The 72,089-nt window shown below is 42.5% G+C and overlaps 1 protein-coding gene across 1 annotated transcript; it reads right to left on the reverse strand.

Moving 5' to 3' along the window:
* Positions 1-15,162: 15,162 nt before the first annotated feature.
* Positions 15,163-48,738, reverse strand: LOC139312734 (vomeronasal type-2 receptor 26-like; the record flags this gene model as incomplete). The annotated part of the gene is made up of 6 exons (XM_070937766.1): positions 48,670-48,738; positions 37,382-37,517; positions 33,751-33,872; positions 21,113-21,349; positions 16,761-16,890; positions 15,163-16,019 (listed from the first exon to the last, which is right to left on the reverse strand). Coding segments are annotated over exons 1-6 (1,551 nt in total), but the record flags the coding sequence as incomplete, so codon positions are not given.
* Between the last annotated feature and the right edge of the window lie 23,351 nt (positions 48,739-72,089).

Here is a 72,089-nt window from a genome sequence, read left to right on the forward strand (position 1 = left end):
TGCAATGACAGAAGCGGCCACCATATTCCAAGGGACCACAACTGAATGAGGCCACTGGTGGCTGCTCCCAAAATCATGCTGGAAGTGCTTGCTTAGTGAATCTGTCCCAACAGTGATGAAGAACATCAGTTTTTATGCTTTACAGATGTGTGAACATGGTCAATGTGTAGTCTAGGACAATTGCCTACATCCACTTCATCCCAGCCCCCTCACCCCAGCTGACCCATGGCATTCACCCCTCCCTAGCTGCTATGGTTGACGCTCCCCTCTTTGCAAACTGGATACCCCAGGCTGTGGCCTTTGAGCTGCCCCACTTTGGTTCAATTGAAAGGGTGAGCACATGGGCCAGACAGCTTCTGTTCTCACCATGCAGCAGCCAATTCAGTGCTTCGGTTTGCTGATCAATTCCATGGCCTGAGGTGTGCAGTTTGCAAAGAGGGGCCCACAAGCTGTAGCCTGCTGTCAATGCAGGGCAGGACTGTGCTCTCCATACAACTATCTGGGAGGGAAAAAAATTCAATCTCTCCTGGAGTGACAGAGCCTCTAATTTAGGAAGCATCATCTATGGTTCTCCAGTTGGGACCACCGGTTGCATAATGCCTTTGCTGGCCTTGCTGGTGGACAGAATGTCAGGCCTGTCCCAGCTTAGACATTTAGGAAAGAAAAATCCTTGACTCTATCTGTAGAGTTGGGTATACTTTTACTAAAAGTCAAGTGGTTATTATGTAAGCAAAGCCAGATCTGAAGATTTCTGTATAAACCATGTAATTTCCCCTACTCCCATATGTCCCATATGTCATCTTGTTAGTGTCCAATGAGGTTAAAATTAGTTGTTTTGGTAATAGTTCTAAAGTTTGATGCTTATTTGGTGGCCCTTTGCATTCTATTCCCATGCCTCTGTCCTTGGATCGTTCAGTCATTGTCTCTGGTTGCAAAGTTACTATTTCATCATTGTTGCTAAACAAGCACTATCTGTCATGTTTATGTAGCTATTACAACTGCTTAAGCCTTCAGGCTCCAAATGCAGGACCAAAAATCAATAATCAATTCTCACAGCAATATTGCTTGTTAAGAGTGTGCCCAGGGTAAATTTTCTCCAGAGAATAGTGGGAGGAACTCTTGAAGACCAAAGATTGCACTCATATTTATACATTTGAGAAAGAAGGAGAAAATGATTTATGCATAAGGTAGTGTAATCATACCTATTTATAATTAACAAACTATCAATTATGTTGCCACTCTTCTACTGTTACTATCTTCAACAGAGAAATATTCTCTTAATAAAAAAGTATATCAGTTACGTTGCCATAGAAATGTTGATAAAGCTTATTGAAAGCCAGAGAATTGCTATTTTATAGGCCAGTTAGCACACATCCCTCCATTGCTTCTATTTCCCACATGAGAGGCCATTTTAAGGAAAGGGAGATGTTATTAAAAATAACTGAATACTGGTAGAGAACTCTATAAAGCCTCAGACGTCTAAGGAAACAACCATATAGGCCTAAAAACACTAATTCCAACTCTTTAAAACACTATTTTAAAAAATAATTAAATTGAAAAGAATGGAATGAGAAAATGTGCACCTTGAAATAATGAATACATCTTTAATAACTAGTTTTCCATCAACATTAGGCACTGGACAACACGAGGATATTTTGAAGGCATGATAAACAAAAGGCTGAGTGATTGCTGTTGATCACAGATAAATTCTAACCAATTGTGGCATTTGATAAGGAATTTTTTAATGGAGAAAATCCTCTTTGAAGACATTATTTTTTTTTAGAAATCATCATATTCTAAACATGCCACAAAGAGAAATATAAATATAAAAAGCAGATCCCGGCATTAGTTAGACATTCTTGTTTCTTACTATATTTTCTCTACAATTCAGATCAGGCCTCAGCAGAATAATGTAGCATTTGGGAAAAAAAATACAGGCCAAGAGAGCAGCCCCAGAGGCCAAAATGGAGAAGATCTCCACAGCCACCATGGATTTTCCTTTGGTGCTCAGGTAGGTGGGGAGGAAGGAGACCCAGACACTGCAAAAGACCAGCATGCTAAAAGTAATGAACTTGGCTTCATTAAAACTATCAGGCAATTTCCTAGCTAGAAATGCTACTGTGAAACTGACAAGGGCCAAAAAAGCTAGATAAATGAGGACCATGTAAAACATTAAAGCTGAACCTTCCTTACATTCTAAGATGGTCTCTCCAAACAAGGAGTGGAAGTCCAAGTTGAGAAATGGAGGAGAGATTCCCAGCCAGGTGGCACAAAGGACTGCTTGGACCAGGGGACAAGCTAAGACAATAGAGTTAGTCAGTGGTTTTCCTAAGAGTTTCCTTGACCTGTTCCCTGGCTTGGTGGCCATGAAGGCCAGAACCACCGTGACAGTTTTTGCCAACACAGAGGAAACTGCAAGGGAAAAGAGAATGGCAAAGGCAGATTGTCGTATAAGACAGGTGACCTTCCCTGGTTGACCAATGAAGAGGAAGGAGCAGAGGAAGCAGAGCAGGAGGGAGACCAGCAGGATGTAGGTGAGTTCTCTGTTGTTGGCCTTAACAATTGGTGTGTCATGATGTTTATAGAAAATCACCAGGACTGCAGATGTGCTCACAGAGAGAAAAAGAGTGAGAGAAACTAAAGTGTATCCCAGGGTGTCTTGATAGGCAAGGAAGTGGATCTTCTTGGCAATGCATTGGTCCTTGTCCTTGTTGGGATATTGGTCTTCTGGGCAGAGTTCACAGTGAGCAGCATCTGAAATCAAGAATCTTTGTTTAAGAATTCATTCATTCAAGGAAATCATGCTTCACTTATAATGATTCTAGGATAGATTAGCCAGTGACGAGGATTACTTCAATTCCAGCTAATCATTCACTATGTAATTCCATGAATAATATGGGTTTCAGTTTGAGATTGCTGCCTGTTTTCTTCCCCACTTTATAATGGAACACACAGAAGATCGATAGACCTGTTATCCAGGAATGTTGCTATTTGTTTATCTGTACATGTTCCCTGCCTTAACGTGTCTGTTTTGGGCTTCAAATCTGTTCATTCAGACTTATTTGATCACTCCTACTCTATCAAAGAGGCACAGATAGATGAATCTCCTCTTTCTCTGGCAGGTCTATTTCCTCAGAGGTTGATAATATTGATGGATGAAACATGCATTAAGTAATAAGAATGAAAGCTTGGACTGAAAACCCCACTTCCTCAGGAAAAGATTAGAATTTGGGTTCCACAATTAGATATTAGAGGAGGAGTTGAAATGCAAGTTGGAGATTCATAAATTCTGCCCTAAAACTATCCTGCATGGAACTGCTGAGGATTGGGAAAGGTGACTTCTGTGGCCAGGACAATTTAGATCCATCAACTGAAAGGTTCTGCTGAAAAGCATGAGTGCATGTCAACCATATCAAAAATGATCACAAAAAACCAAATAGATTTAATGAATGTATTCTTTGATCTTGGAAGATCTACTTTTGAAGTCTTGTCTACCTGTCTGATTAGAAATGGTCGCTTCTGAACAAGCGTGACACTGGTAGCAGCAAACCTGCTTTCCCTCTGGAACTCTTTTCCTCTCTCCTGCATGGCACCTCTTTTGCCACATCTGGCAAAGGGGATGGTCTAAAAGAGAAGTATTTGAAATTACTTAAGCAACGAACTTTCTGCATTCATTCTTTTCCCCGTTACAATTTCCCTTCTTTATTCCTCCTTCTATTTTCAGATTCTATTCTAAAGAAATAGATTGCCACTGTCTATCACAAACCAGGAACAGGTGCTGGGGGATTCAGGCCAGTGGCACTCAAAACCTACCAACAGATGCTGGAGATTGGAACTGGGATCTCAGCCTGCAGAGGAAGGCTTGTGACTGAACTACAGCATTTCTAAAAGGCATCGATGATCCATGGAAATCCATGTTGCTTGCTGTATTTGCATCCTGCATTTGAAGCAGATGTTGCTTCCAAGCCTAACCCTTTGTGGAATGAAACAAATCAAATCCCAAATGTGCTAGATACAAAGCAGATTTTTCACCAAATGACTTCCCTAATTTCTGACTCAATTGATTATTTTTCCACTTAGAAAGATCTTCTGTAACTCAGGAAGAGAATGAATCTCCCTGCACCTACAATATTACCTTAAAGCTCACCTTTGTGGCCCAGACGATTCCATCAGAGTTAATGGTGAAATCTTGGCCTGGGGGAGCCTCAGAATTTACTTGCCCAACCTTTATGGGGAGAAAAGATTGATTGGGGAGGAAAACCCAGTTGAGAAGGTGATAACGAGCAGATCCCAGTCCATCTTCCGAGAAGGAGACTTCATCTCCAGCACTGTTGTTGAACTGCACATTGCCCAAATAGGGAAGAATCTGAAAGAAAGGAGACCTTCAGAAATAGGAGTATTTGGTTAGAGCTACGGTTATGGCTTCTATCAGAACATGGTGACAAACTTGAGAAGATGAGTTTATTTCTGAAAAACTAGAGGACTTCCCTTGTTGGAGAACTGAGGAATCTGCAGTAACATCAAATATTTAACTCTGAAACTACAAATGGTTTTTCTTTGGTCCTTTGTATCATGTTTGCCTCAAATAGGAGCTTGAGTGGCGTAGGAGGATAATGCCTCCTACTAAGGCATGATTTAACATCCAGCTGCCTGCAATTACTGCAGTTCAATTCTCTCCCAGCTCAAGGTCGACTCAGCCTTCCATCCTTTCTAAGGTGGGTAAAATGAGGACCTGGTTTGTAGGGGCAATAAGCTGACTTTGTATAAAATATACAAAAGTATGAAGGATATTGCTTAACGCATTGTAAACCGCCCTGAGTTTCTGGAGAAGGGTGGCATATAAAAATAAATAAATAAATAAATCAAGCTTCATCAGAATAAGTACATTGAAAGATTTTAGTGCCACATTCCAAAATTAATAATATTCTATTTATTTATTTATTATTTATTTATTATTTCTCAAATATGTATAAGATAACACATATAAGTATAAACATGATTATGAATACATGAAATGGATATGAATAAAAAGGGACATTAGGACAGGGATGGTAGGCACATTGGTGCGCTTATGTATGCCCCTTATAGACCTCTGAGGAATGTGGTGAGGTCAACAGTATACAGTCTAAGGTTAAAGTTTTGGGGGTTTGGGGAAGAAACCACAGAGTCAGGTAGTGCATTCCAGGCATTGACCACTCTGTTGCTGAAGTCGTATTTTACACAATCGAGTTTGGAGCAGTTTACCTTGAGTTTGTATCTGTTGTGTGCTTGTGTTATTGCAGTGGAAGCTAAAATAGTCATTGACAAGTAAGATGTTGTAGCAGATAATTTTGTGTACCATGCTTAGGTCAGACCGAAGGCAGCGTTGTTCTAAATTGACTAATCCAAGATTTCGAGCCTGGAGGCATAAGGTATTCTGTTGTGAGCAGAGGAGTGGAGTACTCTTCTCATGAAATATCTCTGGACTCGTTCAATTGTATTAATGTCTGATATACAGTGTGGGGTCCAGGCTGATGAGCTGTATTTGAGAATTGGTCTAGCAAAGGTTTTGTATGCCCCAGTTTGCAGTACAATATTACCGGAGAAGAAGCTTCACAAGATTAGATTAACAACTCTTAATGCCTTTTTGGCAATTCTGTTACAGTGGGCTCTGGTGCTTAGATCATTTGAGATGGGTACTCCAAGGTCCTTGATAGAGTGAAGGTCATCTACGAGGTTGTACATGCTGTTCCTCCTGTAATACTTGGTTACATGTAGTTTTAAATATTTACTTTGTCCTGGGGTCTTGTAACTTTAGCAACAATGAAATAATTTGTATGAGAACAGAGTACAATTCCTCTGATTTTCTCCATCTGAGAAGTGAACAGAGCACAATGCACAGCACAATGCAGAGCACCTGTTTGATGAAATGGAGTCAAGGAAAAGGAAGGGCTTGCCCTGGTTTGTCTCTTCACTGTTCAGAGAAGTTCAACATCTATCCATTAATGGAGAAAAGTCTGATGGATTTCAGACAAACAACCCATTAAGGCCATTTTGAGTCCTGCTATATGTGCTCAGATGGACCAAGACTTTCTGAATTCACACAACAAGCTGAGCAGTGCAATCAATGTAAAACTGGACAAATTGAGTGGGGTCACAGAGGATGTTCAACTATACAAACATAAACCAAGGTTCAAACAAATTGAGTGTCTTTCTACAAGTTGAATTTGGGTTCCATGCTGAGGGAAACAGAGGGTGTTCTGCAAATATGCCAACTAGGACTTCTACTGACTTCTGGAAGCTTCTTTCTCAAATACATCCAGATTGTTCTTTTGGTCTCAGCTGACATCTACTCCCTGTCAGGGTTACCTCCTGAAACTCTGGCAACCATTGAAGCCTTTCAGGACTTTATGAAGGTCTTTCTTCCATGGATCTTATGGACAGCTCATTTGGTTTACTTCTCTTCCCCCCCTCTCAAAACTCTTCCAACAAAACATTATTCATATTTCATCTCTTTCTAATAATTGCTTTTAATATGTTTTCCTTTCTAAGGAAGCCACAGAAATTACCTGCCATGACTGGACATTGGAGATCCTCTTTCCATGCCTCATCATGGTCAGTTGGGCTCTGGATCCATACATTGCATGTAAAGCGTGTGCCACAGCAAAAATGGCATTGTAGATATTGTAACTTTCGCCTGTCATGCTTCTTTCAAAAATGTAATTTGGCAGATTCTGCAGATTCTCCTTTCCTGTACATTGTTTTTCCCCCTTTGGAGGGATCTTGTCTGGTTTGTACATCTTGCAATGAAACGTCTTTTGCCACCATGGAGGGAGAAATACATCCCCTTGTGGGTTCAAGGGGTCTAAAGACAGAACAAAATGATTGAATTCTGAGACATCCCCGGTGTGGTCCCTGAAATGCAAGACTCCATGGAAAGTCTTTAGAAATAGCAAGATGTCTTCAGATTCATGCAAACTAAGTTTCCAATGGGAGGTTAAGATCCAAACATTTTGAAATGTTGTCTTTAATTTTTCCTGGACAAACAAAATTGCCTGTACACCGATACTACAATCGAAGTCTCCAAACAGAATAATCACTTCAGTTTTTGACCAAGTCTGTAAACTGAGAAGTAATTTTTTCATTATAATCCGAATATTATCTAATTTCAACCTTTCAGTGAAGGCCAGGCAGATTTCCTTCTCCTGGAGCATTGGCATCAGAATTGAAATGAAATGTTCTCCCCTGTCATCTTCAGGGGCCATAAGACCAACCCAGTTCCACTGGAAATACAGGAGCAGCTGCACTAAACCCACATACTGAGGAGATTCCTTGGGATTAATCCGGATGAAGGAAGGATACATTCTTCTCTCCCCCTGAGAAAACTCAAAGCCAACACCGAGCTGGAGAAAAAGAGATTCTTTTTTCAAAAACAAAGTAAAGTTAGATATTTGACTTTAGGGGTCACCATTGTGTGGTTTGTGGCCCCAGCAGTCAGGTTGTCTCATTTTGAGTGGCAAACTTAATCTCCTTCCCTTTTTAGGAAGATCTCCCAGCAACACATTTTGATGTCACATCTTTGTTATATGCCCCCTCCCAGAAAAAACTACCTCTTTCGCTTCTGAGTATGCTTCTGATGTTTGTGTCGAGCCCAGCCATGGCTTCTCACGAGAACGTTCACACACACAACGCTTCTGCAATGATTCCAGGAGGGGATAGGTTTCGGTTGTGGTGGATGCACTAATGGACTACTGGTGATGGTAGAACGGGTGCGAGATGAGTGGATATGTGGCTGACGAATCAACATCATTGTAGCTTTGGGAGCGTCATGATCCCATATCCTAGTTAGAGTGAGCAGGAAGTGGCTGCCAAACAGCTGAGACGCATTACGAGGGTGGGGTGCGGGCGGCATGGCTTGTTTAAATTGTGCTGAGAGGTGTTTGCTCTCAGCACCGACTTTGTATGGAGTATTCTCATCTTTTCCTGATTCCCGTGTATAGTGAATTAAACCAAACACTGATCATCCAAACACAGTGAACTGGCTTTGATTGTTTCGGTGTTCACATAGACGTGGATTGGAAAGCCGAGAGTTTGTCTACTCCATGCTGTATCCAAGTGAGCTCCCTTACCTGTGGCACCTTAAAGATGCTGAAGATGGAGGCCATCTGCCTCGAGGATTTGGCACTGAGACCACCAATGATGGAGAACAGAGTGTCCTTCAGGTCGCATTTGTACCCTGGAACCACGTGGCCTCGTGAGGAGAGCATGGAGAGGCTGTTTAAGGAAATAGACCTCTCCCTCTGGAAATGGCGGTAGATGTGGAAGCCAAGGGTGATGTTGGGGAGCAGAAGAAAATCCTTATTGACCTCGGAGACAGCAAACATCAATGCAAGGAACTGCTGGTAGTTACTGGGTACGAGACTGTAGTGAGAAAAACATTGGAGAGCATTACAGGAAAGCTTGTGCATGGCTGTAGAATTTGCTTCACTGTTTCGGGGGACATTTGAAGGCAGAAACTCCCAAATTTTACTGGGTTTAGGTTTTTTTCAAAGGATTTCCCTTGGCTAAACTTGGATGACTTTGTGAGAAAGAAGACAAGCCTTTCCATCAATATCATGGACTGTTTTATACTCTCTATCATCCCTGCCATATTCACTTTGCTTCAGTAGCTGAAATCCTTTACAACTGCTCCCATTTCAATGTAATTCTTTCAGGTCTCTCTTGGAGCAGCTTCTTCAGGTGGGGTAAAGATTGCTGAGCACAGGACTACAGTGGGGGTCACCTCATAGGTTTACTGAACGCCATTATTCATGAGTAATGCTGATTCCAACACTGAGAGGGATTTTTGTATCCTGGACACTTGAAGAGTGCTGAGCTTTTATTTGAATTTTCTACCAGAAGTTACCGGTCAGATTAATATTACAATTCAAGTTCTTCACTAGGCCAGCACAGCTTCCCTCTTCATTTTTGTTGTTTATCATCTTCTTGATGAAGAGATTGAGAATTCCAGCATATTTCAACAGCTTGCTATTTTATTGAGAAAAGCATAAAATGTGCACTGCACCAGGACAGTACAGACTCTAGAAGTATTTCTGAAAAAACTCCCTGAATTTAAAGCAAAGAAAACAATTATCTGCATATTTCCCCTCCAGTTGAAACTTACCCACTTTCTATAGGAAAATTAATTGTATCAAAGGCTGGGACATGAGACGTTACAATGGTTCCCAAGGGCAAATTCCCACCAATAATGAGATCACCACGTCTATAGTAGCTTTCCTTTAAGTTGATATAACCCCAGAACACACAGATGGTTTTCAGACTCTTTGCTGTAGTTGGAGCCAGGAGCCAGAAGAGCATCAGCAACAGCAGTAGCATGACTGTCAGTCTCGTCTCCTTCCCTCCTAGAACAGAAATCAAGGTTTATGCAGAAACTGCTTTGAAGGTTTCTCCTGAAATCTCACTGGACCTTTAGCAGATCAGACACCACCTGTGCCTCCTGGATGGCACCAGAACAAATTTATAGCAACTATGCTTCCTCTTACCTGTGTTTAGGCTGTGACCATAGAGGAAACAAAGGCATGTGAGTCTCTTCCAACCCAGGAGTGAGCTCTTTGCAAGGCTGGCTAAGGTGACACGATCTGCCCACCCCATCTGGTGAATTCAGAGATATTTTTAAAGCAAATTTTATCTTGGAAGATTTTTGTGCCTAGAAATCCACAGGGGATACATGAAGCATGTATCTGTTCTTCTGATAATTGCAGGGAAGAGCCATTGTCCTATCCCCTTAGCAACAGCTGCTCTTCATGCAGGAGAATGGAAAACATGTTTGTGTCTCTTGTAATTCACAGAGCAGATGGAGTCATGGAAAAGTTGTGTTGTTGACCTATGTGAAAGTGACCCCTGCAGAGAAGATAATAGGAATGCTACTTGGGAATAGTGGCACAAGGCATAAATGGAATTTGAGGAAGAATCTCAGGATATTAACTGCAATTTTTTGGCAAGATTTGAAAATTTCTGTTGCTGTATGCTAAGGGTAGGAATTGTCATCCGGGTGTCTCTTTTGGTCTTTTGGGGTGCTGCTCCCCAAATTACCAGGTCTGAAATTCTTTTCTAGAAGATTCAGTCACAGGACCAGTTGGGATCATTGCCACTGTACCAACCTTCCTGCTGCAGAGCAACCTCAATATCTGGGGCTCTGGAGGGCATTTCATGGTTGACTGTGGGGTTCCCTAGACTTAAGGTCTTGAGATATGTCAATTTGCCATCTCTAGAGCAATCCTTAGAGGCATTTCAATATGGCCACCATCCTTCTTGGCTCAATTCAAAACAGACCACTTCCAATGGGATCTGGGGAGGAGCTATCCTGGTCCCCTTTGTCCTGGCCAGATCATGGCCTGAAGACTTTGAGATTCTTTTCTGCTACCGCTCTCTGCAGGGAGGCTGGATCTCTTCGACCAGTCCACTCTTTGTGTCTAATGGGATTCCAAAGGGAACTGAGGATTATACCCCAGGCTCTGCTGTGTGATCCCTCTGAGGCCTTGGCCACTGCCTGGAATAAGAAAGCTACTGAGGTCTTGGATGGGATCAAACACATGCAACCTCTCTTGGACCATTGTCCCCAACATGCCCCATGATTCAATTGACGGACCTGAAAAGGATCAAGGACATCCAGAGCTCTGCTGAAGGAACATGGGGGATGAATCTGACTGAACTTGAGCTAGAGCAGGGGTATCAAACTCCATTTCACTGAGGGCCAGATCAGGATTGTTGTTGCCCTTAGGGGAGCTGGGTGCGGCATGGCTGTGTGGTTGTGGGTGGATGGGTGGGTGCGGACAGGGTGGGCATGGCGAGCTAGATGTCCCTCATGTTGGGGGGTGGGACCAGGCTGATCCACTGGAAGAGACTCACTGACCCTCTCAGGCCACACAGGGAGGTACAGATGGCAGCATGAGTCATCTGACCTTTGAGCTCCCAGGGCACCAGGACTCCACAGCCCTGCCCCACTTCCCTGAGGGGCTGCCTGGGCTCACTTGCCTCCTGCTCCAGGCTCTCTCTCCTTGCCCAGTCTGGGCTTCCTGGACTGTGGGGAGGGGCTGAGGGACAGTGGGGCTCCTGCTGGAGGGCTCTGCTACTGCTGGTGCCACTGCTTGAAGGCGAGGCAGGGGGTGAGGCTGTGTGGTATGTCTGAGGGGTCCCAATGTACGCTGGTGTAGGGTATGTAGGTCAGCTCTGGGGCTGGGCTCAGGCAAGGCAGAGTAGGAAGGGGAGTCCTGGCTACCTCTTGGAGATGGGACTCCCTGCCCTTCCCATATATGGGGCCATTGTGGGTGGGGAAGTGGGTGGGAGGCTCATCCCACATTTCTGGTGGAGCTGGAGGAAGAGGTTTGGACAGCACAGGCTGAGCCTCATGGTGGAAGCAACAGGAGCAGGTGGAAGCAGATGCCTGGGGGAAGGCATGAGGTTTGTTCTGCAAGGGGGCCATGCATCTGCCTGCCCTGTTCCAGCTGGGATGGCCGTGGGCAAGCAAAAACAAATGGTGGGACAGAGTGGGTGAGTGAGTAGGCAGCCACCTGGTGCATTCAGCAGGCCTGATCACGTGCCGCCCCCCACGGCTCTGCCTCCCCCTTTTGCTTGGAGGGCCAATTTGGCAGTCCCAGTGCTTGGACCCACCTGGCCAGCATGGGCTGTGACTACTGCCAGACGCTGTTGGACCCTGTGCACTTGTCCCCTCCTGTGTGTGGACTGGGGTGGGAGGGGCCTTGTGTTTGACATATCTGAGCTAGAGCTTCTATTAAGGCCTACCTCATGGCACTACAAGCCTCAAAATGTCAATATTTCTCCATTCTTTTTGCACTTCTTATAACACTGAGTGACACCCGTGGCCTTTTCGAAGATGATCTGGAACCTTCTGGGTAAGGGTCATGTGTAGGTTTTCCTTCAGGCCTCACAGGATGTTATAAAGGTGGTGGACCGTAACTTTATATGTTTACAATCTATTAAATAAATGAGCCTCACGAAGATTTTTAAACTAAACTGTTTTATTTACGAAAATAAACAAAGCCTATTCAACAGAATATCCGTTGTCAGTCTCTTCCTTGAGTATCTTGTCAGCTCTTTCTACAGTCGCCCTGTACGATTGGAGTTTGGGCCTTTCTTCCTCAGAAGGGAGAGGCTTTAGGGCCTTCAGCTCTGCCTCTGATCCCGAACTGGGTTAGCCTGCTGGCAAGCAGCTCCTTATATACTGACAGTTAGTGACAGTTAGTGACAGTTAGGGAAGGCATAGAAAAAGCCCCGGAGATTCAAAACCAGGAGCTGCACTCTGATTGGCCTATTCAATTATCTGAGCCAAAGGCCATTAATAGGCACAGCAACTGTGAGGGAATTTTTTTTTCTCACACTCACAGAGGAGTTCTGGTTGATAAAATTGCTTGGATCTCTTTCCAGTTGGAGACCAAGCATGGTGTGGATCCTATGGAGAAGGCTGGGGAAAGGACTTTTGCAGTAATTTAGGGACAGTTTGATCCGGCTGATCCCAAGGATGTCGACAGAGTCCATGGGATGTAGTTGTGACCACCTGTGAACTAGATCCATGCCCCCCTGTTAATGACATGGTTGTTAAATGAATCTGGCTTCCCCATTGACCTGACTTGTTGGAAGGTCAGAAAAGAGGACCCCGGGACACTGCAACCGTCATAAATATGAGCCAGTTGCCAAGGGCCCAAATTTTGACCACATGCCCATGGGAATGCTGCAATGGTCATAAGTGTGAAAAACAGTCATAAGTCACTTTTTTCAGGGCCTTTGTAACTTTGAACGAGGATGGCCTGTATAATGTCACATAAGGGTTTTAAACCTGTATTAACCTTATGGTTAAAAACCATAAGGGTTTTATTGTCTGTATTTTATTTTGGCTGTTCACCACCCTGAGTCCTTCGGGAGTAGGGCGGTATAGAAATTTGATTAATAAATAAATAATAAATAAATAAATAAATAAACTCCTTCTGTGTTTAATTTTTATATTGATTGTATAGTTTTTGGTTTTTGGTTTATTTAGATCAATAGGCCAATTTTAAATAGCACATTTTCTCCTTTTATTGTAAGATGTTCTGCACTCAGAAAATAAAATAAATAAATGAAATCACTGTTTTTGACCCCACCTGAAACTTCACCTTCGCTGGAGCTCCAGAGTTTTCTGCAATGCTGCACAAACAGCCAGAGGGAAGCAGAACGAATCACTTTGTCACAAGGCCACATGGTGCAATGACAGAAGCGGCCACCATATTCCAAGGGACCACAACTGAATGAGGCCACTGGTGGCTGCTACCAAAATCATGCTGGAAGTGCTTGCTAAGTGAATCTGTCCCAACATTGATGAAGAACATCATTTGTTTATGCTTTACAGACCTGTGAACATGGTCAATGTGTAGTCTGGGACAATTGGCTACATCCACTTCATCCCAGCCCCCTCACGCCAGCTGACCCATGGCATTCACCCCTCCCTAGCTGCTATGGTTGACACTCCCCTCTTTGCAAACTGGATACCCCAGGCTGTGGCAGGAGTGATCATGGTTGCCTTTTGACTCCCTTTGAGCTGCCCCACTTTGGTTCAATGCAAAGGGTGAGCACATGGGCCAGACAGCTTCTGTTCCCACCATGCAGCAGCCAATCCAGTGCTTCGGTTTGCTGATCAATTCCATGGCCTGAGGTGTGCAGTTTGCAAAGAGGGGCCCACAAGCTGTAACCTGCTGTCAATGCAGGGCAGGACTGTGCTCTCTGTACAACTATCTGGGAGGGAAAAAAATTCAATCACTCCTGGAGTGACAGAGCCTTTAATTTAGGAAGCATCATCTATGGCTCTCCAGTTGGGACCACCGGTTGCATAATGCCTTTGCTGGCCTTGCTGGTGGACAGAATGTCAGGCCTGTCCCAGCTTAGACATTTAGGAAAGAAAAATCCTTGACTCTCTTTGTAGAGTTGGATATACTTTTACTAAAAGTCAAGTGGTTACAGCATAAGCAAAACCAGATCTGAAGATTTCTGTATAAACCATGTAATTTCCCCTACTCCCATATGTCCCAAATGTCATCTTGTTAGTGTCCAATGAGGTTAAAATTAGTTGTTTTGGTAATAGTTCTAAAGTTTGATGCTTATTTGGTGGCCCTTTGCATTCTATTCCCATGCCTCTGTCCTTGGATCGTTCAGTCATTGTCTCTGGTTGCAAAGTTACTATTTCATCATTGTTGCTAAACAAGCACTATCTGTCATGTTTATATCTCTATTAAAACTGCTTAAGCCTTCAGGCTCCAAATGCAGGACCAAAAATCAATAATCAATTCTCACAGCACTATTGTTTGTTAAGAGTGTGCCCAGGGTAAATTTTCTCCAGAGAATAGTGGGAGGAACTCTTGAAGACCAAAGATTGCACTCATATTTATACATTTGAGAAAGAAGGAGAAAATGATTTATGCATAAGGTGGTATAATCATACCTATTCATAATTAAAAAACTATCAATTATGTTGCCACTCTTCTACTGTTACTATCTTCAACAGAGAAATATTCTCTTAATAAAAAAGTATATCAGTTACGTTGCCATAGAAATGTTGATAAAGCTTATTGAAAGCCAGAGAATTGCTATTTTATGGGCCAGTTAGCACACATTCCTCCATTATTTCTATTTCCCACATGAGAGGCCATTTTATGGAAAGGGAGATGTCATTAAAAATAACTGAATACTGGTAGAGAACTCTATAAAGTCTCAGACGTCTAAGGAAACAACCATATAGGCCTAAAAACACTAATTCCAACTCTTTAAAACACTATTTTAAAAAATAATTAAATTGAAAAGAATGGAATGAGAAAATGTCCTCCTTGAAATAATGAATACATCTTTAATAACTAGTTTTCCATCAACATTAGGCACTGGACAACACAAGGATATTTTGAAGGCATGATAAACAAAAGGCTGGGTGATTGCTGTTGACCACAGGTAAATTCTAACCAATTGTGGCATTTGATAAGGAATTTTTTAATGGAAAAATTCCTCTTTGAAGACATTATTTTTTTTTAGAAATCATCATATTCTAAACATGCCACAAAGAGAAATATAAATATAAAAAGCAGATCCCGGCATTAGTTAGACATTCTTGTTTCTTACTATATTTTCTCTACAATTCAGATCAGGCCTCAGCAGAATAATGTAGCATTTGGGGGAAAAGATACAAGCCAAGAGAGCAGCTCCAGAGGCCAAAATGGAGAAGATCTCCACAGCCACCATGGACTTTCCTTTGGTGCTCAGGTAGGTGGGGAGGAAGGAGACCCAGACACTGCAAAAGACCAGCATGCTAAAAGTAATGAACTTGGCTTCATTAAAACTATCAGGCAATTTCCTAGCTAGAAATGCCACTGTGAAACTGACAAGGGCCAAAAAAGCTAGATAGGTGAGGACCATGTAAAACATTAAAGCTGAACCTTCCTTGCATTCAAAGACGATCTCTCCAAACAAGGAGTGGAAATCCAAGTTAGGAAATGGGGGAGAAGTTGTCAGCCAGGTGGCACAAAGTACTGCTTGGACCAGGGGACAGGCTAAGACAATGAAGTTGGTCAGTGGTTTTCCTAAGAGTTTCCTTGACCTGTTCCCTGGCTTGGTGGCCATGAAGGCCAGAACCACCATGACAGTTTTTGCCAACACAGCAGAAACTGCCAGGGAAAAGAGAATGGCAAAGGCAGATTGTTGTACAAGACAAGTGATCTTCCCTGGTTGACCAATGAAGAGGAAGGAGCAGAGGAAGGAGAGCAGGAGGGAGACCAGGAGGATGTAGGTGAGTTCTCTGTTGTTGGCCTTAACAATCGGTGTGTCATGATGTTTATAGAAAATCACCAGGACTGCAGATGTGCTCACAGAGAGAAAAAGAGTGAGAGAAACTAAAGTGTATCCCAGGGTGTCTTGATAGGCAAGGAAGTGGATCTTCTTGGCAATGCAGTGGTCCTTGTCCTTGTTGGGATATTGGTCTTCTGGGCAGGGTTCACAGTGAGCAGCATCTGAAATCAAGAATCTTTGGTTAAGAATTCATTCATTCAAGCAAATCATGCTGCACTTATAATGATTCTACCATAGATTAGCCAGTGACGAGGATGAGTTCAGTTCTAGCTATCCATTCACTATTCAATTCTACGAGTAATGTGTCTTTCAATTTGAGATTGCTGCCTGTTTTCTCCCCTACTTTATAATGGAACCCACAGAAGATCTATAGATCTGTTATCCGGGAATGTTGCTATTTGTTTATCTGTACATGATCCCTGCCTTAACCTCTCTGCTTTGTGCTTCAAATCTGTTCATTCAAACTTACTTGTTCGCTCCTACTCTATCAGAGAGACACTGATAGATATATCTCCTCTTTCTCTGGCAGGTCTATTTCCTCAGAGTTTGATAGTATAGATGGATGAAGCATGCCCTAAGTAATAAGAATTAAAGCTTGGACTGAAAACCCCACTTCCTTAGGAAAAGATTAGAATTTGGGTTTCACAATTAGATATTAGAGGAGGAGTTGCAATGCAAGTTGGAGATTCATAAATTCTGCCCTAAAACTATCCTGCATGGAACTGCTGAGGATTGGGAAAGGCAACTTCTGTGGCCAGGGCAATTTAGATCCATCAACTGAAAAGTTCTAGTGAAAAGTACGAGTGCATGCCAATCATATCAAAAACGATCACAATAAAGAAAATAGATTTAATGAATGTCTTCTTTGATCTTGGAAGATCTACTTTTGAAGTCTGCTCTACCTGTCTGATTAGAAGTGGTCCCTTTTGGACAAGCATCACACTGGTAGCAGCAAACTGGCTCGCCCTCTGGAACTCTTCTCCTCTCTCCTGTATGGCATCTCTTCATGCCATATCTGGCAAAGGGGATGGTCTGAAAGAGAAATATTTGAAATTACTTAAGCAATGAACTTGCTGCATTCATTCTTTCCCTCATTCCTATTTCCCTTTTTTATTCCTACTTCTATCTTCAGATTCTCTTCTTAAGAAATAGATAGCCACCATCTATCAAAAACCAGGAACAGGTGCTGGGGGATTCAGGCCATTGGCACTCCCAACCTACCATCAGATGTTGGAGATTGGAACTGGGATCTCAGCCTGTAGAGGAAGGCTTGTGACTGAACTACAGCATTTCTAAAAAAAAAGAACCATGAGGATACACTGAGCATCAATGGTCCATGGAAATCACTGTTGCTTGCTGTAATTGCATCCTGCATTTCAAACAGATATTGTTCCCTAGGCTAACCCTTTGTGGAATGACACAAATCAGGCATCAAACGTGGTACATGCAAAGCTGATTTTACACCAAATGACTGCCAAGGTTTCTGACTCAATTGATTATTTTTCCAGTTAGAAAGATGTTGTACATCTCAAGAAGAGAATGAATCTTTCCTTCAATTTACAACATTTCCTTGCAGCTCACCTTTGTGCCCCAGATGATTCCATCAGATTTAATGGTGAAATCTTGTCCTGGGGGAGCCTCAGGATTTACTTGCCCAACCTTCTTGGGGAGAAAAGATTGATTGGGGAGGAAAACCCAGTTGAGAAGATCATAACGAGCAGATCCCAGTCCATCTTCTGAGAAGGAGACTTCCTCTCCAGCACTGTTGTTGAACTGCACATTCCTCAAATAGGGAAGAATCTGAAAGAAAGGAGACCTTCAGAAATAGGAGTGTTTGGGCTACAGGTATGGTTATGGCTTCTATCAGAACATGGTGACCATCTTGAGAAGATGAGTTCATGTCTGAAAAGCTAGAGGAGTTCTCTTGGTGGAGAACTGAGGAATCTGCAGTAACACCAAATATTTAACTCTGAAACTACAAATGGTTTTCCTTTGGTCCTTTGTATCATGGTTTCTTCAAATCCAGCTTTATCAGAATAAGTACACTGAAAGATTTTAGTGCCACATTCCAAAATTAATCATATTTTTTAAATTAATTAATTAATTAAATTTATTTATTTGTCAATCATATATAAGATAACAAGTAAAAGTATAAACAGGGATTTGGATACATGAAAAGATTAAATAAAAAGGAATATTAGGACAGGGACATTAGGCTTGTTGGTATGCTTATGCACGCCACTTACAGACGTCTTGGGAATGGGGTGAGGTCAACAGTATACAGTCTAAGGATAAAGTTTTGGGGGTTTGGGGAAGTAACCACAGAGTCAGGTATTGCATTCCAGGCATTGAGCACTCTGTTGCTGAAGTCGTATTTTCTGCAAGTGAGTTTGGAGCGGTTTACCTTGAGTTTGTATCTATTGTGTGCTCGTGTATTATTGTGGTTGAAGCTGAAGTAGTCATTGACAGATAGGACATTGTAGCAGATAATTTTGTATACTACACTTAGGTCAGACTCGAGGCGGTGTAGTTCTAAATTGTCTAATCCCAAGATTTTGAGCCTGGTAGCATAAGGTATTCTGTTGTGAGCAGAGGAGTGGAGGACTTCTCTTCTTGTGAAATATCTCTGGACTCGCTCAATTGTATTAATGTCTGAAATACAGACAGGCAGATGAGCTGTATTCAAGAATTGGTCTAGCAAAGGTTTTGTATGTCCTAATTTGCAGTATAATATTACCAGAAATGAAGCTTTGCAAGATTAGAATAACAACTCTTAATGCTTTTTTGGCAATGTTGATACAGTGAGCTCTGGCACTTAGATCATTTGAGATGAGTACTCCAACGTCCTTGACAGAGTGAGGGTCGTCTACGAGGTCGTATATGGTTTTCCTCCTGTAATACTTGATTACATGTAGTTTTAAATATTTACTTTGTCCTGGGGTCTTGTAACCGATAAATTCACTTTAGCAACAATTAAATAATTGGTATGAGAACAGAGTAGAATTCCTCTGATTTTCTCTGCCTGAGAACTGAACAGAGCAAGAACAAAGTCTGATGAAATGGGCATCAAGGAAAAGGAAAGGCTTGTTTTTTCTCTTCACTGTCCAGAGAAGTTCAATGTCTATCCATTAATGCAGAAAAGTCTGATGGGTTTGAGACAAACAACCCATTAAGACTATTTTGAGTCCTGCTTTATGTGCTCAGGTGAACCAAGATTTGCTGCATTCACACTACAACCTGAGCAGTACGATAAATGTAAAACTGGACAAATTGGGTGGGGTCAAACAGGATGTTAAATGATAGAAACATAAACCAGGGGTAAGAGGAATTGAGTGTCTTTCTACAAGTTGGATTTGGGTTATATGCTGAGGGAAACGGAGGTTGTTCTGCAACTGTCTCAAGTAGGACTTCTACTGACTTCTGGAAGCTTCTTTCTCAAACACAGCCAGATTGTTCTTTTGCTCTCAGCTGACATCTACTCCCTGTCATGGTTACCTCCTAAAACTCTGGCATCCATTGAAGCCTTTCAGGACTTTATGGATCTTATGGACAGCTCATTTGGTTTACTTCTCTTCTCCCCCCACCCCCGCAAACTCTTCCAACAAAACATTATTCTTATTTCATCTCTTTCTAATAATTGCTTTTAATACATTTTCCTTTCCAAGGAAGCCACAGAAATTACCTGCCATGACTGGACATTGGAGATTCTCTTTCCATGCCTCATAATGTTTGGTTGGGCTCTGGGTCCATACATTGCATGTAAAGTGTGTGCCACAGCAAAAATGGCATTGTAGATATTGTAACTTTCACCTGTCATGCTTGTTTCAAAAATGTAATTTGGCAGATTCTTCAGATTCTCCTTTCCTGTACATTGTTTTTCCCTCTTTGGAAGGATCTTGCCTGGCTGGTGAATCTTGCAGCCAAAGACTATTTCCCACCACGGAGGGAGAAATACATCCCCTTGTGGGTTCAAGGGGTCTAAAGACAGAACAAAATGATTGAATTCTGAGATATCCCCGGTGTGGTCCCTGAAATGCAAGACTCCATGGAAAGGCTTTAGAAATAGCAAGGTGTCTTCAGATTCATGCAAACTAAGTTTCCAATGGGAGGTTAAGATCCAAACATTCTGCAATGTTGTCTTGATCAATTTTTCCTGGACAGACAAAAATGCCTGTACACCAATAGTACAATCGAAGTCTCCAAACAGAATAATCACTTCAGTTTTTGACCAAGTCTTTAAATTGAGAAGTAATTTTTCCATTATAATCTGAATATTATCTAATTTCAACCTTTCAGTGAAGGCCAGGCAGATCTCCTTCTCCTGGAGCATTGGCATCAGAATTGAAATGAAATGTTCTCCCCTGTCATCTTCAGGGGCCATAAGACCAACCCAGTTCCACTGGAAATACAGGAGCAGCTGCACTAAACCCACATACTGAGGAGATTCCTTGGGATTAATCTGGAAGAAGGAAGGATAAACTCTTCTCTCTCCCTGAGAGAACCCAAAGCCAACACCGAGCTGGAGAAAAAGAGATTCTTTTTTCAAAAACAAAGTAAAGTTAGATATTTAGGGGTCACCATTGTGTGGTTTGTGGCCCCAGCAGTCAGGTTGTCTCATTTTGAGTGGCAAGCTTAATCTCCTTCCCTTTTTAGGAAGATCTCCCAGCAACACATTTTGATGTCACATCTTTGTTATATGCCCCCTCCCAGAAAAAACTACCTCTTTTACTTCTGAGTATGCTTCTGATGTTTATGTCAAGCCCAGCCATGGCTTGTCACAAGAACGTTCACACACACAACGCTCCTGCAATGATTCCAGGAGGGGATGTGCACCGGGTGGCTAGGTTTCGGTTGTGGTGGAGGCACTAATGGACTACTGGGGATGGTAGAACGGATGCGAGATGAGGGGATATGTGGCCGATGAATCAACATCATTGTAGCTTCGGGAACGTCATGATCCCATATCCTGGTTAGAGTGAGCAGGAAGTGGCTGCCAAACACCTGAGACGCATTACGAGGGTGGGGTGCAGGCGGCGCGGCTTGTTTAAATTGTGCTGAGAGGTGTTTGCTCTCAGCGCCGACTTTGTATGGAGCATTCTCGTCTTTTCCTGATTCCCGTGTATAGTGAATTAAACCAAACACTGATCATCCAAACACAGTGAACTGGCTTTGATTGTTTCAGCGTTCACATAGATGTGGATTGGAAAGTTGAGAGTTTGTCTACTCCATACTGTGTCCAAGAGAGCTCCCTTACCTGTGGCACCTTAAAGATGCTGAAGATGGAGGCCATCTGCCTCGAGGATTTGGCACTGAGACCACCAATGATGGAGAACAGAGTGTCCTTCATGTCGCAATTGTACCCTGGAACCACTTGGCCTCGTGAGGAGAGCATGGAGAGGCTGTTTAAGGAGATAGACCTCTCCCTCTGGAAGTGGCCATAGATGTGGAAGCCAAGGGTGATGTTGGGGAGCAGAAGAAAATCCTTATTGATCTGGGAGACAGCAAACATCAATGCAAGGGACTGCTGGTAGTTACTGGGTATAAGACTGTAGTGAGAAAAATATTGGAGAACATTACAGGAAAGCTTGTACATGGCTGTAGAATTTGCTTCACTATTTGTGGGGAATTCCCCACTGTTTGGGGGGAATTCTGGGAGCAGAAACTCCCAAATTTTACTGGGTTTGGATTTCCCTTGGCTAAACTTGGATGACTTTGTGAGAAAGGAGACAAGCCTTTCCATCAATATCATGGACTGTTTCATACTCTCTATCATCCCTGCCATATTCACTTTGCTTCGGTAGCTGAAATCCTTTACAACTGCTCCCATTTCAATGTAATTCTTTCAGGTCTCTCTTGGAGCAGCTTCTTCAGGTGTGGTAAGGATTGCTGAGCACAGGACTACAGTGGGGGTCACCTCACAGGTTTACTGAAGGCTATTATTCATGAGTAATGCTGATTCCAACACTGAGAGGGATTTTTGTATCCTGGACACATGAAGAGTGCTGAACTTTTATTTGAATTTTCTACCAGAAGTTACTGGTGAGATTAATATTATAATTCAACTTCTTCACTAGGCCAGCACAGCTTCCCTCTTCATTTTTGTTGTTTATCATCTTCTTGATGAAGAGATTGAGAATTCCAGCATATTTCAACAGCTTGCTATTTTATTGAGAAAAGCATAAAATGTGCACTGCATCAAGACAGTACAGACTCTAGAAGTATTTCTGAAAAAATTTCCTGAATTTAAAGCAAAGAAAACAATTATCTGCATATTTCTCCTCCAGTTGAAACTTACGCACTATCTATAGGAAAATTCATTGTATCAAAGGCTGGGAGAACAGACATTACAATGGTTCCCAAGGGCAAATTCCCACCAATAATGAGATCACCAGGCTTATAGTAGCTTTCCTTTAAGTCGATATAACCCCTGAAAACACAGATGGTTTTCAGACTCTTTGCTGTAGTTGGAGCCAGGAGCCAGAAAAGCATCAGCAACAGCAGTAGCATGACTGTCAGTCTCGTCTCCTTCCCTCCTAGAAGAGAAATCAAGGTTTATGCAGAAACTGATTTGAAGGTTTCTCCTGAAATCTCACTGGACTTTTAGCAGATCAGACACCACCTGTGCCTCCTGGATGTCCCCAGGACAAATTTATAGCAACTATGCTTCCTCTTACCTGTGTTTAGGCTGTGACCATAGAGGAAACAAAGGCATGTGAGTCTCTTCCAACCCAGGAGTGAGCTCTTTGCAAGGCTGGCTAAGGTGACACGTTCTGCCCACCCCATCTGGTGAATTCAGAGATATTTTTAAAGCAAATTTTATCTTGGAAGATTTTTGTGCCTAGAAATCCACAGGGGATACATGAAGCATGTATCTGTTCTTCTGATAATTGCAGGGAAGAGCCATTATCCTATCCTTTTAGCAACAGCTGCTCTTCATGCAGGAGAATGGAAAACATGTTTGTGTCTCTTGTAATTCACAGAGCAGATGGAGTCATGGAAAAGTTGTGTTGTTGACCTATGTGAAAGTGACCCCTGCAGAGAAGATAATAGGAATGCTACTTGGGAATAGTGGCACAAGGCATAAATGGAATTTGAGGAAGAATCTCAGGATATTAACTGCAATTTTTTGGCAAGATTTGAAAATTTCTGTTGCTGTATGCTAAGGGTAGGAATTGTCATCCGGGCGTCTCTTTTGGTCTTTTGGGGTGCTGCTCCCCAAATTACCAGGTCTGAAATTCTTTTCTAGAAGATTCAGTCACAGGACCAGTTGGGATCATTGCCACTGTACCAACCTTCCTGCTGCAGAGCAACCTCAATATCTGGGGCTCTGGAGGGCATTTCATGGTTGACTGTGGGGTTCCCTAGACTTAAGGTCTTGAGATATGTCAATTTGCCATCTCTAGAGCAATCCTTAGAGGCATTTCAATATGGCCACCATCCTTCTTGGCTCAATTCAAAACAGACCACTTCCAATGGGATCTGGGGAGGAGCTATCCTGGTCCCCTTTGTCCTGGCCAGATCATGGCCTGATAACTTTGAGATTCTTTTCTGCTACCCCTCTCTGCAGGGAGGCTGGATCTCTTCGACCAGTCCACTCTTTGTGTCTAATGGGATTCCAAAGGGAACTGAGGATTATACCCCAGGCTCTGCTGTGTGATCCCTCTGAGGCCTTGGCCACTGCCTGGAATAAGAAAGCTACTGAGGTCTTGGATGGGATCAAACACATGCAACCTCTCTTGGACCATTGTCCCCAACATGCCCCATGATTCAATTGACGGACCTGAAAAGGATCAAGGACACCCAGAGCTCTGCTGAAGGAACATGACAGATGAAGCTGACTGAACATGAGCTGGAGCAGGGGTGTCAAACTTCATTTCATTGAGGGCCAGATCAGGATTTTTGTTGCCCTTAGGGGAGCTGGGTGCGGCATGGCTGTGTGGTTGTGGGTGGATGGGTGGGTGTGGACAGGGTGGACATGGCGAGCTAGATGTCCCTCATGTTGGGGGGTGGGACCAGGCTGATCCACTGGAAGAGACTCACTGACCCTCTCAGGCCACACAGGGAGGTACAGATGGCAGCATGAGTCATCTGACCTTTGAGCTCCCAGGGCACCAGGACTCCACAGCCCTGCCCCACTTCCCTGAGGGGCTGCCTGGGCTCACTTGCCTCCTGCTCCAGGCTCTCTCTCCTTGCCCAGTCTGGGCTTCCTGGACTGTGGGGAGGGGCTGAGGGACAGTGGGGCTCCTGCTGGAGGGCTCTGCTACTGCTGGTGCCACTGCTTGAAGGCGAGGCAGGGGGTGAGGCTGTGTGGTATGTCTGAGGGGTCCCAATGTACGCTGGTGTAGGGTATGTAGGTCAGCTCTGGGGCTGGGCTCAGGCAAGGCAGAGTAGGAAGGGGAGTCCTGGCTACCTCTTGGAGATGGGACTCCCTGCCCTTCCCATATATGGGGCCATTGTGGGTGGGGAAGTGGGTGGGAGGCTCATCCCACATTTCTGGTGGAGCTGGAGGAAGAGGTTTGGACAGCACAGGCTGAGCCTCATGGTGGAAGCAACAGGAGCAGGTGGAAGCAGATGCCTGGGGGAAGGCATGAGGTTTGTTCTGCAAGGGGGCCATGCATCTGCCTGCCCTGTTCCAGCTGGGATGGCCGTGGGCAAGCAAAAACAAATGGTGGGACAGAGTGGGTGAGTGAGTAGGCAGCCACCTGGTGCATTCAGCAGGCCTGATCACGTGCCGCCCCCCACGGCTCTGCCTCCCCCTTTTGCTTGGAGGGCCAATTTGGCAGTCCCAGTGCTTGGACCCACCTGGCCAGCATGGGCTGTGACTACTGCCAGACGCTGTTGGACCCTGTGCACTTGTCCCCTCCTGTGTGTGGACTGGGGTGGGAGGGGCCTTGTGTTTGACATATCTGAGCTAGAGCTTCTATTAAGGCCTACCTCATGGCACTACAAGCCTCAAAATGTCAATATTTCTCCATTCTTTTTGCACTTCTTATAACACTGAGTGACACCCGTGGCCTTTTCGAAGATGATCTGGAACCTTCTGGGTAAGGGTCATGTGTAGGTTTTCCTTCAGGCCTCACAGGATGTTATAAAGGTGGTGGACCGTAACTTTATATGTTTACAATCTATTAAATAAATGAGCCTCACGAAGATTTTTAAACTAAACTGTTTTATTTACGAAAATAAACAAAGCCTATTCAACAGAATATCCGTTGTCAGTCTCTTCCTTGAGTATCTTGTCAGCTCTTTCTACAGTCGCCCTGTACGATTGGAGTTTGGGCCTTTCTTCCTCAGAAGGGAGAGGCTTTAGGGCCTTCAGCTCTGCCTCTGATCCCGAACTGGGTTAGCCTCCTGGCAAGCAGCTCCTTATATGCTGACAGTTAGTGACAGTTAGTGACAGTTAGTGACAGTTAGGGAAGGCATAGAAAAAGCCCGGGAGATTCAAAACCAGGAGCTGCACTCTGATTGGCCTATTCAATTATCTAAGCCAAAGGCCATTAATAGGCACAGCAACTGTGAGGGAATTTTTTTTCTCACACTCACAGAGGAATTCTGGTTGATAAAATTGCTTGGATCTCTTCCCAGTTGGAGGCCAAGCATGATGTGGATCCTATGGAGAAGGCTGGGGAAAGGACTTTTGCAGTAATTTAGGGACAGTTTGATCCGGCTGATCCCAAGGATGTCGACAGAGTCCATGGGATGTAGTTGTGACCACCTGTGAACTAGATCCATGCCCCCCTGTTAATGACATGGTTGTTAAATGAATCTGGCTTCCCCATTGACCTGACTTGTTGGAAGGTCAGAAAAGAGGACCCTGGGACACTGCAACCGTCATAAATATGAGCCAGTTGCCAAGGGCCCAAATTTTGACCACATGCCCATGGGAATGCTGCAATGGTCATAAGTGTGAAAAAAGGTCATAAGTCACTTTTTTCAGGGCCTTTGTAACTTTGAACGAGGATGGCCTGTATAATGTCACATAAGGGTTTTAAACCTGTATTAACCTTATGGTTAAAAACCATAAGGGTTTTATTGTCTGTATTTTATTTTGGCTGTTCACCACCCTGAGTCCTTCGGGAGTAGGGCGGTATAGAAATTTGATTAATAAATAAATAATAAATAAATAAACTCCTTCTGTGTTTAATTTTTATATTGATTGTATAGTTTTTGGTTTTTGGTTTATTTAGATCAATAGGCCAATTTTAAATAGCACATTTTCTCCTTTTATTGTAAGATGTTCTGCACTCAGAAAATAAAATAAATAAATGAAATCACTGTTTTTGACCCCACCTGAAACTTCACCTTCGCTGGAGCTCCAGAGTTTTCTGCAATGCTGCACAAACAGCCAGAGGGAAGCAGAACGAATCACTTTGTCACAAGGCCACATGATGCAATGACAGAAGCGGCCACCATATTCCAAGGGACCACGACTGAATGTGGCCACTGGTGGCTGCTACCAAAATCATGCTGGAAGTGCTTGCTAAGTGAATCTGTCCCAACATTGATGAAGAACATCATTTGTTTATGCTTTACAGACCTGTGAACATGGTCAATGTGTAGTCTGGGACAATTGGCTACATCCACTTCATCCCAGCCCCCTCACCCCACCTGACCCATGGCATTCACCCCTCCCTAGCTGCTATGGTTGACGCTCCCCTCTTTGCAAACTGGATACCCCAGGCTGTGGCAGGAGTGATCATGGTTGCCTTTTGACTCCCTTTGAGCTGCCCCACTTTGGTTCAATGCAAAGGGTGAGCACATGGGCCAGACAGCTTCTGTTCCCACCATGCAGCAGCCAATCCAGTGCTTCGGTTTGCTGATCAATTCCATGGCCTGAGGTGTGCAGTTTGCAAAGAGGGGCCCACAAGCTGTAGCTTGCTGTCAATGCAGGGCAGGACTGTGCTCTCTGTACAACTATCTGGGAGGGAAAAAAATTCAATCACTCCTGGAGTGACAGAGCCTTTAATTTAGGAAGCATCATCTTTGGCTCTCCAGTTGGGACCACCGGTTGCATAATGCCTTTGCTAGCCTTGCTGGTGGACAGAATGTCAGGCCTGTCCCAGCTTAGACATTTAGGAAAGAAAAATCCTTGACTCTCTTTGTAGAGTTGGATATACTTTTACTAAAAGTCAAGTGGTTACAGTGTAAGCAAAGCCAGGTCTGAAGATTCTTGTATAAACCATGTGATTTCCCCTACTCCCATATGTCCCATATGTCATCTTGTTAGTGTCCAATAAGGTTAAAATTAGTTGTTTTGGTAATAGTTCTAAAGTTTGATACTTATTTGGTGGCCCTTTGCATTCTATTCCCATGCCTCTGTCCTTGGATCGTTCAGTCATTGTCTCTGGTTGCAAAGTTACTATTTCATCATTGTTGCTAAACAAGCACTATCTGTCATGTTTATGTAGCTATTACAACTGCTTAAGCCTTCAGGCTCCAAATGCAGGACCAAAAATCAATAATCAATTCTCACAGCAGTATTGCTTGTTAAGAGTGTGCCCAGGGTAAATTTTCTCCAGAGAATAGTGGGAGGAACTCTTGAAGACCAAAGATTGCACTCATATTTATACATTTGAGAAAGAAGGAGAAAATGATTTATGCATAAGGTGGTGTAATCATACCTATTTATAATTAACAAACTATCAGTTATGTTGCCACTCTTCTACTGTTACTATCTTCAACAGAGAAATATTCTCTTAATAAAAAAGGATATCAGTTACGTTGCCATAGAAATGTTGATAAAGCTTATTGAAAGCCAGAGAATTGCTATTTTATGGGCCTGTTAGCACACATTCCTCCATTGTTTCTATTTCCCACATGAGAGGCCATTTTATGGAAAGGGAGATGTTATTAAAAAGAACTGAATACTGGCAGAGAACTCTATATAGCCTCAGACGTCTAAGGAAACAACCATATAGGCCTAAAAACACTAATTCCAACTCTTTAAAACACTATTTTAAAAAATAATTAAATTAAAAAGAATGGAATGAGAAAATGTCCTCCTTGAAATAATGAATACATCTTTAATAACTAGTTTTCCATCAACATTAGGCACTGGACAACATGAGGATATTTTGAAGGAATGATAAAGAAAAGGCTGGGTGATTGCTGTTGACCACAGGTAAATTCTAACCAGTTGCAGCATTTGATAAGGAATTTTTTAATGGAGAAATTACTCTTTGATGACATCATATTCTAAACATGCCACAAAGAGAAATATAAATATAAAAAGCAGATCCCGGCATTAGTTAGACATTCTTGTTTCTTACTATATTTTCTCTACAATTCAGATCGGGCCTCAGCAGAATAATGTAGCATTTGGGGACAAAAATACAGGCCAAGAGAGCAGCCCCGGAGGCCAAAATGGAGAAAATCTCCACAGCCACCATGGACTTTCCTTTGGTGCTCAGGTAGGTGGGGAGGAAGGAGACCCAGACACTGCAAAAGACCAGCATGCTAAAAGTAATGAACTTGGCTTCATTAAAACTATCAGGCAATTTTCTAGCTAGAAATGCCACTGTGAAACTGACAAGGGCCAAAAGTCCTAGGTAAGAGAGGACACCGTAAAACATTAAAGCTGAACCTTCCTTACATTCTAAGATGGTCTCTTCAAACAAGGAATGAAAGTCCAAGTCGAGAAATGGAGGAGAGGTTCCAAGCCAGGTGGCACAAAGGACTGCCTGGACCAGGGGACAAGCTAAGACAATAGAGTTGGTCAGTGGTTTTCCTAAGAGTTTCCTTGACCTGTTTCCAGGCTTGGTGGCCATGAAGGCCAGAACCACCATGACAGTTTTTGCCAACACAGAGGAAACTGCAAGGGAAAAGAGAATGGCAAAGGCAGATTGTCGTATAAGACAGGTGACCTTCCCTGGTTCACCAATGAAGAGGAAGGAGCAGAGAAAGCAGAGGAGGAGGGAGACCAGCAGGATGTAGGTGAGTTCTCTGTTGTTGGCTTTAACAATTGGTGTATCATAATGTTTATAGAAAATCACCAGGACTGCAGATGTGCTCACAGAGAGAAAAAGAGTGAGAGAAACTAAAGTGTATCCCAGGGTGTCTTGATAGGCAAGGAAGTGGATCTTCTTGGCAATGCATTGGTCCTTGTCCTTGTTGGGATATTGGTCTTCTGGGCAGGGTTCACAGTGAGCAGCATCTGAAATCAAGAATCTTTGTTTAAGAATTCATTCATTCAAGTAAATCATGCTGCATTTATAATTCTAGGATAGATGAGCCAGTGACGAGGATTAGTTCAATTCCAGCTATCCATTCACTATGCACTTCCATGAGTAATCTTGCTTTCAGTTTGAGATTGCTGCCTGTTTTTTCCCATACTTTATAATGGAACCCACAGAAGATCAATAGACCTGTTATCCAGGAATGTTGCTGTTTTGTTTATGTGTACATTATCCTTGCCTTAACCTCTCTGCTTTGTGCTTCAAAAGTGTTCATTCAAACTTACTATCAGAGAGACACTGATAGACATATCTCCTCTTTCTCTGGCAGGTCTATTTCCTCAGAGTTTGAAAGTATAGATGGATGAAGCATGTCCTAAGTAATAAGAATTAAAGCTTGGACTGAAAACCCCACTTCCTTAGGAAAAGATTAGAATTTGGGTTTAACAATTAGATATTAGAGGAGGAGTTGAAATGAAAGTTGGAGATTCATAAATTCTGCTCTAAGACCATCCTGCATGGAACTGCTGAGGATTAGGAAAGGCGACTTCTGTGGCCAGAACAATTTAGATCCATCAACTGAAAAGTTCTAGTGAAAAATACGAGTGCATGCCAATCATATCAAAAATGATCACAATAAAGAAAATAGATTTAATGAATGTCTTCTTTGATCTTGGAAGATCTACTTTTCAAGTTTGCTCTACCTGTCTGATTAGAAATGGTCCCTTTTGGACAAACTTCACACTGGTAGCAGCAAACCTGCTCGCCCTCTGGAACTCTTCTCCTCTCTCCTGCATGGCACCTCTTTGTGCCACATCTGGCAAAGGGGATGGTCTGAAAGAGAAATATTTGAAATTACCTAAGCAATGAACTTGCTGCATTCATTCTTTCCCTCATTCATTCTTTTCCTATTTCCCTTTTTTATTCCTACTTCTATTTTCAGATTCACTTCTTAGGAAATAGATTGCCACCATCTATCAAAAACCAGGAACAGCTGCTGGGGGATTCAGGCCATTGGCACTCCCAACCTACCATCAGATGTTGGAGATTGGAACTGGGATCTCAGCCTGTAGAGGAAGGCTTGTGACTGAACTACAGCATTTCTAAAAAAAGAACCATGAGGATACACTGAGCATCAATGGTCCATGGAAATCACTGTTGCTTGCTGTAATTGCATCCTGCAGCATTTCAAGCATTTTTCCCAAGGCTAACCCTTTGTGGAATGACACAAATCAGGCATGAAACGTGTTACATGCAAAGCTGATTTTACACCAAATGACTGCCAAGATTTCTGACTCAATTGATTATTTTTCCAGTTAGAAAGATGTTGTACATCTCAAGAAGAGAATGAATCTTTCCTTCAATTTACAACATTTCCTTGCAGCTCACCTTTGTGCCCCAGACGATTCCATCAGATTTAATGGTGAAATCTTGTCCTGGGGGAGCCTCAGGATTTACTTGCCCAACCTTCTTGGGGAGAAAAGATTGATTGGGGAGGAAAACCCAGTTGAGAAGATCGTAACGAGCAGATCCCAGTCCATCTTCTGAGAAGGAGACTTCCTCTCCATCACTGTTGTTGAACTGCATATTCCTCAAATAGGGAAGAATCTGAAAGAAAGGAGACCTTCAGAAATAGGAGTATTTGGTTAGAGCTACGGTTATGGCTTCTATCAGAACATGGTGACCATCTTGAGAAGATGAGTTCATGTCTGAAAAGCTAGAGGAGTTCTCTTGGTGGAGAACTGAGGAATCTGCAGTAACACCAAATATTTAACTCTGAAACTACAAATGGTTTTCCTTTGGTCCTTTGTATCATGGTTTCTTCAAATCAAGCTTTATCAGAATAAGTACACTGAAAGATTTTAGTGCCACATTCCAAAATTAATCATAATTAATTAATTAATTAAATTTATTTATTTGTCAATCATATATAAGATAACAGGTAAAAGTATAAACAGAATTTGGATACATGAAAAGATTAAAAAAAAAAGGAATATTAGGACAGGGACATTAGGCTTGTTGGGATGCTTATGCACGCCACTTACAGACGTCTTGGGAATGGGGTGAGGTCAACAGTAGAAAATCTAAGGTTAAAGTTTTGGGGGTTTGGGGAAGTAACCACAGAGTCAGGTATTGCATTCCAGGCATTGAGCACTCTGTTGCTGAAGTCGTATTTTCTGCAATCGAGTTTGGAGCAGTTTACCTTGAGTTTGTATCTATTATGTGCTCGTGTATTATTGTGGTTGAAGCTGAAGTAGTCATTGACAGGTAGGACATTGTAGCAGATAATTTTGTATACTACATTTAGGTCAGACTGAAGGTGGTGTAGTTCTAAATTGTCTAATCCCAAGATTTCGTGCCTGGTAGCATAAGGTATTCTGTTGTGAGCAGAGGAGTGGAGGACTTCTCTTCTCGTGAAATATCTCTGGACTCGCTCAATTGTATTAATGTCTGAAATACAGTGCGGATTCCAGGCAGATGAGCTGTATTGAAGAATTGGCCTAGCAAAGGTTTTGTATGTCCTAGTTTGCAGTATAATATTACCAGAAATGAAGCTTTGCAAGATTAGATTAACAACTCTTAATGCTTTTTTGGCAATGTTGTTACAGTGAGCTCTGGCACTTAGAACATTTCAGATGAGTGCTCCAAGATCTTTGACAGAATGAGGGTCGTCTACGGGGTCGTATATGGTTTTCCTCCTGTAATACTTGATTACATGTAGTTTTAAATATTTACTTTGTCCTGGGGTCTTGTAACCGATAAATTCACTTTAGCAACAGTTAAATAATTGGTATGAGAACAGAGTAGAATTCCTTTGATTTTCTCTGTCTGAGAATTCAACAGAGCAAGAACAAAGTCTGATGAAATGGGCATCAAGGAAAAGGAAAGGCTTGTTTTTTCTCTTCACTGTCCAGAGAAGTTCAATGTCTATCCATTAATGCAGAAAAGTCTGATGTGTTTGAGACAAAAAACCCATTAAAACTATTTTGAGTCCTGCTTTATGTGCTCAGGTGAACCAAGATTTGCTGCATTCACACTACAACCTGAGCAGTACAATAAATGTAAAACTGGACAAATTGGGTGGGGTCAAACAGGATGTTAACTGATAGAAACATAAACCAAGGGTAAAAGGAATTGAGTGTCTTTCTACAAGTTGGATTTGGGTTATATGGTAAGGGAAACGGAGGTTGTTATGCAACTGTCTCAAGTAGGACTTCTACTGACTTCTAGAAGCTTCTTACTCAAACACAGCCAGATTGTTCTTTTGGTCTCAGCTGACATCTACTCCCTGTCATGGTTAGCTCCTGAAACTCTGGCAACCATTGAAGCCTTTCAGGACTTTATGAAGGTCTTTCTTCTATGGATCTTATGGACAGCTCATTTGGTTTACTTCTCTTCTCCCCCCACCCCCAAACTCTTCCAACAAAACATTATTCTTATTTCATATATTTGTAATAAATGCTTTTAATATGTTTTCCTTTCTAAGGAAGCCACAGAAATTACCTGCCATGACTGGACTTTGGAGATCCTCTTTCCAAGCCTCATCATGGTTGGCTGGGCTCTGGGTCCATACATTGCATGTAAAGTGTGTGCCACAGCAAAAATGGCATTGTAGATATTGTAACTTTCAGCTGTCATGCTTGTTTCAAAAATGTAATTGGGCAGATTCTGCAGATTCTCCTTTCCTGTACATTGTTTTTCCCCCTTTGGAAGGATCTTGCCTGGTTGGTGAATCTTGCAGCGAAAGACCTTTTCCCACCATAGAGGGAGAAATACATCCCCTTGTGGGTTCAAGGGGTCTAAAGACAGAAGAAAATGTTTGAATTCTGAGACATCCCCGGTGTGGTCCCTGAAATGCAAGACTCCATGGAAAGTCTTTAGAAATCGCAAGGTGTTTTTATATTCCCTCGCACTAAGTTTCCAATGGGAGGTTAAGATCCAAACATTCTGAAATGTTTTTATCTTTAATTTTTTATGGAGAGACAAAATTGTCTGTACACTGAAAGTACAACTGGGGTCTCCAAAGAGAATAATCACTTCAGTTTTTGACCAAGTCTGGAAATTGAGAAGTAATTTTTTGAATATAATCTCAAAATCATGTGATTTCAGCCTTTTAGTGAAGGCCAGGCCGATCTCCTTCTCCTTAAGCATTGGCATCAGAGTTGAGATGAAATGTTCTCCCCTGTCATCTTCAGTGGTGAAAAGTCCAACCCAGTTCCACTGGAAATACAGGAGCAGCTGGACTAAACCCACATACTGAGGAGATTCCTTGGCATTAATCTGGAAGAAGGAAGGATAAACTCTTCTCTCTCCCTGAGAGAACTCAAAGCCAACACCGAGCTGAAAAACAATGAGATTCATCTTTCAAAGACAAAGTAAAGTCTTAGGGCAACTTTAGGAGTCACCATTGTGTGGCTTTTGCTCCACCAGTCAGGCTGACTCACTCTCAGTGGGAAGCTTCATCTCCTTCCCTTCTTAGGGAGAGCCACCACTTACACATCTTGACTGATTGTGATATGTCAGAAGACAAGAGAAGAACCCAACAACCTGATGCAGGAAATAAATGTTACTAAAATGGTGGCCACCCTTTTATGAAGAATAAACAAAGAGTCACAGGCTCATGATGTGCTTCCCCCAAACTACTTTTAATTTCCTCTTGGCTTATGTGTGTGTTTTCATCTTTGCCTTATCCATATTGTATCCAAGGGAGCTCTCTTACCTGTGGGACCTTGAAGATGCTGAAGATGGAGGCCATCAGCCTTGAGAGTTTGGAGTTGAGATCACCAATGACAGACAGCAGAGTGTCCTGCAGCTCACATTTGTACCCTGGAACCACTTGGCCTCATGAGGAGAGCATGGAGAGGCTGTTTAAAGAAATAACTATCATAGTCTGGAAATGGCCATGGATGTGGAAGCCAAGGGAGATGTTGGGGAGTAGAAGAAAATCCTTATTGACCTCGGACACAGCAAACATCAATGCAAGGAACTGCTGGTAGTTACTGGGGATGAATCTGTAGTGAGCAAAACATTGGCAAACATTACAAGAAAGCTTGTGCATGGCTGTAGAATTTGCTTTAGTGTTTGGGGGGACTTTTGAGGGCAGAAACTCCCAAATTTCAATGGGTTTGGGTTTTTTTCAGAAGATTTTCCTTGGCTAAACTTGGATGACTTTGTGAGAAAGGAAACAAGTCTTTCCGTAGATATCCGGACTGTTTTATACTCTCTATCATCCCAGCCATATTCACTTTGCTGCGGTGGCTGTAATCCTTTCCAACTGCTTCACTTTCAATGTAATTATTTAAGGTCTCTCTTGGAGCAGCTTCTTCAGGTGTGGTAAGGATTGCTGAGCACAGGACTACAGTGGGGATCACCTCATAGATTTACTGAAGGTCACTATTCATCAGCAATGCTGATTCCAACACTGAGAGGGATCTTTGTAACTCCTGAACACCTGAAGCGTGCTGAGCTTTTATTTGTATTTTCTATCAGAAGTTAGTGGTGAGATTAATATTATAATTTGACTTCTTCACTAGTCCAGCAAAGCTTCCCTCTTCATTTTTGTTGTTTATCATCTATCTGATGAGGAGATTGAGAATTCCAGCCTATTTGAAGAGCTTCCTAATTTATCGAGAAAAGCACAAAATATGCACTACACCAGAACAGTTCAAAACACTAGAAGTATTTTTTGAAAAAAGTCCCTGAATGTAAAGCAAAGAAACAATTTATCTCCATGTTTCCCCTTCAGCTGAAACTTACCCCTTTTTAAAAACAAACTTCACTGTATTAAAGTCTATGACAGGAGACTTGTTAATGCTTCCCAAGGGCAAATTCCCACCAATAACGAGATCACCAGGCCTGTAGTAGCTTCCATCTAATTCGATATAATCCCTGAACACACACATGGTTTGAAGCCTCTTTGCTGTAGTTGGAGCCAGGAGCCAGGAGCCAGAAAAGCATCAGCATCAGAAGTAGCATAACTCCTGCCCAGTCTTTCTACACACACATATGGTTTGCAGCCTTTTCAGAGAAGTTGGAGATAGGAGCAGGAAGGGCATCAGCAGTAGCATGACTCCTGCCCCATCTTTCTTGTCTTCTTCCCTCCTAGAACAGAAAAGAAACTTTGTCAACTGATAAATGCCCTCCAGAGGCTCAGACATGGAAGTTGCTAGGCAGCAAGGAGGCTGGTACAGTAGTAATGATCCCAACTGGTCCTGTGAAGGAATCTTCCAGAAAAGAATTTCAGACCTGGCAATTTGGGGAGCAGCACCCCAAAAGACCTAAAGAGATGCCCGGATGACAATTCCTACCCTTAGGCTACAGCAACAGAAATTTTCAAGTCTTGCAATAAATTGCAGTTAATATCCTGAGATTCTTCCTACGCTATTGTTTAACGCAGTGATTCCCAAACTTGGCTATTTTAAGATGCATGGACTTCAACTCCCAGAATTCCCCAGCCAGTATGCCTGGTTGAGGAATTCTAGGAGTTGAAGTCCATACATCTTAAAATAGCCAAGTTTGGGAAACACTGGCTTAACGCATTGTAAGCCGCCCTGAGTTTCCAGAGAAGGGCAGCATATAAATCAAATTAAAAAAAGAAAAATCCATTTATGCCTTGTGCCACTATTTGCAAGTTGCCCTCCTATTATCTGACCAAACTAGGGCATAAACCAAAATCCATCTTGTGTTCAGGGGTCACTTCCATGTAGGTCAACAACACAATTTCCCCATGACTCCATCTGCTCTGGGAATTACAAGAGACACAAAGATGTTTTCCATTCTGCTGCATGAAGAGAAGCTGTTGCTAAGGGGACACGTCAATGGCTTTTCCCTGCAATTATCACAAGAACAGTCATTTTTCATTTATCCCCTGTGGATTTCCAGACACAAAGATATTCCAGGATGAAACTTGCTTTAAAAATTATCTCTGAGTTCACCAAATGGGGGGCAGATCATGTCACCTTAGCCTGCCTTGCAAAGAGCTCACTCTTGCGTTTGAAGAGACTCACATCCCTTTGTTTCCTCTATGGTCACAGTCCAAGCTCAGGTAAGAGGAAGGATTTTTGATATAAATTTGTCCTGGTGCCATCCAGGTGGCACAGGTGGTGTCTGATCTGCTAAAGTTCCAGTGAGATTTCAACAGGAACCTTAAAATCAGTTTCTGCATAAACCTTGTGTTCTGTTCTAGGAGGGAAGGTGGTAAGACTGACCGGGCAGGAGTCATGCTACTTCTGATGCTTCTGATGCTCTTCTGGCTCCTGGCTCCAACCACAGCACAGAGGGTGCAAAACATATCTGTGTTCAGGGATTATGGACAGTTAGAGGAAAGTAACTACAGGCCTGGTGATCTCATTATTGGTGGGAATTTACCCTTGCGAATGATTTTAAAGCCTCCTGCCCTAGATTTTAATACAGTGAATCTTCTTTTAGAAAATATGTAAGTTTCAGCTGAAGGAGAAACATGCAGATAAATGTTCTCTTTGCTTAAAATTCTGGGACTCCTTTCAGAAATACTTCTTCTAGTGTTTTGAACAGTCCTGGTGTAGTGCGCATTTTGTGCTTCTCTCAGTAAATTAGCAAGCTCCTCAAATAGGCTAGAATTCTCAATCTCTTCATTAGGAAGATGATAAACAATAAAATGAAGAGGGAAGCTATGCTGACCTAGTGAAGAAGTTAAATTATAATATTAATCTGAACAGAAGCTTCTGGTAGAAAATTCAAATAAAAGCTCAACACTCTTCAAGTGTTCAGGGGTTACAAAAATCCCTCTCAGTTTTGGAATCAGCATTGCTGATGAATAATGGCCTTCAGTAAAGCTATGAGGTGACTCCCACTGTAGTCCTGTGCTCAGCAATCCTTACCACACCTGAAGAAGCTGCTGCCAGAGGGACCTTAAATAATGATGGTGAAAGGGGAGCAGTTGGAAAGGATTACAGCCCCTAAAGCAGAGTGAATATGGAAGGAATCGATAGAGAGTATAAACCAGTCCATGATATTTATGGAAAGGCTTGTCTCCTCTCTCACAAAATCATCCAAGTTTAGTCAAGGGAAATCCTTTGAATAAAAATGCAAACACAATGAAATTTGGGAGTTTCTCCCACCATAAGTCCCCCCAAACAGTGAAGCAAATTCTACAGCCATGCACAAGCTTTCCTGTCATGTTCACCAATGTTTTTCTCACTACAGTCTCCTACCCAGTAACTACCAGGAGTTCCTTGCATTGATGTTTGCTGTCTCCCAGGTCAATAAGGAGTTTCTTCTGCTCCCCAACATCACCCTTGGCTTCCACATCTACCGCCATTTCCAGAGGGAGGAGATTATTTCCTTAAACAGCCTCTCCATGCTCTCCTCACGAGGCCAAGTGGTTCCAGGGTACAAATGTGACCTGGAGGACACTCTGCTGTCCGTCATTGGTGGTCTCACTGCCAAGATTTCAATGGAGATGGCCTCCATCTTCAGCATCTTTAAGGTCCCACAGGTAAGAGAGCTCTCTTGGATAGAGTATGGAACAGACAAAGATCAGAAGCACAGACAGAAGCCAAAAATAAAACTAAAAGTATTTTTTGTTGGGGTGGGGAATATAATGAGCTTGTGACTCTTAGTTTATTTTTTATTAAACAGTAGCCATCATTTTAGAGCCATTTATTCTCTGTATCAGGTTGTTGGTTTCTTCTCTTGTCTTCTGATGTACCACAACTAATAAAAATGGCTAAGAAGGGAAGAAGATGAAGTTTGCCAGTCAAAGTGAGTCAGCCTGTCTGCGAGGGCCATCAACCAGACAATGGTAACTACTAAAGTCAACATAAAACTTACTATGTCTTTGAAAAAATAATCTCACTTTCTCCAGCTCGGTGTTGGCTTTGAGTTCTCTGAGGGAGAGAGAAGAGTTTATCCTTCCTTCTTCCGGATTAATCCCAAGGAATCTCCTCAATATGTGGGTTTAGTCCAGCTGCTCCTGCATTTCCAGTGGAACTGGGTTGGGCTTTTTGCCCCTGAAGATGAGAGGGGAGAACGTTTCATCTCAACTCTGATGCCAATGCTCCAAGAGAAGGAGATCTGCCTGGCCTTCACTCTAATCCTGGAATTGGATGATACTGAAATCAATCATAAGAAGTTTATTCTTAATTTCCTTACCTTGTCTAAAACAGAAGTGTTTATTCTGTTTGCAGACTCAATTGTTACTCTCACTGTAATAGAGGGGATGTATTCTTTTGAAAACCAGAGGAAAGTATCATTTAGGAAAGTTTATATCTTCACTTCCCATTGGAAACTTGGCGTGGAAGAATCTGAACACACATTGCAATATGTAAAGCTTCATCATGGGGTCTTGCATTTTAGGGACCACCCCGGGAATGTCTCTGAATTCAGCCACTTCCTCCTGTCTTTAGACCCCTTGAACCCCCAAGGAGATGTCTTTCTCCCTGTATGGTGGGAAGCAGTCTTTGGCTGCAAGATACATAAATCAGGAAAGATCCCTCCGAAGGGGGAAAAACAATGTACAGGAAAGGAGAATCTACAGAATCTGCAAAATTACATTTTTGAAACAAGAATGACAGGTGACAGTTACAATATCTACAATGCTGTTTATGCTCTGGCATATGCTTTGCATGCAATGTATGGATCCAGAGTTCGACCGACCATGATGAGGCTTGGAAAGAGGAACTCAAATGTCCACTCATGGCAGGTAATTTCTGGGTCTTTTGACTCAGTCCACAGATAGAAACTAACCAAGGAGAGAAGCGACCTAGAACTAAGGAGAAATTTCTTAAGGAAGGGTTTACCTTTACAAATCGTAGGTGTCCCATTGCTGGAGCCATTTAAGAAGAGACAGGATGGCCACATGTCTAAAACTGTAGAGGGCCTGTTTCTTGAGCAGAGGGTTGGGCTAGAAGACCTCCAATGTCCCTTCCAATAATAGGATTCTGTTTCTATGACAACCACAGCACAGAGCAAGATTCAAAGTGGTCCTAATGGGTTCCTGATCTGAAATTCATCAGAATTTTCTGCATCAAAGGCTAAAATGTTGGACCTCTCTGAATAGTGAAGTGACCAACCAGGTCAGATGCTTCCTTCCATGTGGCCCAGTAGATCAAAACCAGTTCCTGCATTCTGCTGCCTGAGAATGAGCTAGAGAAAATCAGTGGAATTTTCCATAGTTCTGATAGAAATGATTTATTTATTTCAAACATTCATTTATCAGTCAACAAGACCTTGGAACTATTTCAAAGTGCACGTAGCGAAGTATACAAGAGGAAAATCCTAAAATTAAATTTAGATTGTGGAACTAAAATTCTTGTATTTTAGTGAAATTGGAGTTGGAAACCATGCCCAGTGATAAAGGGAAAACTGAGTTTCAGAGTAAAATACACCCAATTCTTCAGATTGCCACCAAGAGGTGGAACTATGATGTTCCATTTGTAGCTCTAGGCCCAATACTCCTATTTCTGAAGGTCTCCTTTTTTGCAGATTCTTCCTTATTTGAGGAAGGTGCAGTTCAACAACAGTGCTGGAGATGAGGTCTCCTTCTCAGAAGATGGACTGGGATCTGCTCGTTATGATCTTCTTAACTGGGTTCTCTTCCCCAATCAATCTTTTGTCCCCATGAAGATTGGGCAAGTAAATCCTGAGGCTCCCCCAGGCCACAATTTCACCATTAAATCTGATGGCATTGTCTGGGCCACAAAGGTGAGCTGCAAGGAAATGTTGTAAGTTCACAGAAAGATTCATTCTCTTCTTCTGATGCAGAACATCTTTCTCAATTGAAAAATATTCAGTTGAGTCAGAAATCATGGCAGTCATTTGGTGAAAAATCTGCTTTGAGGTCTGATTTGTGTCATTCCACAAGGGTTAGCCTTGGGATCAACATCTGCTTGAAATGCAGGATGCAATTACATCAAGCCACAGTGATTTCCATGGATCTCAGTTGTATCCTCATGGTTCTTTCTTTTAGAAATGCTGTGGTTCAGTCACAAGCCTTCCTCCTCATGATGGAACACCAGTTCCAATCTCCAGCATCTATTAATGTCTCAGGAATGCCAGTGGCCTGAATCCCTCAGGAGCTGTTCCATATTTCTGATAGACGGTGGCACTGTACCTCTTTAGAAGAGAATCTGAACATAGAAGTAGGAGTGGGGAAAAGAATTAATGCAGCAGATTCATAGCTTAAGTAATTACAAATACTTATCTTTTAGACCATCCCCATTGCCAGGTGTGGAAGGAAGAGATGCCATGCAGGAGAGAGGAGAAGAGTTCCAGAGGGCAAGCAGGTTTGCTGCTACCACTGTGACGCTTGTCCAGAAGGGACCATTTCTAATCAGACAGGTAGAGCAGACTTCAAATTTAAATCTTCCAGAATCAAGGAAGACATTCATAAAATCAGTATATTTTTGTTATTGTGACCATTTTTGATAAAATTGACATGCACTGATACTTTTCAATAGAAACTTTCTATTGATCTAAACTGCCCTGGCCTGCCGTCGGCCAAAAAATGTCAGCTGACAGCCCCCAGGGGGAGAGCCTTCTGTGTGGGGGCACCCGCCATCTGGAACAAGCTCCCCCCGGAGATACGGAGGATCCCGGACCTGCGCGCTTTTTGCCGTGCCATCAAAACATTTCTTTTTCAGCAGGCCAGCCTGGCCTAACCTCTCTTTTAAACTTTTAAACTTTTTTAAAAAAATTAAATTTTAAATTTGTCTTAAGAATTTGGGGTGTTTTAAATTTCGTTTTCTGGGCCAAATTATTTAATTGTATTTTAATGCTTTTTAACATTTGTATTATATGTATTTTATCTGGCTGTTCACCGCCCTGAGTCCTTCGGGAGTAGGGCGGTATACAAATTTAAATAATAATAATAATAATAATAATAATAATAATAATAATAATAATAATAATAATAATAATAATAATAATAATAATAATAATAACCTCTGAGGAAATAGACCTGCCAGAGAAAGAGGAATTCCATCTATTTATGTCTATTCGATAGGGCAGAAAGGGAGGAATGAACAGATTTTTTAAAAGTTTTTTATATTTATTTATTTATTTATTTATTTATTTATTTATTTATTTATTTATTTATTTATTTATATTTGAATTTATATACCGCCCTTCTCCCCCTAGGGACTGAGGGTGGTGAACAGCCGAAATTAAAATACATACAATATTAAAGTTAAGATAGCTATAATAAATTAAATCAATCGGCCCCCAATTTAAAACCTCAAAGCTATACAATTAAAACTAACCCATAAAAAACCTAATTAGGCTAGGCCGGCTTGCTGAAATAAAAACATCTTCAGGGCCTTACGGAAAGTGCGGAGATCCGGGATCAATCGTATTCCGGGAGGAAGCTCATTCCAGAGGGCAGGTGCCCCCACAGAGAAGGCTTTCCCCCTGGGGGCTGCCAGCTGACATTTCTTGACTGACGGCACCCTGAGGAGGCCCTCTCTGTGAGAGCGTATTGGCCGCTGGGAGGTTATCGGTAGCAGAAGGTGGTCTCATAAATACCCTGGCCCTAAGCCATGGAGCTCTTTAAAGGTGAGAACCAACACCTTGAAGCGCACCCGGAAGTCCACCGGGAGCCAGTGCAGCTCGCGCAGGAGAGGTGTTATATGGGAGCACCATGTTGCTCCCGTAATCACCCGCGCGGCCGCATTCTGGACCAGTTGGAGCCTCCGGGTGCTCCGGGTGCTCCTCAAGGAGAGCCCCATGTAGAGAGTGTTACAGTAGTCCAGGTGGGAAGTGACGAGAGTGTGAGTGACTGAGCGTGAGTGTGCATAAGGAATCCCGATCCAGAAAGGGACATAACTGGCATATCAAGCGAACCTGATAAAAAGCCCCCTTGGCCACGGCCGTCATGTGCTCTTCTAAAGACAGCCATGTATCCAGGAGGACGCCCAAGTTGCGAGCCCCCTCTTTGGGTTTCAATGACATCGATGACATCAGCTGGCTATATCGGGATGCCGGCATCCAGAGCCACTCGGTCTTCGAAGGGTTGAGTCGAAGCCTGTTCCTCCCCATCCAGACCCGCAAGACGGTGCCTCTCACCCACAATCCCTCCAGCCAGTGCAGCATGATACCATGGTCGATGGTATCAAAAGCCGCTGAGAGGTCTAATAGGACCAGAAAAGAGGAGCAACCCCTGTTCAACCAATGCGACCAATGCCGTTTCTGCGCTGTACCCAGGCCTGAAGCCGGACTGGCACGGATCTAGATAGACGGCTTCATCCAGGTACTGCAGGAGCTGTTGCGCAACCACACTCTCAACAACCTTCGCAATAAAGCGAAGGTTGGAGACAGGACGGTAATTTGCCAAAACAGCTGGGTCCAGAGAAGGCTTCTTGAGAAGGGGCCTCACCACTGCCTCTTTCAAGGCAGATGGCAAGAAACCCTCCCCCAGAGAAGGGGAGGGTTTTATACATCTCACTTTGTGAATGGTTTGATTCCTGGGTTTCATACATTTCAATATAAATAATCGTAACAATACTATTCTTAATAATTAAAGCCCATTTTCATTTTTAATTTTACTAACATAGTTTCTACTGTCAACTTTCAACTCTAAACCTTCTCATAATTCTATCATACTTCATATCATCTTAATATCTGTTTCTACTATTTTCCCCCTCATATTTCTACTTCTATTTTAGCCCTATTTTTTCCCCTTACCCCTATCATTCTAATAATCAAAGATTTTACTTTTTTCATTATTAAATATTCCAATATATCAATCATGATCTTTCTCTAGCTTTTTGTTAATAATTACATTTTTAATATATATATATATATATATATATATATATATATATATATATATATATATAAAAGTTTTTTATTTTGAAGTTTAAAATAAATTTGAACTAACTCCTTATAATCCAACAAAGATAAAAATTCCCATAGATGCACAGTTCTCCTCTTAGCAGCAGATGGCGCTCATGATTCAGCTTGGTATTGCCTCTCTGCATAGTGCTGATTATCCATTTTTAATTATTTTAGATTGTAAATCCAATAGGTGGGCGAACGAATAATAATAAAATTTGATAGTCATAAAATATAAACAATTTCCAGATCAAATTCCAGTATATATATTATTTAAAAAATACCTTTTCAATCTCACATCTTCACTTTGAGAGTTCAATTTTTAAACTTAGTTTTCTTTAAAAAGTTTTCTTCTTAAATATTATAGCTTTTATATATATAAATAAATGTGCTTATTCTGCAGCTAGCAAATAGTTCCAGTATTCTTCCCCCTCATATTTCTTGGGGATATTTTCAAAGAAAATTATTCTTTTGTCCAGTTCACAAGCCACTCACTTTCCCTGCTCCTGCTCAGTCCTGGGTATTAAGGTTGTCTTCAGCTTCAGGCAGCCATATTTGCTGCCGTTGCTCCCTGTCGTTGGCAGAGTGGGCTTTCCTAGTCAGGGAAGGGAGACGTGACTCCCCTCTACCTGCTAAGCTGTCCCCCTTTGCTTCACCACCTCTCCAGGGTGGCTGTGGTCCCGATTTGACCCCTCCAATAATGAGAGGTCAGAGCTGACCACGGAGCTCACAGATCAGGCTTCCGAAGGCACCAGAAGTACAACCAGAAGTCAGGAATGAACAGATTTAAAGTACAAAGCAGAGATGTTAAGGCAGGAATAATGTACTCAAAACAAAACAGCAACATTTCTGGATAACGGATCTGCTGTTCTTCTTTGTGTTCGATTATAAAATGGCGGAAAAACAGACAGGAATCTCAGACTGAAAGCCACATTAGTCATGGAAGTACATAGTGAATGGATAGCTAGAACTGAATAAATCCTTGTCTCTGGCTTATCTATTCCCAGAATCATCATAAATGAAGGATGATTTGCTCTTTTTGATGCCCCATAAATAGTATAGGGGATTGTTTCATTACTCCCTTTGTAGGTAGGTCAACAGCAGATAGGCAATACTCATATCATTTATGCGGGAGGGATAATGTGCATGGTAGTTGTTCAAGAAATCATTAGACAAAGACTTTTGATTTCAGATGCAGCTCGCTGTGACACCTGCCCAGAAGACCAATTTCCCAACAAGGAAAAGGACCACTGCATTGCCAAGAAGATCCACTTCCTTGCCTATCAAGACACCCTGGGATACATTTTAGTTTTTCTTGCTCTTTTTCTCTCTGTGATCACTTCTGTAGTCCTGGTGATTTTCTATAAACATCATGACACACCAATTGTCAAGGCCAACAACCGAGATCTCACCTACATCATCCTGGTCTCCCTCCTGCTCTGCTTTCTCTGCTCCTTCCTCTTCATTGGTCAACCAGGGAAGATCACCTGTCTCTTACAACAATCTGCCTTTGCCATTCTCTTTGCCCTTGCAGTTTCCTCTGTGTTGGCAAAAACTGTCATGGTGGTTCTGGCCTTCATGGCCACCAAGCCAGGGAACAGGACAAGGAAACTCTTAGGAAAACCATTGACCAACTCCATTGTCATAGCCTGTCCCCTGATCCAAGCCCTTCTTTGTGCCACTTGGCTGATAACCTCCCCTCCATTTCCCAGCTGTGACTTTCACTCCTTGTTTGGAGAGACCATCTTGGAATGTAAACAAGGCTCAACTGTAATGTTTTATATTGTCCTTTCTTACCTAGGACTTTTGGCCTTTGTCAGTTTCTCAATGGCCTTTCTGGCTAGGAAATTGCCTGATAGTTTTAATGAAGCCAAGTTCATTACTTTCAGCATGCTGGTCTTTTGCAGTGTTTGGATCTCCTTCCTCCCTACCTACCTGAGCACCAAAGGGAAGTCCATGGTGGCTGTGGAGATCTTCTCCATTTTGGCCTCTGGAGCTGCTCTCTTGGCTTGTATCTTTTTTCCCAAATGCTACATTATTCTGCTGAGGCCGGATCTGAATTGTAGAGAAAATATAGTAAGAAACAAGAATTTCTAACTAATGCAAGGATAGGTCTCATTTATATTTATCTTTGAGATGTGAGTGTGATGATTTCTAAAAGATGATGGCATAAAGGAGGTATTTCTCCATTAAAAATTCCTTATCAGATGCTGCAACTGGTTAGAATTTAACTGTGGTCAGCCAGGCTCACCCAGCCTTTTATTTATCATGCCTTCAAAGTATCCTTGTGTTGTCCGGTGCCCGATGTGGATGGAAAACTGTTTATTAAAGATGTGTTCATTATTTCAAGGAGGACATTTCACATCCTATTCTTTTTAATTTAATTATTTTTAAGGTAGTGATTTAAAGGGTTGATATCAGTGCTTTTAAGCATGTATGGTTGTTTCCTTAGATGGCTGAGGCTTTATAGAGATCTCTACCAGTATTCAATTATTTTTAATAACATCTCCCTTTCCATAAAATGACCTCTCGTATGAGAAATAGAAACAATGGAGGAATGGATTCTAATTGGCCCATGAAGTATCAGACTTGAATTTTCTGGTTTTCAATGAGTTTTATCAAAAATTTCTATGGCAACGTAACTGACATACTTCTTCATTGGGAGAATATTTCTCTGCTGAAAAGTAGAAGAGTAGCAACATAATTGATAGTTTGTTAATTATGAATAGGTACTTACATCATCTATTCCTTATGCATATATCATTTTCTAGAAGCTCTAGCTCAGATATGTCGAACACAAGGCCCATCCCACCCCAATGCACACATAGAGTTGGCAAGCACGCTGGAGCCAATGGTGTTTTGTAGAAGCTGCAGCCCACTGGCGGACACTGTGGCTCCACAGCCCATTCTGGGCAGGTGGGTCTGAGTGCTGGGACCACTGGGCCGGCCCTCCAAGCAGCAGGCAGAGGTAGAGCCATGGGGTCAGGCATGTGATCCAGCCTGCTGAACGCACTGGCAGCCACCCACTCACCCATCCACTCTGATCCACCGTTTGTTTTTGCTTGCACATGATCATCTCAGCTGGGATGGGGCAGGCAGCTGTATGACCACTTTGAAGGCCAAATCTCATGCCCCCCACCATGCATCTGCTTCCACCTGGTCCTTATGCTGCCACCATGGGTCTCAGCCCACACCGTCCAAACCTCCTCCACCTCCGCTAGACACTTGGCATGAGCCTCCCACCCACCACCCCACCTGCAATGGCCCCAGTTTATGGAAAGAGCAGAAGCCCCCATCCCCAACAGGAAGCTGGGACTTCCCTCCCCACTCTGCCTCTCAAAAATCAAATCAAAATTAAAAAAAAATGCACACATAGGAGTTGGCAAGCACGCTGGAGCCAATGGTGTTTTGTAGAAGCTGCAGCCCACTGGTGCACACTGTGGCTCCACAGCCCATTCTGGGCAGGTGGGTCTGAGTGCTGGGACCACCTGTCCGGCCCTCCAAGCAGCAGGCAGAGGTAGAGCCATGGGATCAGGCATGTGATCCAGCCTGCTGAACGCACTGGCAGCTACCCACTCACCCGTCCACTCTGATACACCATTTTTTTTTAATTTGATTTATATGCCGCCCTTCTCCGGAGACTCAGGGCATCTTACAATGTGCTAAGCAATAGCCTTCATCCTTTTGTATATTTATACAAAGTCAGCTTATTGCCCCCACAACTGGGTCCTCAATTTACCTACCTTAGAAAGGATGGAAGGCTGAGTCAACCTTGAGCCTGGGGAGATTCGAACCTGCAGTAATTGCAGGCAGCTGGTGTGACCACTTTGTTTTTTGTTTTTGCTTGCCCATGACCATCTCAGCTGGGATGGGGCAGGCAGCTGTGTGACCACTTTGAAGGCCAAATCTCATGCCTCCCACCATGCATCTGCTTCCACCTGGTCCTGGTGCTGCCACCATGGGTCACAGCCCACACCGTCCAAACCTCCTCCACCTCTGCTGGACATTTGGCATGAGCCTCCCACCCACCACCCCACCTGCAATGGCCCCAGTTTATGGAAAGAGCAGAAGCCCCCATCCCCAACAGGAAGCTGGGACTTCCCTCCCCATTCTGCCTCTCAAAGGCCCAGAGCTGACTTACCACACCCTGAACCCACATATCTTGGAGCCCCACAGCTAGGCAAGCCATGCCTTGACCCCTGCCTCACCTTGTATAAGCAACACCAGCAGGAACAGCCCCCTCCATCAGGAGCCCCACTGTCCCTCACCAGCCCCACCAGCCCAGGAAGCCCAGCCCAGGCAAGGAGAGTCAGCAGAACAGCAGCAGCCTGGAGCAAGAGGCAAGTAGACCCAGGCATCCCATTGGGGAAGTGCGGCTGGGCTGCAGACTCCCAGTGTCCTTGGAGCTCAAGGGTCAGATTCCTGCTGCCCAGGACCCCAGGCAGCCCATGCTGCCATCCAGGGTTGTCCCCAATGGCCCAAGACGGTCAGTGAGGCTGCTCTGGAGGATGAGTGTCTGGCACGCACTCTGGTCCCACCCCCACCCTCTGATGTGAGGAATGTCAAGCTGGCGTGGCCTACCTTGGCCACGCCCACACAGGCAACTGCCCCCCCCGCCCCCCTCAGGCAATAACAATTCTGATCCAACTCTCAATGAAATGGAGTTTGACATCCCTGCTCTAGCTCTTGTTCCACCAGATTCATCCCTCAGGTTTCTTCAGCAGAGCTCTAGATGTCTCTTGATCCGTGGTAGGATTCAAATCATTTAACAACCGATTTGTCCAGGGTCACGTTGGCTGTTGTTGGAGGCATGGCCCATCCCATGGGAGGCCTGGCCCATCCTGAGCCTCCTGTGAGAAGCCAACCTGACCCTGGGTGAACCGGTTGTTAAATCTCTCCACCCTGCTATCAAAGGGTTCCGGGCACTGCACTGCAATGGAGGAAAGGGAAATGGAGCAGCCAGCACAAGGGGAGGAGGAGGAGCAGTGAAAGAGGCCTCCTTCCCTCACTCTGGGCGCTCCCTTTCCTGTTTCTCCATTACAGCCCAAGGCCACAGAGCTTGCCCCCCCCACCACCACCACCCAAATGCCCTCACTTCTCCCAAGCATTTCTTTGCCTACCTGATTTCCAGCTCCGTCACATTTCTCTCTTGCATTTCTCTCTTGTGCAGAGAAAGAAGTTCGTGGGACTAAAAGAAATTACTCAATTCCAACTTCATGAGATCTTTTTTCGTGAGAAGATGGAATTGATTTATTGAACTTTTGTTTTCTTTAGTCCCACACACTATTGTTTCCCTGCACACAATGGCGAGAAACGTGATGGAGCTGGAAATCAAGTAGGCAAAGAAATGTTTCGGGGAAGTGAGGGCATCTGGGCGGTGGTGAGGCAAGTTCTTCGGCCCACAAAAACCTCGTCTTTGGCTGCCGACCCCGAAAAGTAGAGAAAGAGTTGCCAGGAAGAAGCCAGTCAGGCTGGGAGTTGTGGATTCTTTCTCCCCTGCCCCAGTCCTCCTCACCTGCCACCCCCAAATTGCATCAGTAAAGGTGGCTGGTGGCTAAGTGAGGGTCAGGAAGCTCTGCCATGCCCAGTGAGGGGGGGAAGAAAGGGCAAGAGGAGCCTTGTCTCTCTCCATGTGACCCACTGAAAGGAAACGGCAGCCTGACCACTTCCCTTCGTCACCCTCTCTGGTGCTGGAAACCAACTGTCAGCGACAGGCCCAGCTGCCCATTTATCCCTCTCACTCTGCGTTTCTGGGCTCACCCAGTGAGGGGAGGAGGAGAAGGAGGAGGAGGGGTGCTGAGATGGATCCATGGAGAGAGGGAGGGCTCACCTGCAAGCCACTGCCCATGAAGAGGCTGCCCAGGTAGCCACTCAGTGCCCGCAGCAGCTCGTGTATCATGGCGCAACACAGGAACCAAGCCTGAGCCCCTCTTTGCAGGAGCCCCAATGACACCCCCAACCTCCTTAGGGTAGAGCTGGCAACGCTAAATTGGCCTGTGAAGCCCATTGTCTGCTGAGCAGCCCAGGTGAGGCCTCGCTCACAAGCCACCGCGGCGCCTGAACTCCCAGTAACAGATGGGGTCCTTCAGGCACTTAGCTCAGCTGCCTGTTTATAACTCCATCCTCTCCCTCCAAGCGCCTTGTCAGAGCTCCCTTGGGGTCTTGCCTGCACCAATGGTGCTTGCTGGGAGGGGGAGGGGGGCAGTAAGAAGAGCGCTGAGCTGCCAAAATGGCTGAAGTAGAGCCGGGCAAGGCCAGGAGTGACTTGGAGGGGAGGGGCAAGCCATGGGGTTAGGGGGGCTGGGCATGGTTATGCACACAAAGTTAACTACTAGTTCGGCAAAACCAGTGCAAACCAGCTGAATCCCACCACTGCTCTTCATCCTATTTACCACCCTCAGTTGAATGATGGGGCAATGTTGGGAACAATGGACCAAGAGACGCTGCATGCAAGTGATCCTATCCAAGGCCTCAGTAGCTTTTCTATTCCAGGTTGTGGCCAGGGTCTCAGAAGGATCATAAAAGCCTTGGGTATAATCCTCGGTTCCCTTTGGAGCCCCATCAGTCACTAAGAGAAGACTGGTCAAATAGATCCGGCCTCCCTGCAGAGATGGGATGCAAAAAAGAATCTCAAAGCCATCAGGTTATGATCCGACAGGTCAAAGGGAAACAGGTTAGCTCCCCCTCAGATCCCATTGGAGGTGGTCTGCTTTGAGTTGAGCCAAGAATGATGGTGGCCATTTTGAGATGCCTGTAAAGCCTGCCCCAGGGATGGTAAATGGACATCGCTCAAGACCATCAGTCTGGGGAACCCCACAGTCAACTGTGAAATGTTCTCCAGAGGCTCAGAAACGGAGGTTGCCCTGCAGCAGGAAGGCTGGTACAGTGGCAACGATCCCAACTGGTCCTGTGAATGAATCTTCAAGAAAAGAATTTCAGACCTGGAAATATGGGGAACAGCACCCCAAAAGACCCAAAAAGACACCCGTATGACAATTGCTATCCTTAGGCTACAGCAACAGAAATTTGCAAGTCTTGACAAAAAAATTGCAGTTAATAACCTGAGATACTTCCTCAAACTCCATTTCTGCCTCGTGCCATTTTTGGCAAGTAGCACTCTTATGATCTGACCCAACTAGGGCATCAGCCAAAATCCATCTTGTGTGCAGGGGTCACTTTTACATAGGTCAACTAGACAGTTTCCCCATGACTCCATCTGCTCTGTGAATTACAAGAAGAGACACAAACATGTTTTCCATTCTCCTGCATGAAGAGAAGCTGTTGCTAAGGGGGGAGGACAATGGCCTTTCCCTGCAATTATCCAAAGAACAGATACATGCTTCATGTATCCCCTGTGGATTTCCAGACACAAAGATCTTCCAGGATAAAACCTGCTTTAAAAATATCTCTGAGTTCTCCAAATGGGGGCAGAACATGTCACGTTAGCCTGCCTTGCAAAGAGCTCACTCCTGGGTCGGAAGAGACTCACATGCCTTTGTTTCCTCTATGGTCACAGCCCAAACACAGGTAAGAGGAAGCATAGTTGCTATAAATTTGCCCTGGTGCCATCCAGGAGGCACAAGTGGTGTCTGATCTGCTAAAGGTCCAGTGAGATTTCAGGAGAAACCTTCAAATCAGTTTCTGCATAAACCTTGATTTCTGTTCTAGGAGGGAAGGAGACGAGACTGACAGTCATGCTACTGCTGTTGCTGATGCTTTTCTGGCTCCTGGCTCCAACTACAGCAAAGAGTCTGAAAACCATCTGTGTGTTCAGGGGTTATATCGACTTAAAGGAAAGTTACTATAGGCCTGGTGATCTCATTATTGGTGGGAATTTGCCCTTGGGAACCATTGTAAAATCTGTTGGCCCAGCCTTTGATACAATGAATTTTCCTATTAAAAGTGGGTAAGTTTCAACTGGAAGGGAAATATGCAGATAATTGTTTTCTTTGCTTTAAATTCAGGGAGTTTTATCAGAAATACTTCTAGAGTCTGTACTGTCCTGGTGCAGTGCACATTTTATGCTTTTCTCAATAAAATAGCAAGCTGTGGAAATATGCTGGAATTCTCAATCTCTTCATCAAGAAGATGATAAACAACAAAAATGAGGAGGGAAGCTGTGCTGGCCTAATGAAGAAGTTGAATTGTAATATTAATCTGACCAGTAATTTCTGGTAGAAAATTCAAATAAAATCTCAGCACTCTTCAAGTGTCCAGGATACAAAAATCCCTCTCAGTGTCGGAATCAGCATTGCTCATGAATGATTTACCTTCAGTAAATGTATGAGGTGACCCCCACTGTACTCCTGTGCTCAGCAATCTTTACCCCACCTGAAGAAGCTGCTCCAAGAGAGACCTTAAAGAATTACATTGAAATGGGAGCAGTTGGAAAGGATTTCAGCTACCGAAGCAAAGTGAATATGGCAGGGATGGTAGAGAGTATAAAACAGTCCATGATATTGATGGAAAGGCTTGTCTCCTTTCTCACAAAGTCATCCAAGTTTAGCCAAGAGAAATCCTTTGAAGAAAACCCAAACCCAGTAAAGCACAAGTTTTCCTGTAATGTTCACCAATGTTTTTCTCACTACAGACTCATCCTCGGTAATGACCAGCAGTTCCTTGCATTGATGTTTGCTGTCTCTGAGGTCAATAAGGATTGTCTTCTGCTCCCCAACATCACCCTTGGCTTCCACATCTATGGCCATTTCCAGAGGGAGAGGTCTATTTCCTTAAACAGCCTCTCCATGCTCTCCTCACGAGGCCAAGTGGTTCCAGGGTACAAATGTGACCTGCAGGACACTCTGTTCTCCGTCATTGGTGGTCTCAGTGCCAAATCCTTGAGGCAGACGGCCTCCATCTTCAGCATCTTTAAGGTCCCACAGGTAAGGGAGCTCTCTTGGATACAGCATGGAGTAGACAAACTCTTAGCTTTCCAATCCACATCTATGTGAACGCTGAAACAATCAAATCCAGTTCACTGTGTTTGGATGATCAGTGTTTGGTGTAATTCATTATACACGGGAATCAGGAAAAGATGAGAATTCTCCATACAAAGTCGGCACTGAGAGCAAACACCTCTCAGCACAATTTAAACAAGCTGTGCCGCCTGCACCCCCGCCTCGTAATGAGTCTCAGCTGTTTGGCAGCCACTTCCTGCTCACTCTAACCAGGATATGGGATCATGACACTCCCGAAGCTACAATGATGTTGATTCGTCGGCCACATATCCCCTCATCTCGCACCCGTTCTACCATCACCAGTAGTCCACTAGTGCCTCTACCACAACCGAAACCTAGCCACCCGGTGCACATCCCCTCCTGGAATCATTGCAGGAGCGTTGTGTGTGTGAACGTTCTTGTGGAGAGCCATGGCTGGGCTCGACACAAACATCAGAAGCATACTCTGAAGCGAAAGAGGTAGTTTTTTCTGGGAGGGGGCATATAACGAACATGTGACATCAAAATGTGTTGCTGGGAGATCTTCCTAAAAAGGGGAGGAGATTAAGCTTGCCACTCAAAATGAGTCAACCTGACTGCTGGGGCCACAAACCACACAATGGTGACCCCTAAAGTCAAATATCTAACTTTACTTTGTTTTTGAAAAAAGAATCTCTTTTTCTTCAGCTCGGTGTTGGCTTTGAGTTTTCTCAGGGGGAGAGAAGACTGTATCCTTCCTTCATCCGGATTAATCCCAAGGAATCTCCTCAGTATGTGGGTTTAGTGCAGCTGCTCCTGTATTTCCAGTGGAACTGGGTTGGTCTTCTGGCCCCTGAAGATGACAGGGGAGAACATTACATTTCAATTCTGATGCCAATGCTCCAGGAGAAGGAGATCTGCCTGGCCTTCACTGAAAGGTTGAAATTAGATGATCTTCAGATTATAGTGAAAAAATTACTTCTCAATTTACAGACTTGGTCAAAAACTGAAGTGATTATTCTGTTTGGAGACTTCGATTGTAGTTTCAGTATACAGACAATTTTGTCTGTCCAGGAAAAATTGAGCAAGACAACATTTCAGAATGTTTGGATCTTAACCTCCCATTGGAAACTGAGTGTGGAGGAATCTCAAAACACCTTGCTATTTCTAAAGTCTTTCCATGGAGTCTTGCATTTCAGGGACCACACTGGGGATGTCTCAGAATTCAATCATTTTGTTCTGTCTTTAGACCCCTTGAACCCACAAGGGGATGTATTTCTCCGTCCATGGTGGGAAGATGTTTTTGGCTGCAAGATTCACCAACCAGGCAAGATCCCTCCAAAGGGGGAAAAACAATGTACAGGAAAGGAGAATCTGCAGAATCTACCAAATTACACTTTCAAAACAAGCATGACAGCTGAAAGTTACAATATCTACAATGCCATTTTTGCTGTGGCACACGCTTTACATGCAATGTTTGCATCCAGAGCCCAACTGACCATGATGAGGCATGGAAAGAGGATCTCGATTGTCCAATCATGGCAGGTAATTTCTGTGGCTTCCTTAGAAAGGAAAACATATTAAAAGCAATTATTAGAAAGATATGAAATAAGAATAATGTTTTGTTGGAAGAGTTTAGAGGAGGGGGGGGAAAGAGATTCATAAGATCCATGGAAGAAAGACCTTCGTAAAGTCCTGAAAGGCTTCAATGGTTGCCAGAGTTTCTGGGGGTAACCATGACAGGGAGTAGATGTCAGCTGAGACCAAAAGAACAATCTGGCTGTGTTTGAGAAAGAAGCTTCCAGAAGTCAGTAGAAGTCCTAGTTGGCATATTTGCAGAACACCCTCTGTTTCCCTCAGCATGGAACCCAAATCCACCTTGTAGGAAGACACTCAATTCGTTTTAACCTTGGTTTATGTTTCTATCAGTTAACATCCTGTTTGACCCCACCCAATTTGTCCAGTTTTACATTTATCGTACTGCTCAGGTTGTAGTGTGAATGCAGCAAATCTTGGTTCACCTGAGCACATAAAGCAGGACTCAAAACAGTCTTAATGGGTTGTTTGTCTCAAACCCATCAGACTTTTCTGCATTAATGGATAGACATTGAACTTCTCTGAACAGTGAAGAGAAAAAACAGGACAATCCTTTCCTTTTCCTTGATGTCCATTTCATCAGACATTGTTCTTGCTCTGTTCAATTCTCAGACAGAGAAAATCAGAGGAATTGTACTCTGTTCTCATACAAATTATTTAATTGTTGCTAAAGTGAATTTATCGGTTACAAGACCCCGGGACAAAGTAAATATTTAAAACTACATGTAATCAAGTATTACAGGAGGAAAACCATATACGACCCCGTAGACGACCCTCATTCTTTCAAAGATCTTGGAGTACTCATCTCAAATGATCTAAGTGCCAGAGCTCACTGTAACAACATTGCCAAAAAAGCATTAAGAGTTGTTAATCTAATCTTGCAAAGCTTCATTTCTGGTAATATTATACTGCAAAGTAGGACATACAAAACCTTTGCTAGGCCAATTCTTCAATACAGCTCATCTGTCTGGAATCCGCACTGTATTTCAGACATTAATACAATTGAGCGAGTCCAGAGATATTTCACGAGAAGAGTACTCCACTCCTCTGCTCACAACAGAATACTTTATGCCACCAGGCTCGAAATTTTGGGATTAGACAATTTAGAACTACACCACCTTCAGTCTGACCTAAATGTAGTATACAAAATTATCTGCTACAATGTCCTACCTGTCACTGACGACTTCAGCTTCAACCACAATAATACACGAACACACAATAGATACAAACTCAAGGTAAACCGCTCCAAACTCGATTGCAGAAAATACGACTTCAGCAACAGAGTGCTCAATACCTGGAATGCGAGACTTCCGGGTTGGCTCCGCAGCACCATTGATGGTCTTTTTAGACCGCCGCCCCGTGATTCCGTTGAGCCGTTCTGACAGCGTTAATCAGCTGTCAAACGGCTTGAAAATCTCCCCTTCGGGAAAAGAAGGGGAGGAGAGCAGGTGGGTGAGGGTAGAGCTCCCTGAAAACCCCTGGATTAATTCCAGGGGTTAGGAGGGTGAGAGCTCCCCGTTCAGCCCACTGAAGCTCCGGATCCGGGGGGACTCTGTTTTTTTTTACAGAGCTAGGTGTTGCGTCCAATTTCTGCTGTCAAACAGAAGATTAAATGATTTCAAAAAAGCAGGCGGAACAGAAGCAGGAGGACAAGCTTTTTGCAAGTATAACACTTAACTCCGGGGATACAATGTTTCTAATTGGATTTTCTGAGCTGGAAGTTAAGATGGCGTTTTTTGTTGCGATTTTAAAAGGGAAAGTTAGAAAAAGTTTTTGCTAATAGACTCGTGCTCAGAGACTGGCTTTAAGTTGCTGGAATAGATTTTGAAGAGCTGTTTGGGAAAAGATTGTTTATAAAGAAATTGCTGAATGCTGCTCAAAAGGATGGCTCTGACTTTATGATTTTATGGTTGTGGGAAGAAAGAAAATTTCTTTAAAATAAAATGGCTTCTAAGAAAGGAGATCTTGAAAGTGCTGGATGCTATTTGGAGGTGTCAGAAACGAAACAGTTGTCTGATTTACAGAGTTGTAAGGATTTTGATGCAGAATTTACAGAATTTATAAAAGAAGCCATGAATAATCATACTGCAGCTATAAGTAACCAAATAGCAATTCTTAAAGGGATAACAACAGAAATGACTGAGGAAATCAAAACAACTATGGAGCATGATGACAACTTAGGAGATATTGCAGCAGAGAGGGTGGAAGAATTTTCTCAAGAATTTTCGAGCTTACTCTCTGCTCTTTTCGGAAAAATTGATAGAATCCTTCAAAATTATGACTTGGTTTGGAAAAAAGTAGTAAATGACCAGACTTTCGAAGTTTCAGAAGATGAAGGAGACTTGTCAGTGGCATCTATACATTTAATAGAAAAGAAACAATTGAATTTTTCTTCACAAACTCTTGACAAACTTTGGTTTTACAGACGAAGGAATGAACTGATTTATATAAGCATGAAGAGGCGATTTGGGGGCTCTAAATCAGAGGAAACTTTTTTAAAAAGGGGACAATTTTTGCAGTTATATCAACCTCAAATTAAAATGAAAAACCTCCTCAAAATAGAAGTAGGAGGGATGCAGAAAGATTGGAAAAAATATAAAAAGAAAGCAAGAATGGAAGATTAACCTTTTCTTTTGGCTTTGTAGTTGTTCTACTCATGGTTAAAAATGATTATGTTGTAGGTATTATAACTACTGAGGGGGGAAAAAGTATAAAGTTAAATATTGATTTTTAAATATGATGTACTAATGGTTGATTAATCCTTTTTAGTTTTTTAGTTTATGTATTAATGGTTAATTATGTTGTTGATTATCTTTTAAATTTTAAAAATTGGAGGGAGGAATAATGAAGGGGGGGAAATTTAGAAACTTAAAAAATGTAGAAATTTAATTAGTGAATATCTAAGGTTTATTTTTTGTTATGAGATTTCAAAATAAGAAACCAAGAATGGAAGATTAATTTTTTTTTTTTTTTTTGGCTTTGCAAGTTGTTCTATTCATGGTTTAAATTGATTATGTTTTAGGTGTTATAACTACTGAGGGGGAAAAAGTATAAAGTTGAATATTGATTTTTAAATATGATGTATTAATGGTAGATTAATCTTTTTTGGTTTTCTAGTTAATGTACTAATGGTTAATTATAAAAATGTAGAAATTTAATTAGTGAATATCTAAGGTTTATTTTTTGTTATGAGATTTCAAAATATCTGAATTTTGAGAAAAGTAGGAGGGGGAAAATGTTTTTAGGTTTGAATGTTTAAGATTTGTTAATGGTTTTAAAATTCTTAGAGTTATTGGATTACATGTTACTTTGTGTTTATATAAAGGGAGGTTGATGAAATTGTAAAAGGGGAGTTAAGGGGTCTTGGGAGTTATTAAATCTTGCAGTTAGCTAGTTTATTTTAGCGAATGTTTGGTGAAATCTATGCCCTGTTTTTGTTCTGGGAAGTCGGGGGTGGGGGGTGGTGAGGAGGGGTTGAAGATTGAGTTTACCAAATTGATTTTTTTTTCTTTTCTTCTGATGATAGTATGAATGATTGTTTATATTGTATACTTGTTTAATCAGAAAATAAAAACTTTTTTATTAAAAAAAAAAATGCCTGGAATGCAATACCTGACTCTGTGGTTTCTTCCCCAAACCCCCAAAACTTTAACCTTAGATTTTCTACTGTTGACCTCACCCCATTCCCAAGACGTCTGTAAGTGGCGTGCATAAGCATACCAACAAGCCTAATGTCCCTGTCCTAATATTCCTTTTTATTTAATCTTTTCATGTATCCACATTCTGTTTATACTTTTACCTGTTATCTTATATATGATTGACAAATAAATAAATTTAATTAATTAATTAATTTAAAAAATATGATTAATTTTGGAATGTGGCACTAAAATCTTTCAGTGTACTTATTCTGATAAAGCTTGATTTGAAGAAACCATGATACAAAGGACCAAAGGAAAACCATTTGTAGTTTCAGAGTTAAATATTTGGTGTTACTGCAGATTCCTCAGTTCTCCACCAAGAGAACTCCTCTAGCTTTTCAGACATGAACTCATCTTCTCAAGATGGTCACCATGTTCTGACAGAAGCCATAACCATAGCTCTAGCCCAAACACTCCTATTTCTGAAGGTCTCCTTTCTTTCAGATTCTTCCCTATTTGAGGAATATGCAGTTCAACAACAGTGATGGAGAGGAAGTCTCCTTCTCAGAAGATGGACTGGGATCTGCTGGTTACGATCTTCTCAACTGTGTTTTCCTCCCCAATCAATCTTTTCTCCCCAAGAAGGTTGGGCAAGTAAATCCTGAGGCTCCCCCAGGACAAGATTTCACCATTAAATCTGATGGAATCGTCTGGGGCACAAAGGTGAGCTGCAAGGAAATGTTGTAAATTGAAGGAAATATTCATTCTCTTCTTGAGATGTACAACATCTTTCTAACTGGAAAAATAATCAATTGAGTCAGAAACCTTGGCAGTCATTTGGTGTAAAATCAGCTTTGCATGTAACACATTTGATGCCTGATTTGTGTCATTCCACAAAGGGTTAGCCTTGGGAACAATGTCTGCTTGAAATGCAGGATGCAATTACAGCAAGCAACAGTGATTTCCATGGACCATTGATGCTCAGTAGGATCCTCGTGTTTTTTTTTTTTTTTTTTTTAGAAATGCTGTAGTTCAGTCACAAGCCTTCCTCTACAGGCTGAGATCCCAGTTCCAATCTCCAAATTCTGATGGTAGGTTGGGAGTGCCAATGGCCTGAGTCCCCCAGCACCTGTTCCTGGTTTTTGATAGATGGTGGCAATCTATTTCTTAAGAAGAGAATCTGAAGATAGAAGTAGGAATAAAAAAGAGAAATAGGAATGAGGGAAAGAATGAATGCAGCAAGTTCATTGCTTAAGTAATTTCAAATATTTCTCTTTCAGACCCCCTTTGCCAGATGTGGCATGAAGAGATGCCATGCAGGAGAGAGGAGAAGAGTTCCAGAGGGTGAGCAGGTTTGCTGCTACCAGTGTGACGTTTGTCCAGAAGGGACCATTTCTAATCAGACACGTAGAGCAAACTTCAAAAGTAGATCTTCCAAGATCAAAGAAGACATTCATTAAATCTATTTTCTTTATTGTGATCATTTTTGATATGATTGGCATGCACTCGTACTTTTCACTAGAACTTTTCAGTTGATGGATCTAAATTGTTCTGGCCACAGAAGTCGCCTTTCCCAATCCTCAGCAGTTCCATGCAGGATAGTTTTAGAGCAGAATTTATGAATCTCCAACTTGCATTTCAACTCCTCCTCCAATATCTAATTGTGAAACCCAAATTCTAATCTTTTCCTGAGGAAGTGGGGTTTTCAGTCCAAGCTTTAATTCTTATTACTTAGGGCATGCTTCATCCATCTATACTATCAAACTCTGAGGAAATAGACCTGCCAGAGAAAGAGGAGATTCATCTATCAGTATCTCTTTGATAGAGTAGGAGCGATCAAGTAAGTCTGAATGAACACATCTGAAGCACAAAGCAGAGAGGTTAAGGCAGGGATCATGTACAAATAAACAAATAGCAACATTCCTGGATAACAGATCTATCGATCTTTTGTGGGTTCCATTATAAAGTAGGGGAGAAAAGAGGCAGCAATCTCAAACTGAAAGCCACATTACTCATGGAAGTGCATTGGGAATGGATAGCTAGAACTGAACTAATCCTCGTCACTGGCTAATCTATCCTAGAATCATAAATGCAGCATGATTTACTTGAATGAATGAATTCTTAAATAAAGATTCTTGATTTCAGAAGCTGCTCACTGTGAACCCTGCCCAGAACTCCAATATTCCAACAAGGACAAGGACCAATGCATTGCCAAGAAGATCCACTTCCTTGCCTATCAAGACACCCTGGGATACACTTTAGTTTCTCTCACTCTTTTTCTCTCTGTGACCACATCTGCAGTCCTGATAATTTTCTGTAAATATCATGACACACCAATTGTCAAGGCCAACAACCGAGATCTCACTTACATCCTCCTGGTCTACCTCCTACTCTGCTTCCTCTGCTCCTTCCTCTTCATTGGTCGACCTAGAAAGCTCACCTGTCTCTTCCAACAATCTGCCTTTGCCATTCTCTTTTCCCTTGCAGTTTCCTCTGTGTTGGCAAAAACTGTCATGGTGGTTCTGGCTTTTATGGCCACCAAGCCAGGGAACAAGACAAGGAAACTCTTAGGAAAACCACTGACCTACTCCATTGTCATAGCCTGTCCTCTGGTCCAAGCACTTCTTTGTGCCACCTGGCTGGTCACCTCCCCTCCTTTTCCAACTTTCATTCTGTGTTTGGAGAGGCTGTCTTGGAATGTAAGCAGGGTTTAGCTTTCATGTTTTACATTGTCCTTGCCTATCTAGGTTTTCTGGCCCTCATCAGTTTCACAGTGGCCTTTCTGGCTAGGAAATTGCCTGATAGTTTCAATGAAGCCAAGTTCATTACTTTTAGCATGCTGGTCTTTTGCAGTGTTTGGATCTCCTTCCTCCCCACCTATTTGAGCTCCAAAGGGAAGTCCATGGTGGCTGTGGAGATCTTCTCTATTTTCGCCTCTGGAGCTGCTCTCTTGGCTTTTATCTTTTTTCCCAAATGCTACATTATTCTACTGAGGCCCGATCTGAATTGTAGAGAAAATATAGTAAGGAACAAGAATTTCTAACTAATACAACAGCTGGCTCATTTATATTTGTCCTTATATTTGCATTTTTAGAATGTGATAAAATTTCAGAAAAAATGATGACATGAAAGAGGAATTTGTCCCTAAAAGAACTGCTTATCAATTGCTGCTACTGGTTACAATATACCTGCTTTCAGCAACAATCACCCAGCCTTTTGTTTATCATGTCTTCAAAGCAACCTTGTGTTATCCAGTGTCCTGTGTGGGTAGAAAGATAGTTTTTAAAAATGTGTTTATTATTTCAAAGAGGAAATTTTCTCATGTTAATCTTTTGCCCTTTAGTTGTTTTTTCATAGAGTGTTTTAAAGGTTTTGGTTCAGTATCAGTTTTTTAAAATATATATGGATGTTTCATTAAATGTCTGAGGCTTCATGGAGTTCCCTACCAGTATTAAGTTATTTTTTATAACATCTCCCTTTCCTTCAAATGGTCTGTCATGTGAGAGAAAGAAACATAGAAAGAGTGTTTGCTAATTGACCCAAAAAATAGCAAACTTAAATTCTTTGGTTTTCAATAAGTTTTAACAAAACATCTATGGCAATGTAAGGTAATGTAATATATGTTCTTTGATTAAAGAGAATACTTCTTTGTTGATGATAGTAATAGTAGATAAGTGGGAAAACACTTATCTGATAGGCTGTTAATTACGAATCTGTATGATTACATCATCTATTTCTTATGCATAACTCATTTTCTCCTCCTTTCTCAAATGTACAAATATGAGTGCATCCTTTGGTCTTCAAGATTTCCTCCCACTATTCTCTGGATAGAATTTATCCAGGACATACTCATCATTGTCTTATTCTTTTAATGATCCCATAATGCTTTGCATTGTGGAGTCTGGGCAATTGAATGGAGCTAACAGAGTGTTTACTGATTGGAAGGACCTTCTGCGACCAGTTTAGGTCTGGGAACACTTGAGATGCACATGGCTAATTTTCCCACATGGTAAATCTGTTTAGAGAATTGTCCCACAGTGAATTGCCCAGAGAGAGGCAGTGAGGGAGGGTCAGATATCAACTGCATAGAAGGAGAATTTGCATAAGATGTTTTAAAGGTAGCACTTTCCACTGGAAAGATTAGCAAAGATGTTTAAAGATAAATCAGTCAAATGTTGGAAATGTCATCAGATACTGAGGTCATACTATCATAGGTGGTGGACATGTGTAAAAGCTAAAAAATATTGGACAAAAATTCATATGTGGTTGGAGAAGATGATACAACAACATATTGACTTTAAACCAGAATTATTGTTGTTGGGGATTTTATCAGAAATGTATAGTAATGAAAATGTATATTTGATTACTCATGTAATAACTACAGCTAGAGTTGTATTTGCACAAAATTGGAAAAATGAAGAGGTCCCTACGGATGAGAAAGTGTTTAAGAAAATCTTAGAATGTGCAGAAATGAATAGATTAACACTTGCAATTAAAGAAAAGGAAGAATCTGATTATTATAGTAAATGGGAGTTATTTTATCAATGGTTAGAGAATAAATATGAAAATTAGAAATGAAAGCAAAGGAGTGAAAGAGGGAAACTGTATTAATAGAGTTAAATAAATTAAGGGGATTATTACAATAGTATGTTATGTATTAGTATCAATTTAAGAATAGATAAGATAATGAACATGGCTGTAATTTTAATGTTTATTGCACAAAATATTTGTACCCAGACGACACACTGTTTAATGAAAGATGGAATGTTTGTATTAAAATAAAAAACATTTTTTAAAAAAGAATTTACGCAAAGGACCACCTAGTCACAACTGTCACCTGTTCCTCAAGAAAGAGTTCTGAGACCAGGAGGGCTCTCACCAGCTCAGTCTGAAGCATTGCAACCCCTTAATGTCCAAAGATGATAAACACTCAGCTAGAGGAACTCCCACCCACCCACAACCACTCCATCCTACCAAGGTTCAGTTGAAGCCCTTTGTTCCCCATCCAGATCCCCACAGCATCCAGGCACCATGAAGGAACATCTATAGTATCTGTTAGTTCACCTGGGACACAGATGTACAATAGGGTATCATCTGCATACAGATATATCTCATTCTATGGTAACATGTAGATGTTAAATGGGAACAAAGAGAGCACCAAGTCCTCTGGCATCTCACAAGGCAGGGGCTGCCTGGTAGACCTCTCATTCTCCTTTGAGATCCATTGGGACTGGCACAGGAGATCAACCAGCGAAAAATTCAAAAGCCATAGAAGAGACTGCAAGGACAAGAATGGATGAATGAACTCTGTCCTGCTTCCACCAGAGATCATACAAAAGTGTGACTAATGGTGTTGCTGTCCCTTATCGGGCTTGAAACCTGACTGGATGGAGTTTAGATAATCCATTTAATCCAAGATCCTCTCAAGGTGCAGCCCTACCACTTTCTCAATCACCTTCTCTTAAAAGAGGAGGTGGAAGACTGGATGAAATAATCAACATGGTGGGGTCTACCAAAGGTTTCTTGAGGAGAGGCCATAACAGCAGCTCTTTAAATGATGCTGGGAAGACCCTCTTCCTCAAGGATGAATTAACCATCATTAGGATCCACCCACATGTCACCTCCTAGGTGGCCTTGGCCAGCCAAGAGGGGCATGGATCTAGTTCAAAGGTGGTCACATCTACATCCCAAGGACTCTGTTGACTTCCTTGGGATCAAGAGGACCAAACTGTTCCTAGATAACTGGGTAAATCCTTTCCCCAGCCATCTCTATAGGATCTATACCATGCTTGGCCTCCAACAAGGAACAGATCCAAGGAATTTTGTCAACCAACTGCATGGAGAATTCCTCTGTGAGGCCTGAAGGAAATCCTAAATGTGACCCTTACCCAGAAGGTTCCGGATAATCTTTAAAAAGTCCATAGGGTTCTTTCAGTGCTCTAAGAAGTGCAATAAGAATGGAGAAATATTGACAGTTTGCACCTTGTACTGCCATGAGGTAGGCCTTAATAGAAGCTCTAGCTCAGATATGTCAAACACAAGGCCCCTCCCACCCTGGTGCACCCACAGGAAATGGTGAGAACATGGGGGCCAATAGTGTCTGGCAGTAACCGCATCCAACTGGCACACAGTGGGACTCTGCAATCCATGCTGTGCAGGTGGGTCGGAGCACTGGGACCACCAGGCTGGCCCTCCAAGGAGCAGGTGGAGGCAGAGGTATGGGGCGGAGGCATGTGATCTGGCATGCAGAATGGACCGGCAGCCACCCACTCACCCACCCACTCTGTCCCACCATTTGTTTTTGCTTCCCCGCGGACATCCCAGCTGGGACGGAGCAGGTGGCTAGGTGGCTTCCTTGCAGGCCAAATCTCGTGCCTCTCTCCATGCATCTGCTTCCACCTGCTGCTGGTGCTGTCACCATGGAGCTCAGCATGTGCCATCCAAATCTCCTACTCCAGTTCCACCAGACATGTGGGATGAGCCTCCCCCCACCATCCCACCCACAATGACCCCAGTTTATGGGTAGGGCTGGGAGACCAAGAGGCATCCCCAAGAGGCAGCTGGGACTCCCTTCCCCATTCTGCCCAACCCACGGCCAGCCCCAGTGCTGACCCACATGCTCTGCACCTGTGTGTATCAGGGCCCCGCAGGCAGACCACACCCACCTTGCCCTCTGCCTTGACTTCAAGCACTGGCACCAAAAGCAGAAGCCCCCTCCAGCAGGAGCCCCCAACCCCCCATCTCCCCCCAGCCCAGGAAGCCCAGCTTGGGCAAGAAGAGTGAGCACAGCAGCAGCCTGGATCAGGAGGCAAGTGAGCCCAGCCATCCCCTCAGGGAAGTGGGGCTTGGCCGTGCAGTTCTGGGAGTTCAAGGTCGGGTGCCTGTTGCCCAGGGCCTGCCCACATGGCCCGAGAGGGTCAGAGAGGCTCCTCCAATGGATAAGGGCCTGGCACCCACTCTGGTCCCGCCCCCTTACGTGAGGGACATCGAGCTGGCAATGCCCACCGTGGCCACATCCCCCCTGGCCACACCCATCCAGACAGATGCAACAATCCAGCCATGCCCACCCTGGATGTGTCTTGATCCTTTTCAGCTCCCTCAATTGAATCCTGAGGTATGTTGGGAACAATGGACTAAGAGAGGTTGCATGTGAGTGATCCCATCCAAGGCCTTAGTAGCTTTCCTATTCCATTTAATGGTCAAGGCCTCAGAAGGACCATGCAGCAGAGCCTGGGGTATAATCCTCACTTCCCTCTGGAACCCCATCAGTCACTAAGAGTGGACTGGTCAAAGAGATCCGGCCTCCCTGCAGAGAGGAGCAGCATAAAAGAATCTCTAAGTCATCAGGCCATGATGGCGAGGACAAAGATGACAAGGACAGCTCCTCCTCAGATCAGGTTGAAAGTGGTCAGTTTTGAGTTGAGCCAAGAATGATGGTGGCCATTTTGAGATGCCTCTAAGGCCTGACCCTGGGATGGTAAATGGACATCTCTCAAGACCATAAGTCTGGGGAACCCCACAGTCAACTGAGAAATGCCCTCCAGAGGCTCAGACACGGAGGTTGCTCTGCAGCAGGAAGGCTGGTACAGTAGTAATGATCCCAACTGGTCCTATGAATGAATCTTCTAGAAAAGAATTTCAGAGCTGGTAATTTGGGGAGCAGCACCCCAAAAGACCAAAAGAGACACCTGGATGACAGTTCCTACCCTTAGAATACAACAACAGAAACAACAGAAAGTCTTTCAAGGGTCTAGATATTAAGAAATATAAATAGAATTTTCATGCATAAATTGAAATAAAAAAGGATTCAATTTAAAATTAAGATGTGTGATGATAAAATTGTAAGGTAAATAATCAGATTAAGAGATTAGAATATTTTTTTTAAAAAAAAATATGCTTTGATATTGTTTTAAAAGGTGTAATGAACGGAATTTGGGAAAGAACCAGATATAATTGAATCTATAAATGGTTAAAAAATTAATTTTGGTGGTGATATAAAAGAATGGTTCTGATCAAGATATTAGAATTTATGTTAAAAAAGTTTTTATGTTTTGATTTTTAATCTTAGAAGATGTAATGGGAAATTGTGAATGGAGTCTTTTTTTTTTTTTAAAGAAAATTTAAGCGACTGTACCCATCTACGACCAGATCGAGACTTCGCTCTTGAAAGATATATTTTATGTTTATGTTGGGAAAAATATATATATATATATATATATATATTTTTAAAAAAAGAAATTTTCAAGTCTTGCCAAAAAAAAAAAAATGCAGTTAATATCCTGAGATTATTCCTCAAATTCCATTTCTGCCTTGTGCCACTTTTTGCAAGTAGCCCTCAAATGATCTGATGTGTGAAAAACAGTCATAAGTCACTTTTTTCAGGGCCTTTCTAACTTTGAATGAGGATGGCCTGTATAATTTCACATAAGGGTTTTAAACTCCTTCTGTGTTTAATTTTTATATTGATTGTATAATTTTTGGTTTTTGGTTTATTTAGATCAATAGTTCAATTTTAAATAGCACATTTTCTCCTTTTATTGTAAGATGTTCTGCACTCAGAAAATAAAATAAATAAATGAAATCACCTTTGTTGACCCCCACCTGAAACTTCACCTTCGCTGGAGCTCCAGAGTTTTCTGGAATGCTGCACAAACAGCCAGAGGGAAGCAGAACGAATCACTTTGTCACAAGGCTACATGGTGCAATGACAGAAGCGGCCACCATATTCCAAGGGACCACAACTGAATGAGGCCACTGGTGGCTGCTACCAAAATCATGCTGGAAGTTCTTGCTAAGTGAATCTGTCCCAACATTTATGAAGAACATCATCTGTTTATGCTTTATAGACCTATGAACATGGTCAATGTGTAGTCTAGGACAATTGGCTACATCCACTTCATCCCAGCCCCCTCACCCCAGCTGACCCATGGCATTCACCCCTCCCTAGCTGCTATGGTTGATGCTCCCCTCTTTGCAAAGTGGACAACCCAGCCAGGCCATGGCAGGAGTGATCACGATTGCCTTTTGACTCCCTTTGAGCTGCCCCACTTTGGTGGAAGTGCATAAAATGAGCATGTAGGCCAGACAGATCTGCCCCCACCATGCAGCAGCCAATCCAGTGCTTCAGTTTGGTGACCAATTCTATGGCCTGGGGTGTCCAGTTTGCAAAGAGAGGCCTGCAAGCTGTAGCCTGCTATCAATACAGGACAGGACTGGGCTCTCTGTACAGTTATCTGGGAGGAAAAATAATTCAATCTCTCCTGGAGTGACAGAGCCTCTAATTTAGGAAGCATCATCTATGGCTCTCCAGTTGGGTCCACCGGTTGTATAATGCCTTTGTTGGCCTTGCTGGTGGACAGAATGTCAGGCCTCTCCCAGCTTAGACATTTAGGAAAGAAAAATCCTTGACTCTATTTGTAGAGTTGGGTATACTTTTACTAAAAGTTAAGTGGTTACAGTGTAAGCAAAACCAGATCTGAAGATTCCCTCATAAACCATGTGATTTTCCCTTCTCCCAGGTCTTTCCCCATATGTCATCTTGTTAGTGTCCAATGAGGTTAAAATTAGTCGTCTTGGTTTCTAAAGTTTGAAGCCTGTTTGGTGGCCCTTTGCATTCTGTTCCCATGCCTCTGTCCTTGGATCATTCAGTCATTGTCTCTGGTTGCCTCTTCTGTTACCTGTCATTTCCCCCTTTCCTATCTCCCCCCTCTCATCCTTTATGGCAGATCTGACCTATAGCCTATTATTGTCCGCAATCCACCTGGCTCCAATCCCTCTTTGCTGAGAGTGATTCTCATGTGGGAGGCGATGAAAAAAATGGGGAATGGGCCCCAATTCCAGGAGTCAGTAGAGGAAGAGGAGGTTGGTGCAGTGGGAAGGACCTTCTGAGAATGGTTTTTTTCTGGGAACAGTTGAGACACACAGGGCTAATTGTCCGATGTTGCAAATCTGCCAGAGCAATTTGTACTACAATGTATCACCCAGGGTGAGGCAGTGGAGGAGAATGGCTGGGGAGGGGGGCTGATGGGGAAGAGCTACCAGGGAGAGACTGATGGTGAGGGGTGGCTATGATGGGTTAGCTGAAATGGGGAGGCTGGGGTGAGGTGTCCAGGGCAAGGCGACTGCATGCAATTGTCCCATTCCCATCAGTGTGTTGGCTTGCAAAGTTACTATTTCATCATTGTTGCTAAACAAGCACAATCTGTCATGTTTATGCAGCTATTACAACTGCTTAAGCCTTCAGGCTCCAAATGCAGGACCAAAAATCAATAATCAATTCTCACAGCAGTATTGCTTGTTAAGAGTGTGCCCAGGGTAAATTTTCTCCAGAGAATAGCAGGAGGAACCCTTGAAGACCAAAGATTGCACTCATATTTATACATTTGAGAAAGAAGGAGAAAATGATTGATGCATAAGGTGGTATAATCATACTTATTCATAATTAACAAACTATCAATTATGTTGCCACTCTACCACTGTTACTATCTTCAACAGAGAAATATTATCTTAATAAAAAGTATATCAGTTACGTTGCCATAGAAATGTTGATAAAGCTTATTGAAAATCAGAGAATTTGAGTTTGCTATTTTATGGGACAATTTGCACACATTCCTCCACTCTTTCTATTTCCCACACGAGAGACCATTTTATGGAAAGGGAGATGTTATTAAAAATAACTGAAAACTGGTAGAGAACTCTATAAAGCCTCGGGAATCTAAGGAAACAACGATATAGGCCTAAAAGCTCTGATACCAACTTTTTAAAAGACTATTTTAAAACATAATTAAATTAAAAAGAATGGAATGAGAAAATGTCCACCTTGAAATAATGAATACATCTTTATTAACTAGGTTTGGATCAACATCAGGCACTGGACAACATGAGGATATTTTGAAGACATGATAAACAAAAGGCTGGGTGATTGCTGTTGACCACAGGTAAATTCTAACCAGTTGCAGCATTTGATAAGGAATTTTTTAATGGAGAAATTACTCTTTGATGACATCATATTCTAAACATGCCACAAAGAGAAATATAAATGAGGCAGATCCTGGCATTAGTTAGAAATTCTTGTTTCTTACTATATTTTCTCTACAATTCAGATCTGGCCTCAGTAGAATAATGTAGCATTTGGGAAAAAAGATACAAGCCAAGAGAGCAGCTCCAGAGGCCAAAATGGAGAAGATCTCCACAGCCACCATGGACTTCCCTTTGGTGCTCAGGTAGGTGGGGAGGAAGGAGATCCAAACACTGCAAAAGACCAGCATGCTAAAAGTAATGAACTTGGCTTCATTGAAACTATCAGGCAATTTCCTAGCTAGAAATGCCACTGTGAAATTGACAAGGGCCAAAAAAGCTAGATAGGCAAGGACCATGTAAAACATTAAAGCTGAACCTTCCTTACATTCCAAGATGATCTCTCCAAACAAGGAGTGGAAATCCAAGCTAAGAAATGGGGGAGAAGTTCCCAGCCAGGTGGCACAAAGAAGTGCTTGGACCAGGGGACACACTAAAACAATGGAGTTGGTCAGTGGTTTCCCTAAGAGTTTCCTTGACCTGTTCCCTGGCTTGGTGGCCATGAAGGCCAGAACCACCATGACAGTTTTTGCCAACACAGAGGAAACTGCCAGGGAAAAGAGGATGGCAGATTGTTGGAAGAGACAGGTGAGCTTCCCTGGTTGACCAATGAAGAGGAAGGAGCAGAGAAAGCAGAGAAGGAGGGAGACCAGGAGGATGTAGGTGAGTTCTCTGTTGTTGCCTTTAACAATCGGTGTGTCATGATGTTTATAGAAAATCACCAGGACTGCAGAAGTGATCACAGAGAGAAAAAGAGTGAGAGAAACTAAATATTTTCCAATGGTATCTTGATAGGCAAGGAAGTGGATCTTCTTGGCAATGCATTGGTCCTTGTCCTTGTTGGGATATTGGTCTTCTGGGCAGGGTTCACAGTGAGCAGCATCTAAAATCAAGAATTTTTGTTTAAGAATTCATTCATTCAAGGAAATCATGCTGCATTTATAATGATTCTAGGATAGATTAGCCAGTGACGAGGATTAGTTCAGTTCCAGCTATCCATTCACTATGCAATTCTATGAGTAATATGGCTTTCAGTTTGAGATTGCTGCCTGTTTTTTCCCCTACTTTATAATGGAACCCACAGAAGATCGATAGACCTGTTATCCAGGAATGTTGCTGTTTCATTTATGTGTACATGATCCCTGCCTTAATCTCTCTGCTTTGTGCTTCAGATGTGTTCATTCAGACTTATTTGAAGTCTCTTTATTCTACTCTATCAAAGAGACACAGGTAGATGAATATCCTCTTTCTCTGGCAGGTTTATTTCCTCGGAGGTTGATAGTATTGATGGATGAAGCATGCATGCATGCAATTCCAATTGATGGAATTGGAGTATGGGAAAGGGCCTAGGAGGTCCTGGAGGTTAAATGATAATTTGTTTAGATACGAAGAAAATGTAAAAGAGTGTAAAAAATTTATGAGTTTTTTGCTATGAATATGCAAAAGGGTACATCTATGGAAATGGTATGGGATGCAAGTAAAGCCTACATGCGAGGAATTTTGATATACTTGAATAATAAATATAGAAAGAAACAGGGGGCAAAAAGAAAAGAATTAGAAGAGTAGATTAATAAACAGGAACGGGCTTTAATAGCCAACCCAACAGATAAGAAAATTAAAGAGGCAATTAATTTACTGAAGGGTCAGTTTAATATGTTAATAGCAGATCAAGTGGCAACCAACTTACAATATGCAAAACATAATACTTTTTGTAAAGCCAATAAACCAGGTAGGTGGTTGGCATATTTGTTAAGGAAAAAGCAGAAAGCAAGGACAATAGAGAAAATGAAATACAAGGGTAGGGAGGTTTATGAGCAAGAATTGATTAAAAAAGCCTTTTTAGAGTTTTATTCAAGGCTGTATATTGGTGATAAAATTCAAGATATAGATATAGATAGATATCTGCAAAAAGAGAATATTTGTATAACTTCAAAAGAGCAGAGGGATAGCTTAAATCAATTGATAACTTCCGAGGAAATTATGTTTGCAATTAAGCAGTTGAAAGTGGGTAAAGCTCCTGGAACGGATGGTTTGACAGCTATTTATTATAAAAGTTTACAGGAGGAAATGGTGGAACCACTGAAGGAATTATTCAATAATGTACAACAGGGAGGAGAGGTACCTCCAACTTGGAAGACAGCATTTATATCGCTGATCCCAAAAGATGGGCAAGATTATACAGATCCTAAAAACTATAGGGGAGAAAATGTTTGTGTTTCTTATAAAACTTTTCAATAAAAAAAAAAGTATACTGTCTAAGGTTAAAGTTTTGGGGGTTTGGGGAAGAAACCACAGAGTCAGGTACTGCATTCCAGGCATTGACCACTCTGTTGCTGAAGTCGTATTTTACACAATCGAGTTTGGAGCAGTTTACCTTAAGTTTGTATCTATTGTGTGCTTGTGTTATTGCAGTTGAAGCTAAAGTAGTCATTGACAAGTAAGATGTTGTAGCAAATAATTTTGTGTACCATGCTTAGGTCAGACCAAAGGCAGCATTGTTCTAAATTGTCTAATCCAAGATTATGAGCATGGCGGCATAAGGTATTCTGTTGTGAGCAGAGGAGTGGAGTACTCTTCTCATGAAATATCTCTGGACTTGTTCAATTATATTAATGTCTGATATACAGTGAGGGGTCCAGGCAGATGAGCTGTATTTGAGAATTGGTCTAGCAAAGGTTTTGTATGCCCCAGTTTGCAGTACAATATTACCGGAGAAGAAGCTTCACAAGATTAGATTAACAACTCTTAATGCCTTTTTGGCAATGCTGTTACAGTGGGCTCTGGTGCTTAGATCATTTGAGATGAGAACTCCAAGGTCCTTGATAGAGTGAGGTTGTCTACGAGGTTGTATATGCTGTTCCTCCTGTAATACTTGGTTACATGTAGTTTTAAATATTTACTTTGTCCTGGAGTCTTGTAACTGATCAATTCACTTTAGCAACAATGAAATGATTTGTATGAGAACAGAGTACAATTCCTCTGATTTTCTCCATCTGAGAATTGAACAGAGCACAATGCACAGCACAATGCAGAGCACCTGTTTGATGAAATGGAGTCAAGGAAAAGGAAGGGCTTGCCCTGGTTTGTCTCTTCACTGTTCAGAGAAGTTCAGCATTTATCCATTAATGCAGAAAAGTCTGATGGGTTTCAGACAAACAACCCATTAAGACTATTTTGAGTCCTGCTATATGTGCTCAGATGGACCAAGACTTTCTGAATTCACACAACAAGCTGAGCAGTGCAATAAATGTAAAACTGGACAAATTGAGTGGGGTCACAGAGGATGTTAAACTATACAAACATAAACCAAAGTTAAAACAAATTGAGTATCTTTCTACAAGTTGGATTTGGGTTCCAAGCTGAGGGAAACAGAGGGTGTTCCGCAAATATGCCAACTAGGACTTCTACTGACTTCTGGAAGCTTCTTTCTCAAATATATCCAGATTGTTCTTTTGGTCTCAGCTGACATCTACTCCCTGTCAGGGTTACCTCCTGAAACTCTGGCAACCATTGAAGCCTTTCAGGACTTTACGAAGGTCTTTCTTCTATGGATCTTATGAATCTCTTCCCCCCCCCTCCTCTAAACTCTTCCAACAAAACATTATTCTTATTTCATCTCTTTCTAATAATTGCTTTTAATATGTTTTCCTTTCTAAGGAAGCCACAGTAATTACCTGCCATGACTGGACATTGGAGATCCTCTTTCCATGCCTCATCATGGTCAGTCGGGCTCTGGGTCCATACATTGCAAATGTAATTTGGCAGATTCTGCAGATTCTCCTTTCCTGTACATTGTTTTTCCCCCTTTGGAAGTATCTTGCTTGGTTGGTGAATCTTGCAGCGAAAGACTATTTCCCACCATGGACAAAGAAATACATCCCCTTGTGGGTTCAAGGGGTCTAAAGAGAGAACAAAATGATTGAATTCTGAGACATCCCTGGTGTGGTCCCTGAAATGCAAGGCTCCATGGAAAGGCTTTAGAAATAGCAAGATGTCTTCAGATTCAACCACAATAAGTTTCCAAT

Source organism: Pituophis catenifer, unplaced genomic scaffold, assembly GCF_029215685.1.
Source record: "Pituophis catenifer annectens isolate HBS135680 unplaced genomic scaffold, rPitCat1.0.hap2 SCAF_1, whole genome shotgun sequence".
In the NCBI taxonomy this organism is placed as follows: Eukaryota; Metazoa; Chordata; class Lepidosauria; order Squamata; family Colubridae; genus Pituophis; species Pituophis catenifer.